Source organism: Vigna umbellata, chromosome 4 (genome assembly GCF_029865625.1).
Source record: "Vigna umbellata cultivar VRB3 chromosome 4, Vumbellata_1.0, whole genome shotgun sequence".
Lineage (NCBI taxonomy): Eukaryota > Viridiplantae > Streptophyta > Magnoliopsida > Fabales > Fabaceae > Vigna > Vigna umbellata.
This window is the reverse complement of record NC_142168.1, coordinates 43,380,283-43,452,371: the sequence shown is the minus strand read 5'-3', so window position 1 is coordinate 43,452,371 and position 72,089 is coordinate 43,380,283. Positions and strand designations below refer to the sequence as shown.

General features: G+C 39.2%; 1 protein-coding gene and 1 pseudogene across 1 annotated transcript; both read right to left on the bottom strand.

Moving 5' to 3' along the window:
* Positions 1-24,344: 24,344 nt before the first annotated feature.
* On the bottom strand, positions 24,345-67,065 carry LOC148200294 (DEAD-box ATP-dependent RNA helicase 36-like). Its single transcript, XM_088113554.1, has 6 exons — positions 66,017-67,065; positions 54,514-54,717; positions 54,346-54,427; positions 48,777-48,875; positions 48,441-48,607; positions 24,345-24,599 (listed from the first exon to the last, which is right to left on the bottom strand). Exons 2-6 carry the CDS (start codon positions 54,693-54,695, stop codon positions 24,569-24,571), a joined length of 561 nt encoding a protein of 186 aa, XP_087969680.1. The 5' UTR covers positions 54,696-54,717; positions 66,017-67,065; the 3' UTR covers positions 24,345-24,568.
* On the bottom strand, positions 55,467-58,247 carry LOC148200295 (pentatricopeptide repeat-containing protein At2g44880 pseudogene; annotated as a pseudogene).
* Positions 67,066-72,089: the final 5,024 nt, after the last annotated feature.

Here is a 72,089-nt window from a genome sequence, read left to right as displayed (position 1 = left end):
CTTTTCAAATTGTCAAAAGAAGGCTCAAGGAGGTTACTATGTGTCCAAAGGGTATTTGTTTAAGGAGGGTAAGTTGTGTGTGCCTCAAGGTTCCCATAGGAAACTCCTCATTAAGGAGTCGCATGAAGGAGGTCTCATGGGCCATTTTGGAGTTGATAAAACTCTAAACATTCTTCAAGAGAAATTCTATTGGCCCCACATGAAAAAGGAAGTTCAAAGGTATTGTCATAAGTGCATTGCTTGTTTACAAGCCAAGGCTAAAACTATGCCTCATGGTGTGTACACCCCTCTCCCTATTGCTTCATCCCCATGGGAAGACATTAGCATGGACTTTATACTTGGTCTACCTAAGACTCAAAGGGGATTTGACTCTATCTTTGTGGTTGTAGATAGGTTTAGCAAAATGGCTCATTTCATACCATGCCACAAGGTAGATGATGCAAGTTACATAGCAAAACTCTTCTTTAGAGATGTGGTAAAATTCCATGGGTTGGCTAGGACCATTGTCTCAGATAGAGATCCTAAGTTTCTTAGTCACTTTTGGAAAACACTTTGGTCTAGACTAGGAACCAAGCTTCAATTTTCAACCTCTAGTCACCCACAAACTGATGGACAAACCGAGGTTGTGAATAGGTCTTTAGGAACCATGTTGAGGGCTATCTTGAAAGGAAACCACAAATCTTGGGATGAGTACCTTCCTCACATTGAGTTTGCATATAATAGGGTGGTTCACAAAACTACCAAAATGTCTCCTTTCGAGGTTGTGTATGGTTTTAATCCTCTCACTCCTTTAGACCTCATACCTCTCCCAAATCCTAGTGATTTCATTCATAAGGAAGGAGTGTCTAAGTCTGAATTTGTGAAGAAAATGCATGAGAGGGTAAAGTCACAAATACAACATCAAACTGAGAGATATGCCAAGTATAGTAACAAGGGCAAGAGAGAAGTGATCTTTGAAGAAGGAGATTGGGTTTGGTTCCACTTAAGTAAAAATAGATTTCCAACACAAAGGAAGTCCAAACTCAACTCTCGTGGTGATGGACCTTTTAGAATAGTTCAAAGGATTAACAATAATGCATATAGGCTAGAGTTGCCTTGTGAGTATGATGTAAGTACTACTTTCAATGTTTGTGATCTAACCGCTTTTGTAGGAGATTTGGAGCAAGATGAAGATGAAAAGCCTCAAGATTTGAAGACAAATCCTTCTCAAGAGGGAGGGGATGATGACAAACTCCTAGCTAAGGGTCCAATCACAAGAAGCATGGCCAAACAAATTCAAGAAGGATTAAAATCATTTCCAAAAGAAGGAGCTAAACTTTTATTTACTTGGGCTATCATGAAGTATTTCTAGACCTTGTATTAAGGGTCAAGTAGTATAGGGTATATTTTTAGGCCTTGTATAATGGGCCAAGTATTGTATGGTTTGTAATATTAGCTTAAAAGAGTGTGTCCCACCATGGGACATGATGGCCACATGGCAAGCTCTTAGTGAAGACACTTCTTAAAAAGGAAGTAGCCATGTGTCACTTTCCAAGTGGAGAAACTCTTCCTAAAGTGGATTGCCACATGTCACTCTAAGAGTGGAAAGCTTTTGCAAAAGTGGATTGTCACATGGCACTTTAAGAGTGGAGGAACTTTGCAAAAGTGGATTACCACATGAGTGGAGAAGACTTTACAAAAGTGGATTGCCACATGGCACTCTAAGAGTGGAGAAACTTTGTAAAAGAGGATTGCCACATGTCTCTTTAAGAGTGGATAGTTTTTAGGGTTTCTTGTCTACTTTGGAGACACCTTTCTCTATAAATAGAAGGGTCTCCTTCCTTGTAAAATCACTTGATGAATTTGAATGTTATTATGCCAAAATGTGTGCAAACATATCTTGTCTCAAGTCAAGGCTAGAGCATCCCATGAGGTCCCTCTAACCACCCTTCTCTAGAGTTGGCCCAACCTCTCCGGAGATCCATCAAACACCTCCATCCTACCACAAATACTCACCAAAAACCTCACCAAAATTGTGAGCCCACCACCATATCCATTGCTTCCGCACAAATTCCACCTCCATAGCTTCATCTTCGTGCTTTGGCCCAACCTAGCTCGAGGAGGACGCTATCAATACCTGGGCTTGTTGTTCCAGCGCTCGTTATGGCATAAACTCGACCGATCGCCTGTGCTCGGCCACCAGCCCTTGCTTGATTTCTTCCAGCATAAGGTGGCCTCATCACCGCTCGTCCTCCCATATTTCACTCGCTCTCCAGATGTCCGCTCCTCTTACAATGAGTGCAAAACCTTCCTCCCAACAATTGAGGACACAACGATCGGTAGTGTGATCCTCCACACTTAAAACATTTTACGGTCTTTTTCTGTCCAGACCGACCGGCAGTCACCAAAGATTGTGACTGACACCCACCAGAAGTAGATGGCAACACTGGACGAGCGTAGGGCGTCCTCCTTGGGTTAGTATTGTTCCTTGAAGATACGGTTCCTCTTATTACCTGTTGTTGTTGATTCTTGTACTGTTCCACTTCTGTCACGTTCTTCTCTAATACTTGAGCCCTCTCCACTTCGTCAGGGAGACACTTCTCATTGAACTCAGCTGGATGATGTTGGAGGAAACTCTCCAAACTCCACTCGGTCCGATTTCTCCCAGAGGAAGTGGACGCTCCATCAATATTCCTAGTGATTTCTATAATCTCCATCAGCTGTCTTCTGGTAGCTTCAGAGTTTGCCCGTGCGGCCTCCAAATTCTTCAAAGCGACCGTGTTTTGCTGCACCAAAGCAGCGTTCTGCTGTTGAAGAGCCTCTATCACTGATTCCAGTAGTCTGGTGTGGTCAGACGCCTCGCGTTCAGTAGGTTGAGGAGGAGGTCTTGGTGCCATTTGTTCTCTCTGATAAGCAGAGAAAATAATCATTAGATAAATTCAGAGTAACACGCAAACTGCACTACGCTCCTTACTCCAGACTCCATGCAGCATGACACTTGGCGTCCGTAGGTGAAGTGTCACGCTCTACGGTTGCCACATACGTTGTTGAGGTGTCTCGTTCTCCAGCTGCCACGCGTACTCCAGCGTACGTTATTTTCCAGGGTCTTACATTAAACATCTAACATTTAAAATAATACTCACTACTTTTATGTGTGAGTGACAACCTTTATAAATTTACTTTAAAAATTTATATTTTTATTAAACATATCCATTTTATGAATATTCGTATAAATTATATTTCAAAAATAAAATAAATTTGAACGAATCGTATTACTGATTAAATTATCTTTTAAGACAGTAATAATCTTTTTTAAAAAAAAATCAGAGAATAATTTGTTTCAAGATTGTGTAAATATTGAAAAAAAAATTCGTATCTTAGCCACAACTAAAGCAAATTACGGTGATCATTCAATATTTATAAATTGTTTTTTCTTTCCTAAGATTGACCTAAAATGTAATTTTTATGCATATACTTGATACCGAAAATATATTAAAACCGTAACAAGACATAAATAATACCAACAAAGTATTAAACATATATAAAAAAGGGACCATAAGAAAATAAAAATATTTGTTAACTAATTTTACTAGTCAATTAGGTATACAATGTTTATAAATTTGATCCACTATTAAATGTTAGTAAATCATAATTTCTCAAATCATGTTGATAAAATAGTTTGACGGAGTATACTTTATGTTTCTTTGAATAGTGATAATGTGAGACCTTGGAAAATTAAACTATCATTATCATGTCTAATCTGTCATTAATGCACTACTGAGTCACCTGGCTGCTTCCATAAATGCACCGCGCCACACACTCAGTCTCATTAAAACCCACTCACGAATTCTGACGTGCGTCCGCCATGTGTCGAATGAAACATTCTGAAGTCAGTAAGGAGAGGGCAGGTGTCAGCAGAAGGAGCGCACGTCCATTTTTGGGGCGTGGGCAACACAGAAAAATCATTTTTCTGAAAAACTCTGCTCATTCTCTGCACGCTTCTTCTTCTTCCTAACTTCTGACCTCCATTTTTCCTCCACGTTCTCTCTAGAAAGCTTCCTCCTTCTCTCTACTATAACTCACCACCTCTTCCTCTAATCAAATTTCAGAAACCGTAGGAACGTTCGTCGCGCCGTGAGCTTCCTTTTGAACCGAACAGTTTTTAGAACTGAAACGGGTAAGTTTTCCTTCAGTAGTTCGTCCTTAGGTTTCCTGAAAAACTAAGTTTTTGGCTGCATGCAAGTATTTAGTCTGAGTATATCGATTCTTCTTGTGTTTAGATTGATTGGAATAGTAAGCGATCGTTATTGCTAGAGAACGAACGTTGGACGAGTCTCAAGTCTTACTGCTTGGACGCTTAAGTCATCAATCCGGGTAAGGGAAGCTTATTAGTTTAATTTATACTTGGATGTTGTGTGCAAGCATGATATGAACTGAATGTATGAGATGTATGTTGATTGAGTATGCCTGAACGATCGCTGTTGTGCATGAATGAGTATGGTATGTGTTGGTTGATACGTATGAATTGGAAAATGGACGATTATTGTATAGTATGAGTTGTTAATATGAATTCTATAAAGTATGTGAATTAATGAGGAATATGAAATTATAAGATTATGAATTGTATGAGAAATGTTGAGTTAGAATAGATGAAAAATCTGAATATGATAATTCTTACCTTGATAATGGACGCTCGTCGTTGAACGGTCTTATACCATTCGGCTTCCTAGTAAACGACTTAAAATGGAATTCTTTCATTCGGAAAGAACTCTGACCGAGAACGAGCGTCCTCTTGTGAGATGCTAGGTTTGAGCGCTTGGTTCAGCTTAGCAGTAGACGAATAACTTTATACTTTAAAATCAGTAACGCTCGGTCTTATACCTAGCGTTTGTCATAAGCTGCGCTCGGTCGTATACCTATCATTCGTCTTAATGAGCTCTCGGTCTTATACCTAGCGTTCGTCCTAATGAGCTCTCGGTCGAATACCTGGCGTTCGTCCTAAGTAGTGTTCGGTCTTATACCGAACGTTCGTCCTTACCGTTGATTTCTAAATGAGCGTAAATAGCGTTCGTCCAAATTATTAGTAAATGTATATTATCGCGTTCGGTCATTGACTGACAGCCGATCCCTTTAAACAAATTGTTCTCAGTATAATTAAATAATTGTCTTGTTGTATCTTTATCCATTTTGGATTCGGTCTAGCGTCTTTGTACCTAAATTATTCTGAACATTGATTGTGTATTTTTAAGAGTTGGTTCATTCAACTGATTCGAGTAGCAGTCACGTTCTTCATATAGGTATGTGTGGTCTTATTCTGTTTGACAACGAGTCTTCTAAATCTAGTCCTTAGCATTCGTCTTCGTTCTTCAGAAGTATGAACGTTCGTTATTTTATACTTTTAAAACTGAAGATAAAGATGATGATAAATTTTAAGATGTTGAAGTGTGAACATTATATTGAATGATTATACGACTATGGAATTTGAACGAGCGTTCCAGGGAGGAACGACTCTTACTTATATTGGATATTAAATTTTGGTAGAGTATGACTGTGGATAAGTTAAGACTTGTTGTCCATCCTGATGTTTCGTGAGTACTCATCCTTATGTAGAGGGAGTATGTCATGTGTGGGAACGGCAGGAGGTCCTTAGTCCATAAGTTAACATGGGCGACGTAAGAACGGACTAACCTCGAGTGGTAGCTGTTTGGTGTATCCCAATTACTACATCACTCGGGTGCAAGGACGCTTGTAACTACACAGATTCATACAGTCCGGACGGTCGGTCTAATAATTATATATATATATATATATATATATATATATATATATATATATATATATTTTGTATGATGTTACATGTTGAACTATGTGTTGTGTGGATTGAAATGTTATTGTATAATTTGATGTATAAATTAAATTACATAAGCTTACCCTTTTGTTTTCCTTGTGTTGTCTTTTGTCTCTGTACGTTCGTCCTGGCATTGCAATGATCATCCGTGTGGATGTGAGCAGATGGAGGTGCGTCACTTGAAGAATTGCTAGAAGAAGAAAATTTGGAAGACGCTAATCTGGTTGAAGCAGAAGTTAAGGCCGAGCCTTAGAGCGCTCGCTAGGTTTTATTTTGTCAGTCTTTCAGTCTTACTCTAAAAGTTCGGTTAAAGTTTTGTAAAACCGTTCGTCTCTGAACTTCTGTTACTGTTGTATTGTATCTATTTTCTGTACTTTAAGCTGCTCGGCTTTTTGAACCCCGTTTAGTAATGTAAAGACTGCACTGTTTTACTGTTAAATGTAATTAATTCTAATTTATAGTTATTACTATATTTTGGGATGTTACAGATAACAGTAACATAAGAGAAAATTAATAAGTAGTTAATAAATAATATTTTAGTAGTTATAAGAAATCACAAAACGTATATTATGATATATAAAATAAATAAAACATTAATAATATTATTTAAAATCCTCAATAAAAATGAATATAAAATTAATATATATTAACTACTCAGAACATGTATATAATTATATAAATAAATAACTACTTAAATTATTAAATAATAATAATAATAGTAATAACAATAATAAAAATAATAAAAATGAGGGAGGGCCAGACTCTTTAAACATCAACGTCTTTTCATCTCTAACGTTGTGTTCACATCCATGGATAGTACTCTTCAAACATATTTTTGAAGATAAAATTACGAAATATATCATGTTCGTTTTTATCAATTTGGAAGGATTGAAGAGCGATGATTTGCAGGATTATGAAAATTTCACTCCTTCCTATTTTGTACAGATTTAAAACGATTTCAATAAAATTGATATTTTACCCTTATACAATAATTAAGGAAAAAAGAGAACTAAACACATTGTCTTCCATGCATAAAATCGTTTTCAAATGTAAAATCTAATAAAATTGTTATAGATAAGAAAGTTTTCTTTTTTGAAATCCTAATTTAGTTTATTCATCTATGCGCAATTTTTTTCTTTTAAAAAGTCTTAGTTTAATTTTTTTTTCTGTGATAATTCTTGTCGTATTATTTTAAATGTTTTTGAATTTGAAGCTTTATTAGATAACGTATAGTAACTTTTATAAAATTAACATGATTGAATAATACAAAAGTGTATATTATATAATGATGATTTATGTGGCGAAGTTTATTTGTAATTATTTTTTGTGTTGGTGAAGTTTAAAAAAATAATTTCACTTTACTTAATTTTTTTATTAATTTCTTTTTTGTTTTTAATATTTAAAATTCATTTCATCAATAAATATATTATTAATAAATATAATTTTATATTACTTTAATAACAAGGGGTGTAACATCCCATAAAATACAGTAATAAACCATATAAAATAGAATATTCACATATATTAATATATCAAATCAGTTTTACAACTAACGAAGTAAAACACGCTATTGGCCAAACGGCCTTAAATACACTAATACCAAAAACGCGTTCGCTCCAAGCAAAAGTAATAACCGAACGGCTTACAAAGTATAAAATGCCGAACGATCAAAGAAACAAAAAGAAAGGTCGTCCAATACATCAAACTAAAAGGGTAAACTGGATCGCCAACCGAACTCATCACTGTTCGGCCTTCACTTCAACATCTACGAGGTTTGCTTCCTCCAAATTTTCTTCTTCCAGTGTTTCTTCAAGCAAAACCTCTCCATCTACTCACATCCACACGGATGATCATTGCATAGACAGGACGGACGTACAAGTACAATAGACAACACAAGGAAAAACAACAGGGTAAGCTTATTGAATTTAATTCAAGTAATATCATGCATTTCTTAACACATCGAACATATCACATAATTCACAACATATAATTCAATCAATCCTTTAACTCAAATAAATTCTTGATACTAGACTGACTATCCGGACCGTATGAATTTTGTGTAGCTACGACGTTCGTGCACTCGGTGGTATAATAACTGGAATGTTACGTCAGCTACTTCCCCGAGGTTAGTCTGTTCCGTCCAAGTTACAGTTATGGACTAAGACCTCCTACCGTTCCCACACATGACATACTCCTCTCTACTTGAGAACGAGCACTCATGGAACATCAGGTGAACCGCCAGCTTAGCTTACCACATTCATACTTTACAAATCTCAATGTTCATCCAAGAGTCGTTCCTCCCTGGAACGCTCGTTCAAATTCCAAAACCATAACTTCATCTCAAATACCAATCATTCTTTAAAATTTTCCATTTTAATAATATTTCCATCTTTCATTCCACTTTAGTAAAATGACGAACGTCCAGTTCTCTCAAAATGAGAACGAACTTAAACACGATACAGAATAACCCTCGTTTCTGAACAGAAAGAAACGAACACCTTTCCAATGACGGACGTTGTGACCATTTGAATCAGTTAAATGAACTGATTCTATATCGATTCAAATTATACTTAGAATAATTTAAATAAATATAGATCGAATCCAATGGATAGAGACACCCCAAGATATTTAGATACTTATACAGAATACGATTTAATCATAGAGATTAACCGCCAGTCAATGACCGAACGCGGTAATGGATATTTATTTAAGTTTTGGACGAACGTTACTGAAACTTTTGGACGAACGCTATTTCTACTCGTTTGGTAATTAAGGAAAAGAACGAGCGTTCGGTATAAGACCGAGCGCTACTTATAACGTACGCTTTGGGACGAGCGTTCGGTATAAGACCGAGCGCCACTTAGGACGTACGCTTTGGGTCGAGACCCATCGCTATTTTTGAAATATTAGAATTTAGAATTTACATAAGAAGAGATGGTAAAGTTAAATTTTAACAGAATGACTAAGTGTCCGAATGTTATACTTTCAAGCTTCTCAATTCCTCACCCAACACTCAAGATATCTACGTTTGGCCGAACGCTCAAGCTTAGAATTAATATAGAGGGCGTTCGTCCTCGAATAGAATTCTTTCCAAATGAAAGAATTCAGTTATTCAAATAAGCTACTAAGAATACCGAACGGTTAAGGACCGCAATAACGAACGTTCAATATCATAGGAATTTCATATTCAAAATCTCACTTACAGTAAACACATTTTTCAGCATATGCGTTTCATACTCCCAAATAATCCTACTATAGTTCATCTCATATTTACCATACATCAGTTCATACTTTATACTTCACATTCAATATCCATATACATACTTTCACATTGATACATATCCAATCATTAACATGCAGATTAATCATCATAAACACATTCAATATATCAAACTGCGAACGTCCATAACAACCAAAACAGATGAATTAAATCAAATAAGCTTCCCTTACCTCTACGTGAACAGACGTCCTACAATGTGCAACTTGACTTATAAATTTATAAACTCCTTCTACCCGCAACGCTTACTAATCTATGAATCAATCATCGAGATAGAGGGAAACGGTTCAGTATTTTAACTAAAGAATTCCAGCAACCAGAGTTTGAGCGTGCATTCTCTCAAGAACACAGTTTGAAGGGAAACGGACTTACCGGTTTTCGGAACGCTAAAGTGTTCGGTTCTGGTGGAAGCTCAAGGCAACGTGGATCCTTCTACGGTGCCTAAACAGTAATCGGAGCAGAGGATGGTGAGTTGCAGTAGAGAGAAGTGAAAGGTTTTCTAGAGAGAAGGTGGAGAAAAATGGAGATGTTAGGAAGAAGAAGAAGCATGCAGAAGAATGAGCAGAGTTTTTCAGAAATGATTTTTCTGCTTGCCCACGCCCCAAAAACGGACGTGCGCCCTTCTGCTGACACCTGCCCTCACTTACTGACTTCAGAATGTTCCAGTTGACACTTGGCAGCTCATGCAGTCAGAGTTTTAGTGCATTTTTAATGCCTCTGAGCAAGTGGAGCGGTGCATTTATGGAAGCTAACAGGTGACTCAGCAGTGTAATTAATGAGACGTGACAAGGGGTATTTTGGTAATCTTTAATTTTTACCAATTAAAAAAAAATTATCTGTCACATCAATCTAATCCTAGGCTAATTCTCACAACCTTTACTTCCAACTTCACTCTCAATTACTCACAAATCCACTTAAAAAAACAACAAAAAAATTACCCCCAAATTCTCTCAAATCCATTCAAATCATCTCCCCCAAATCATCAAAAGAGAACAAAACATTAGAGTTGTATGTGAATTGAAGAGATTAAAGAGTGAGTAATAATGTTACCTACCGTTGATGAGATTCTTGAGTTTGAGGAACTGGTAGCGTGTGACCAAGAGAGTGGTGGGTTCTACTTCACTTGCTTTATTTTTCCCACCTCCCACGACGTCGCCGACGCCGTCGTCATTGCCTCTGCGCGAACGCTTCATTCTGTCTATACCCAAAACCCTAATTTCAGAAGGGGTTTTTGTTAAAAGTAGTCGAAATACAATACCATTTAAAAACTTTACAAATTGTATTTGATTTCAAAAGTATCGATTTCTCTTCACACACAAAGGTTTTTTTTATTGTTTGGATTGTAAAGAAGCACTTCGTGATCTTCACACAAGAATAATTTCAATGCTTACATATATTTTTTAAATTAAAATCAATTTATTATTGTAATTTTTGTAATTCAAAAATAATTATGTTTTAATATTATTATCATCAAAATATATATATATATATATATATATATATATATATATATATATTAAGGGAGAATAGGAGAATTACTTTTATTGATAAAATTGGGGAATCCAATTTCATTGGGTTTAGAAATAACCCATTAAATATCAAGAAAAGATGAGATAAGTTTAGGGTTTCTAAAAATCATCAATTTAATCAATTATGAAATAAAATATCAGATAAATTGATTAAATGAATAATGATTGTAAAAAGGTTCATCAAGGCAATAAATCATTTTATTTATTAAAAAATTTGAAGAAGATGCATCACATATAAAATATAAAATAAATAACAAAACATAATTCAAAATGAATTATTTTATATCTTTATATTTAAAAATTTACAATAATGATTTTATACTTAAAAATAATAGACCTTATGACGTATATTTAAATCAGAGGAATATATAACTTGAGAATTAAACTGTAAAATAATTCTAGAGGGCTTAATTGATCCCTCGTACATGATAAATAGGGTAATCATAGACACAATATAATCATGATAAATAGGATAATTCTAGACACAATATAATCATGATAAATAGGGTAACCCTTGACACAATATAATCATGATAAAATAGGATAAATATAGTAACACTCCTCCTCAAGCTAGAGCATACAAATTGTATGTACCAAACTTGGAACAAATAAACTCAATTCGAGGACCCTTTAATGACTTGGTCAATACATCTGCGAGTTGATCGTTTGACCCAATAAACTCAGTGCATATTTCTTTAGTCAACAACTTTTCACGAACAAAAGGATAATCAATTTCTATACGTTTAGTCCTCTCGTGAAACACTGGATTTGATGCAATGTGGAGAGCAGGTTGATTGTCACAATACATCTTCATCGTATAGATGTCACAAAATTTAACCTCTTGAAGGAATTGTTTCACCCATATAAGTTCACATGTTAGTGATGTCATTGTCCTATACTCGGCTTCAGCGGTTGATCGAGCTACTACATTTTATTTCTTACTTTTCCATGAAATAATGTTTCCTCCCAGAAGAACACAATATCTTGTAGTAGACCGTCTATCAATAGGTGAACCTGCCCGATCTACATCACAATACCCAGAGACCTGAATGCTTCCTTTATCTTCATATAACAATCCTTGCCCAAAAGCCTTCTTTACATACCTTAGAATGCGAATGAGAGCATTCCAATGGTGAACACATGGAGCCTGCATGAACTTACTAACCACTCCAACTGCAAAGGATAGATCTGACCTTGTAATAGTGAGATAAATCAATTTTTCAACCAGCCTCCTATACCTCTCTAGATCGAAGAATAATTCACCTTCTTCTGTTCTTAATTTCTGGTTTGGGTCCATGGGACTCTCTACCGGTCTACAATCAATCATGCTTGTTTGTTGTAATATATCAAGAACATACTTCCTTTGGGAGATTACAACTCCATCTTTTGATTGCGCTACTTCAATGCCTAAGAAGTATTTGAGAAACGCAGGGTGTTGATGTACTGGGAGATTGAGATGGTTGTGCTAAGCTATTAGACTTTAACCTTAAATACTCTTGATATTCATCATCAGAAAACATAGAAGTGGAAGTTTCAGTCTTCGAAGTGGAAGTTTCAGTCTTCGAAATACTGGCGGTTTTGGAAGGGAACCATGTAAGGAGTAGCAATTCTCTTGAGTGTGACCCATCCTTTTACAGTATGTGCATTGAGGACGTCCCCGACCTCCTCGTCCTCCTCCTCTAGTGCCACGTCCTCCTCTTCCTCGTGTGGCAACCATGACAGATGGTTCCACTAGTTCATGCGCTTCATGAGTTTGAGGTACCGGGACACGTAGAAGGCGAGTGATCAATGTTTCCATGGAGGGGACCTCATGACTAGTTAGAAGTTGATCTCCGAGATGATCAAAATCGGGATGTAGGGCACTGAGGATCAATACCATATAAAGTTTGTCTAGTTTATTTTTGATATCCAATAATGGGTCCACTTCCAAAAACATCATGAGTTCTTCGACAGCAGATTGGGCTTCAGCCATGAAGGACACCATATCATGGTCTGCCATTTTAAGAGATGCAAGCTTGTTCGTAGTGTCATAGAGATGTTGAATACCGTTGGCATAAATGCTTTGGGCTTTCTTTCAAAAGGAGTGACAAGTTTTGAAAGCCCTCAAAGATACAAGAAGTTTGGGTTCCACTGATTGCCATAACAGGGCACACAAATGGAAATCTGCTTGTTTCCATTAATCAGCTTTTTCAGTAGGCACATGGCTTCCATCTCGCTCAAGGTGGTCATAATGCCCTTGGCCAAGGAACCACATTTCAACGGCAGCAGACCATGATAGATAATTTTTTCCATTTAGCTTCTCGGAGGTAATTGATGGACTTCCGGAGAAGGAAAGAGTACTACCAGACACCATTTCTGAAGAAGACGAATAGTACCAACGAGGAACAAGAAAACCCTAAGGGTTTAGACGAACAAAACTATGATAGTGATGGACGACGGTGGCCCGCGACAGCGGACGGCGAACTATGGCCGGTGACGGCGGACGGTGGCCGGCGGCGGACGACGGTGGTTGGCGACGGGCAGCGGAGAACGGTGTTGGGCAGCGACGAACTGTGGCGCCGAACATATATTACGAGACAGAAACCATAGCGGGATCGACCTGCTCTGATACCAGGATCGACCCGCTCTGATACAATTTTTATAAAAAGGCTTTTTATATCGATATTTTTCATTTGTTGAAAGTGGTGCAATGATAGGATTGTAAATATGATAATTTTTTTATACAGATCTCCAAAGAAAAGTATATGACTAATTGGAATCATTTAGTGTAAGTATAGACAACTAGGAGTGACTTTTGGAATATACGTCTTTTAGGGAATAGGAATATTGTCGAGGAAACAAAAATTGCAAGGTTTTCGCAAAAGAGAAGAGTTCTCAGGGTTTTGGCAAGATCATAGTAGTTTTGAAGAGAGTTCTTTAAGAGTTATCATTTTTGGGTTATAGTTATTATAAAGAGAGTATCATTTTCAGTAAACAAATGAGTAAGGAAGTATGTAATCAAAGTATAGTAGATGATGGTGGGATGTTCTTAAGAGAGAGTGATGTGTATGAAGTGTTGGAACAACCGATACCAATTTTGCATAGCAGAAATATTAAAACAGAGTACGATACAGATTGTTTCAAAGCAAAGAGCTTGTTTGGTCACTTAAAAAATGGTTCCTTTAATTTTCTCAAAGGCTTTTTCTCGAACAATTGATGAGCAGAAAATATAATGTGTAAAGAGTAGAAAAATCACAAAAATGATTTTTATCCTGGTTCGAATCAAAGGATTCTACGTCCAATCGTTAATCACTATGAATAGTGATTAACCTTTTCACTATAAATAGTTTTATAGTTACAATATAGTGATTGAAAATAACAGTAACAAAAATACATTCCTTCAACGAACGAACCGGAAGAGTACAACACAAATCTTCCTTCGACAAACGAACCGAAAGAGTACATCACAAACCTAACCAACCCTAACCCTTTTATTTTACCCAGTAACTTAAACTTTAAACATTTCCACCAAGTCAATTCACTTCACATTGTCACGTATTCATCAAAGTGCATAGGTCATTTAGTTTTGGCCACGGTGCCAATTGCACTGTTATGTTTTTAACGTTGTAAGCCAAAAGAACCATGTTGAACATTTTTTAACAAAATATGGGACCTTATTGAACTTTTTTAAAAGGTAGGAGGACTTTGAACAAATACCCCAAAAGTATGGACCAAATGATGTATGAAACCTTATTATTAAAAGCATTTTTTTATCTAAATAATAAACTCATGTACTCATAAAAGTAAAACAAGTTAAACTAAACAAATATTAGGGGAAAAATCTCTTCATTAATTAAAATATATGTATATGTTTTTAAATATTAGATTTCTTGCTTCCATCAGGTTTCTATTAAACCTTCCAAACATGTTCTTCCTGCTCCTATACTTGATGGCAACCTCCTTAGTTAGGTTGGGCCAAAGCTGGAAGAAAAATTTATTGTGAAGAGAGAAGGCTGAGTGTTTGCGGAAGTTAGTGGAAATAAGCAAAGTGTTTCATGGTTTTGGTGCTATTATGGATGATGAAGGTGGTGTTTATGATGCTCTAAGAGAGGATAGGCCAACTCTTGTAGGAAGGTAGCTAGAGAAGGCTACTTGGGTTTCTCTAACCTATGGTGACCCTACAAGAGTATTATGGCACAAAAATGGCAGCATAACTTTACTCTATTTCCAAGATAATTACATGAAGGTGATACACCTCTATTTATAGGCTAAGGTGTCTCTAAAGCGGCAAAAACTTAGACCTAAAAGAGCCATCTTGGCTAGCTTGGAGAGCACGGAGAAATCCTCTCCATTAAGAGAAGGACAAATGGCATAAATCCTCTTTAATGAGAGGGGGACATGTGGCCACTACTTATAGAGAATCATCTTCATTCCTAGAGTGACATGTGACCACTAATTAAGAAGAAAAATTCTCCAAAGGGAGGGTGACACATGGCATAGACAACCCATCCCTCCTTGTCCATCAAGTTAGATGAAACTTTGATCAGCCCAAAATCACATCCAACTTTGGTCAACATTGTATCTTGGCCCTTTGGTGACTCAAATGGTCAAAACCCCATTCTACTTAGCCCAAAATAAATCCTACACTACTAGACTTATAATACAAAGCCCTAATAAATTGTACACTACTTGGCCCAAATTACTAGACCCAAAATTATTCTTACTCTACTATAAGTTTCATGATGGCTAGAGATGGCCGAAGAGAGAGAGTATAGGCCCTCATCTTCCACAAATGACTTCAACTAATCTTGAATTTGTTTTGGGCATGCCTAAGGGTATGCCATCAATACTGATGGGGTGCCATGAAAAAGAGACGCTGCTTCAAATCTCAAGTTGGGGAAGACAAAGATAGTGTGTGCAAAAAAGATGGGAAAGGGGAGTGTTGTTGACAGTGCAAGCAACGTTATTAGGCACATCGTGAGGCAACGAATTTGGTCAAAGGTTTTAAGGTTAAGTTGCTTTGCTTTGATAGAGAAGATGGCCATAAATAGAGGGAATAAAAATGCTACACTGTATGGATGGTGAGGAAGGAGGTGCACCACCAACGGTTACAAAGTCACCAACTATTATTGTCGTCGTCGGTGACAATGACTAGGTTTTTAGGTGGAAGAGAAGATGACCTAGGTTTCTTTGAAGAAAAGAGAGATGTGTTGATACAAGATTGTTTAAAAAAACTAGATTGTCTAGCAACCTATGTTTTGAAGTTTAACAAACAACACTCGACGAAATATTGATCATAAGATATAATGTTTAGTGATGACATGTACTAAAGGATAATATTGGATGAAATATATCTAGTATATCGAACAAGATAAACATAAATAATATAATGCTTGAAGTTAACTCTGTTTAAATGAAATACAATAGAAACACAATCTATGTAATCGTTGATGCTTAAAAGTTGAACATACAAATATGGAAAGTCATCAAGTGTTTGTCAAGACAAGCTATCTAGGATATCAGAATAACACACTAAATGTTATCAAAAGCTGCATAATTATCTGATATCTCGAACATATCCAAGGCACAAGGTACATGTGGTGTCAAACGCTATAAAATTTTCAACAAAATATCTAACACTTTAACAAAAGTTATAGCATCTGAAAAGAAGTTCTTTTAAACATGTCTAAACGATGTACTTGAGGCTAGACATCATTTTGAAACAAAAGGCTTAAAAGATCATATCATAACATACCAAACGATTTTCCTTCGAACAATACATTTATTAAAACATGCTAAGATGTGAGAAAATATTTTGAACACGCAACATGCTTAACGGTCATCAACGTTTAAAACATTTAATGTTGTATGAAAAATTACCTTTTGGCTTGCATGATTTTTTCTTGTTATTTGTACAGGTAATGTCAATACTAAAACTTTATTCAGGAGCGTCACACAAAGGACAAAAAAATGTTAAGTGATAAAAAGAAATTCTTAAAATGTTTCCTCAATCTTTACACTAAAAGGTCGTACAAGCTACATTTGAATGAAAGCACTGTTTTGCTATAACGTAGACCTGAATTTAACTAGCTGCCTAAAAAGCCTATGAAGTCTATCCAGAAGTCAATTATGTGTTCAACGATCATTTCTCAAGAGGATTATATAAAGAAGATTCATTGAAGTTGAAGAAGGTGAAAATAGAAGAGAGAAAAGGAAAGGGAGAAAGAGAACATATTCAAAAAATATCATAAGACAATATCTCTACTCTACCTCAAAGCATATATCGTTTGATGTTCTACAACATAAAAGGAAGAATCCCATACGTTCACAGATTGTATTGTATTGATCCTCTCCGTACAAGTTATTCAAATTTGTATTTGTAATCAAACACAGATTCTGTTTATATTTAAACACTTCTATTGAGCTAGTCAAGATTAACTAGGAAACCAGGAGTGGTTGACAATACTCAATGTATACAAAGAGTGGTTATAATACTTGAAAACTATGAGTGGATAAACTCATTATAATCAAGATTGATTAGGATTGATATCGGGAGTAGTTAAACTCGAACTAGTCAGAAATGATTAGAGGAACCATGAGTGGTTAAAATACTTGATGTATAGTTTCTACTTGATTGTACTCTTAAATAAAATTAGTGAAACTTCTCAAAAGTTTTAAAAAAGACTAAACATATTTCAGAATTGAGTAAACTAATATAAAAACATGTGTTATTACCTTTTTTATTTAAAATATTTTCCTAAAATAATTTATTAAAAATACAATCATCTAATAATTATAGCAAATTCTCTAACTCCTGCTATAATTCATAAGCAATATTATTTATGTAAAGTTTCTAAGAATTACCAAATTCCAAGGATTTGGTTGGAATGTTCACATTTGCTGAGCTTAGGCAACTATAATTATAAAACTATGAATCTTATTTTTTGAGATTCCTCACACACACTTATACAATTCAACTTTTATAAGAGTTGTGAAATAATTCATTATTTTCATTTTTCTTTAGTTAAATATATTTTTATTTCTAAATTTTGGTATAAAATTAAAATTTATACATATTCAAAACTTTAATACATTTTCTCCAAAGTTTAAAAATAAATTAATATAATCTTTTTAATTTAATGTCATAAACAAATTAAAAGTTAAATTTAACATAATACATATTTAACATGTCAAAAAAAATTATATAATTAAATTAAAAAAAACTATATTCATTTATTAATTAAATTTTAAATTAATATATATCAAAACTTGAGACAAAATCAATTCTAATTTTGTGTCAAAATTCAAATCATATTCAAAACTTTAATACATTTTCTCCTGTAACATCCCAAAAATACAGTAATAAAACCATATAATAGAATAATTACGATTAATAATAACACAGGTCAGTTTTAACATTAAAGGAGTATACTACTGTGGCCGAACGGCCTTACAAGAACCACAACTTAATCTGTACAATAAAAATAGTATTTGACCGAACGGTTTCCAAAGCCAACATCGAGCGGTCATACAAAACTTAAAGAAAAAGGTGAACGAACGACCACCTAACCAAAATGACCAACTACAAGCCGAACGTCCTATTGTTCGGTTTTCACATCGACTTCGACTAAGTTCTCTTCCTCCAAATATTGCTCTTCCAACGCCTCTTCCAGTAGCGCGTCTCCTTCTGCTCACATCCACACGGATGATCATTGCAAAGACAAGGACGGACGTACAGACGAGACAACACAAGGAAAAACACAGGGTAAGCTTATGTAATTTAATTCAAGTAATAACATACATTTTCATATGCAAGCACGTTCAAATACATTCCAATAAACAATTCAATCAAACCCTGATACTAGACCGACTATCCGGACTGTATGAATTTTGTGTAGCTACGATGTTCGTGCACCTGGGTGATGTAGTAACTGGAATTCTCATCAGCTGCCACCCGAGGTTTGGTCTGTTCCGTCCAAAGTACCCCTAAGGACTAGGACCTCCTGTCGTTCCCACACATGACGTACCCCCTCTACGTGAGGACGAGTACTCACGGAACATCAAGATGAATCGCCAGCCAAGCCTTTTCCACATTCATACTTTACCAATCTCAATTCTCAACCCTGAGTCGTTCCTCCCCGGAACGCTCGTTCAAATCCACAATATTCCATTCATCTCATATTTTCTTCATCGTTCATTATCAATCATCTCAAGTTTGTCTTTCATTACCAATCACCTTACTTTCATCTTTCATTATCAATCATTTCAATTTCCTCTTTGATCAAAAGTTTATAAAAGACATCAAATACCGAACATTAGTCCTCACTTAGAACAAGGACGAACACTGGAGACGAGACGGATATGTCTCCAGTTCCATAATAGAATAAGACCAAGAGAGTTACTTTTAGATTCAAGAATAATCCCGAGTAAAATATATATAATATGTAACGAAGTCATTTACATCGTGAATCAGTTAAATGAACTGACCCTCGGAAGTTCAGACCCATACTCCAACAATAATTCAAGTACAGAGGCTCTAAGCCGGATTCCATGAACGTGGACACATCAGAACGTTAAATAACCATAGTTTAGAATCAATAATATACAGAAACCGGATGCCGGTTAGTGACCGAACACGGTAAGGATATGTTACTGAAATTTGGACGAACGCTATTTCATCAAGATTGATTATACGAGAATTGGGTACGAGCGCTTGGTATAAGACCGAGCCCTACTCCTTACGAACGCTGGGTGTGAGACCGGGCACTAATAAACTTATAATAAAAGGGTTGATAGTTATATTATGTTACTATTGAAGTGGTGTTTACGAACAACAATAATATACAAGTACATATACATATATTAGGTTTATCGTATTAGATTCAGGCCCCACTATACTTGGCCGAACGCTCAAGCATAGTATTACCACACGAAGTCGCTCGTCCTAAACTAGGATTCTCTCCAAATGAAAGAATCCATTTTCAACTAGGTTTACCAGGAAAACCGAACGGTCAATGACCATTCAGTGACGAACGTACTTTATCATAGTGAAATCTCATTTACAGAATCCTTTACATTCCAACTCATTTTTCTTAACTTATAACTTCATAACTTCAGAACTTTATAAAATTCCTATCATAATCAATCTTCATATCTCATACAGCACATATCATATAAGTTTCATATATTTCATACATTATGACCTAATTCATTCATATTTCATTGCATCTCATCCAATAAATGAACGTTCAGACAGTTCAACAGCAAACAAATCAAATTAAATTAAATAAGCTTCCCTTACCTTGATACGTGATTGAACGGTCTAAAAGTAGGTTTTTGGTTCGCCCGACTACAGCTTTCTACCGTCAACGATCACTTAACTCTCCCAACTAAACCGAACCACATAAAAATCAAAAATAACTTAGACTACACCCCTGCATGCAACCAGAACTTGGTTTCACATGTAACAAAAAGATCGAACGACTAAGGGGAGAAAACTTACCAACTCAAACTTGAAACTTGTTCGGTTCAAGATGAAGCTTGGGTCGCCGGGAACAGTTCTATGGTTTCTGAATGATGATTAGAGAAGAGAAAAGGTTAGATTTCTTAGAGAGAAGATATGATTTCTAGTGAGAAGGAGGAGAAAATGAAAGATCAGATTTTTGGAAGAAGAAGGGTGCATGCAGAGAGGGTGGGAAGAAGGTTTCAGAAAATCATTTTTCTTCCTACGTAAAACGAGTGTCCGCTCTTCTACTGACACCTGCATCCCACTATCTGATTTCAGATCCTCGTTTCTTGACACCTGGCGTCAATGTAGAAGGTTTTGGGTGCGTTTTTAATGAGCTGACAGGAGGGGTTTTGGGTTGCTTGTCTGAGGTCTCACACAAGGGGTTTTGGGTATATATATTTACGAGGTCTGACATTCCCCCTAACTACAAAAATTTTCGTCCTCGAAAATTAAAACTTACCCGGAAATAGGTGAGGGTACAAGTCCTTCATGGCATCCTCCACTTCCCATGTAGAGTTGTCACTCGTCTTTTCGTCCCACACCACTTTCACCATTCTGATAGCTTTCCTTTTGTAGTACTTGGTGTCACTGTCTTCAACGCGAACTGGCTGCATCTCCAGCGTTCGGTCTTGACGAAGACAAACGTCTTCCAACTCCAGTATGTGAGAGGGGTCGGCTATGTACTTTCGGAGTTGGGAAACGTGGAAGACTGGATGGAGGTTGGACAGTTGAGGAGGTAAGGATAACTCGTACGCCACTGGTCTGATCTTCCTCAATATTTGATAAGGTCCGACGAATTTTGGGGATAACTTCTTGGGTCGCATGGCTCTGCTTACTCCCGTGGTCGGATTTAGCCTAAGGAAAACGTGATCTCCTATAGCGAACTCCAACGGCCTTCTTCTCTTATCTGCGTAAGATTTATGTCTGCTCCGAGACGTCTTCAACCTTTCTTGTATCAATTTCACCTTCTTGGTCGTCTGTTGAATAAGCTCAGGTCCGGTCAGCACTTTCTTTCCTTCTTGAAACCAACACAACGGCGTGCAACACTTCCTTCCATAGAGGGCTTCAAAAGGAGCCATTCCAATGCTGGACTGGAAACTATTGTTGTAGGTGAACTCCACTAAAGGCAAGACTTCATCCCAGATGCCCATGTGATATAGGACGCACGTCCTCAGTAAGTCTTCAAGCGTCTGGATGGTTCTCTCGGATTGGTCGTCCGTCTGTGGATGATACGCCGAACTCATTTGAAGTTTGCTACCCAGCTCGCTCTGCAAGGACTGCCAGAACCGAGATGTAAATCTTGTGTCTCGGTCCGAAATGATGCTGGATGGGACTCCATGTAAACGAACGATCTCGTTGATGTAGAGCTGAGCAAGCTTCGTCATGGACATCTTCAAATTGACCGCTAGGAAGTGGGCGCTCTTTGTTAATCGATCCACTATAACCCAGATGGAGTCGTGATTCTTGACTGTGCGGGGCAAGTGAGTCACAAAATCCATGGAAATGCTGTCCCATTTCCATTCGGGAATCTCAAGCTGTTGTAGTAAACCGCCTGGCCTTTGGTGTTCAGCCTTCGCTCGCTGACAAGTTAAGCATGACGCCACGAAACGAGCAACATCATTCTTCATTCCTGGCCACCAGAAGGATTTCCTGAGATCTTGGTACATCTTAGTCATGCCAGGGTGCATGCTAAGACGACTTTGGTGTCCTTCTTCCAGGATAATCCTGTTCAGCTCTCCGTCATTAGGAATGCACGTCCTGTCCATGTAGCGTAAGAGACCGTCCGTTCCAGTGTTGAATTCCTTGGCCTGATCCGTACGGAGCGCGCTCAAGATCTTCGCCAGATCTTCATCCTCTGCTTACTTCTCTCTGATTCGGTCGAATACATTACTGGATATTCTAAGGTTACAACATCTGATACTGTTCGATTCCAAGTCGAACTGTAACCTTAGATCTCTAAAGCTCTCCACCAAACTGAGTTCTTTTACCATCATAACCGAGACATGAACTGCTTTTCTGCTTAAGGCATCCGCCACCACGTTAGCCTTTCCAGGATGATAGAGCAGTTCAAAATCATAATCTTTTAAGAACTCCAGCCAACGCCTCTGCCTCATGTTCAATTCTTTCTGATCAAAGAGGTACTTGAGACTCTTATGATCACTGAAGATGTGGAACGTAGATCCATACAGATGGTGTCTCCAAATCTTCAGGGCGAAGACGACCGCTGCTAATTCCAGGTCGTGCGTCGGATAGTTCTTCTCGTGGATCTTCAATTGACGAGAAGCGTACGCGACCGCTCTCTTCTATTGCATAAGTACACAGCCCAAACCTTGGTGAAAAGCATCGTAGTATACCTCGAACGGTTTGGTCGTGTCAGGGATAACTAGGACTGGAGCGCTCGTCAACTTTTTCTTCAGTTCTTGGAAACTCTCTTCGCACCGATCGGTCCAAGCGAACGGTTGATCTTTTCTGGTCAGCTGAGTTAGCGGAGCTACTATCTTAGAAAATCCCTCAATAAAACGCCTATAGTAGCCCGCTAGTCCCACGAAACTTCGGACTTCAGTGACCGAACGTGGACTAAGGGGAGAAAACTTACCAGCTCAAACTTACCAGCTCATCAAACACCCCTGCATGCAACCAGAACTTGGTTTCGCATGTAATAAAAGATCGAACGACTAAGGGGAGAAAACTTACCAGCTCAAACTTGAAACTTGTTTGGTTCAAGAAGAAGCTTGGGTCGCCGGGAACACTTCTACGGTTTCTGAATGATGATCGGAGAAGAGAAAAGGTTAGTTTTCTTAGAGAGAAGATAGGATTTCTAGTGAGAAGGAGGAGAAAATGAAAGATCAGATTTTTGGAAGAAGAAGGGTGCATGCAGAGAGAGTGGGAAGAAGGTTTCCGAAAATCATTTTTCTTGCCACGTAAAACGAGCGTCCGCTCTTCTGCTGACACTTGCATCCCACTATCTGATTTCAGATCCTCGTTTCTTGACCCCTGGCGTCAGTGCAGAAGGTTTTGGGTGCATTTTTAATGAGCTGGCAGGAGGGGTTTTGGTTTACGTGTCTGAGGTCTGACACAAGGGGTTTTGGGTATATATATTTACCAGGTCTGACATCTCCAAACTTTAAAAATAAATTAATATAATCTTTTTAATTTAATGTCATAAACAAATTAAAAGTTAAATTTAACATAATACATATTTAACATGTCAAAAAAAATTATATAATTAAATTAAAAAAAAACTATATTCATTTATTTATTAAATTTTAAATTAATATATATGAAAACTTGAGACAAAATCAATTCTAATTTTGTGTCAAAATTGAAATCATATTCTACTTTTGTTTTTCAATGTTTTCCTCTTCTATAGGCACACCTCTCTTTTCCTTCTTCCTCCACTGGTGTCCCTTCTCTATCAAGCCTCTTCTTCTTCAAGCTCACCACCAGAATCTCTTTATTTTTTCTCCCCCTCTATTCTCCTTTTACAAAATAAATAATACATTTTGAATTATAAATTCGAAATACTAAATCTGTATTAATTCATAAACGATTTTTCTTGATTCCAAATACAAAAACTTCCCTTGGAACATAATCATCATTTACCATTTTTCTAAAACATTAATTATCATAAAAACACTTTACAAGTCATTTAATGTCTTTCGTCCCTTGGCCTCCCGCACTTCAATGGATAGATTATTTTAGTCACTTTTACTATTAGCCATCCTATTCATTGTTTTCACCTCATCCTCCCAAAATCTGCAATAAATGATATAATGCTGAGAAAAACCTTTGATAAAATGTCCACCATCTCACGTTTTTCCATTCACAAACTTGAACTTACGAACTTGCTTAAAAGAGCCAAATACAAAGGATCAACACATTAATAAAAGAATTGAATTCACAAAATATGACAATTTTGTTCCACCTGTACAATTTTCTGAAGCTAAATCAGCAACGTATTTAATTGGCTACAAAATTGATTGATGACACCCTGCTTCTCAACGGCTAGGAATGTTCATCAGGTTCAAATTCAGTTGTTTGGTCCTTTTTTTCACTTCAAATTAAACAAATAAAGAGACAAAATCAGAGCTCAAAATCAAAGGAAGAATATTGCCTAGATGTGTTTAATCTCACCTCTATAACAAACCATTTACCAAAATACCTTTAGCTTCTCTACGTCCACCGGGATACCTCTCTTTTCTTTCGGCTTTTGATTTTAAGCTCTTTTCTTTCCATAATTAGAAATCATCGTTTACTTAAATATACTAATGTACTTCTTACCCCTTTTCTTTGGAGTTTGCTATATCAGCTGATGCCTCTATTCTCTTTTTTTCTGTTTTTTTCCTTCCCCTGTGCAAATTCTTTACTTCTTTGATTTAACTTTTTTTCATTAACAAACCTTTTTCTTTTAGCACTAGTTTTTGTTTCCCTCTCAATGCTACCCATCTTCATTTCCTCGACATTCTTCGCACCGAAAACCTACACAATATGTCACGCCCCATTTAATGTCTCTGTGTTTCATTAATGCACCCACGCCCCTCCACGTGCTGTGCCATTAATGTGCACTCACAGTCTCTGATTTTCTCTGACAAGTGTCACTATGGAACATTCTAAAATGATAGTGGGATCCACGTGGCAGATGCGGATAGACGATTGTCCTACGTGGGAAGAGAAATGTATTTCTCTGGAAAACTCTTCCCATTCCTCTGAACACTTCATCTTCTTCCTTAAATTTCTGATCTCCTAAATTCTCCATCCTCTCTCTAAAACCTTTCTTCTTCTCTCTTCTGTAACTCATCATCCTTTGCTCCGTTCACGTTTCAGCACCGTGAGAAGCATCCCTGCACCGTGAGCTTTCCATCAAACCGAACAGTTTTGGATTCTGAAACGGGTAAGTTTCACGTCCTTAACTGCTCTTCATTTATCCCCATGTAAGCCTCGTTTTGAACTGCATGCACTTTCTCTGAACCCGTGTTGGTTGCTGAAATTTTAGTTTAAGGAGTTTGGGTTGAAACGTAAAGGGTAGAAGAGATATACTGGGATCTGGTTTTTCTTTTGACGAACGAACGCGCAATCCGGGTAAGGGAAGCTTATTAGATTTAATTCATGTGATGTCTGTACTGCATGTGCGTTATGTGATGCTTGAAAAATATGATTTCTGATATTTGACTTTTGAGTTTATGAATATGATTCTAAGATGATATATGAATGTGTTGCATGTATGTACTGGGAAATTATATGATTGTGTGTATGAATGTTCTGCAAATTTGTATGCAGTATGATTTTGACCTTTGATGTGGTATGTGATTTCGATTCGAAGCTTGAGAAGTATAGAAAACGCTGTGATATGATTAACTGCATGAATGAAAGTTATACTGGAAAATGAGTTACTGAAAGAGTAAATTTTAATATGAGAAGTATATGCAAATGAACGTTCGTTATCGATACGGTCATTGACCGTACGGTATTTATAGTAAAATTCTTGAAGAAGTCGAACCCTTTCATTTGGAAAGGATTTCCTATTGAGGACGAACGCCCTCTTATATAGTTTTACGTTGTGCTTTCGGCCAGACGTAAACATCACGAATGTTGTGTGAGAATTTAGAAGTCTGACAATATCCCTTTGAACTCTTAGTCAAATTATTGAAATATAAACTTTAAATATCTCATCTTGTATAAATCCCAATTTTCTATGATTTTGAATTCAGCTAAGAGTCTCGACCTAAAAACGTACGTCCTAAGTGGCGTCCGGTCTTAGACCGAACGCTCGTTTAAAAAGATAAATGATAAGTAGCGCTCGTTCTTATATCGAGCGTTCGTCTTTGGTAGCGTTCGACCTTATGTCGAGCGTTCGCTCTTGATAGCGCTCGTTCTTTTGTCGAGCGTTCGTAATTGATAGCGTTCGACCCTTGTCGAGCGTTCGTCTTTGATAGCGTTCGGCCCTCTGTCGAGCGTTAGCCTTAAATAGCGTTCGTCCTGATTCTTTAAATAGCGTTTGTCCTGATTTCAAATAACGTTCGTCCAAACAGTTAATTAACGTTCGTCTTTTTATGGAAGTGTAACTAAGAATGAAAATGTGATGTAGAGGGAAGTATAAAATGTGCGAACATTATATGAAATGATATTATGATTTTAGAATTTGAACGAGCGTTCTAGGGTGGAACGACTCTTGGTTGAAAATTGAGATTTGTAAGTATGAACGTGGTAAGCTTAGATGGTGGTTCATCCTGATATTCCGTGAGTGCTCGTTCTCAAGTAGAGAGGAGTATGTCATATGTGGGAATGGCAGGAGGTCTAGTCCATAACTGTAACTTGGACAGAATAGACTAACCTCAGGTGGCTACTGATGAGCATTCCAGTTACCCCACCTGAGTGCACGGACGCCTTAGCTACACAGGTTTCATACAGTCCGGACGGTCGGTCTAGCATCAGGGTTTGGATGGAATTATTGTATGTATTGTATGTACATGTTTGTGAATTTACTTGCTGTATTTGATACGTATGAAATATATGTTTTACTTAAATTAAATTCAATAAGCTTACCCTTGCACTTTCCTTGCGTTGTCGGTATATGTGTATCCGTCTTGTCCTTGCCATGATCATCCGTGTGGATGTGAGCAGAAGGTGATACTTCCCTGGAGCAAACACTTGAAGAAGAAGTCTTAGCTGAGGAGAATCTCGTTGAAGTGGAAGTGAAGGCCGAGCGGTAAAGACGTTCGGTTTTCAGTTAGTATATTTGGGTAGCGAGCGGCTGTGAGCGAGCGCTCTTTTGGGGATTGTAAATAGTTGAACGTTCGGCCAATATTTTGTAAACCGTTCGTTCTAATTCTTTTGTGAACGCTCGTTATTTTTTTGTGTGTATATGTAAGGCCGTTCGGCCATTTTTGCACACTGCTCACGTTAATTGTAAAACTGCTATATAATATTAATACATGTTAATATTCTATTATATAGTTGCTGACTGTATAATTTTGGGATGTTACATTATTGGTATCAGAGCAGTTTTGTTCTATAAAAAGGACACTGTAGGATATGAGTGCACCGTGCTTTTGCTGTGTGCTTATTATATGTTTGGTGAGTTATTGTTTTTAACTCTTAAACATTTCTAACGTTCGCTTTTCTCTGGCTCAGAGAACAAATGGCGCCTAGACTTCCTCCTCCTCCACCACCCAATGGACCAGATACGTCCGACAGTGCCAGGTTGTTGGAAACTGTGATCGAACGGTTGCAACAACAAAACGCTACACTAATGGAGCAGAACGCAGCTGCTTTAAGAAGTCTTGAGGCCGCACGCGAGAACTCTGAAGCTACTCAGAGACAATTAATGGAACTCATCGCCGCCACAAGGGGCACACCAGGAGCGTCCTCTTCCAATGCCGTTCATCATACCGAGTGGAGTTTGGAGAGTTTTCTTCAACACCATCCAGCCAAGTTTAGTGGGAAGGGTCTTCCGGATGAGGCAGATCAATGGCTGCAGGATATGGAACGGATTTACAACGCCAAGAGGTGTCCAGATGAGAATCGTTTGGCTTTCACGGAATATTTGCTTACTGGAGAAGCAAGCCATTGGTGGGCGAGCATGAAGGCTTTATTGACGGACGCTCACAGTCCTATTAACTGGGAAATATTCAGAGGCAAGTTCTATGAGGAGTACTTTCCGGATAGCGTTCGTTTTTCTAAGGAAGTGGAATTTTTGCAATTGGTATAGGGAGGAAAGTCAGTTTCTGAATATACGAACAAGTTTAAACACTTGGTTCGTTTCAACACCATGGCAACCAGTGAAGAGTGGCAATGTAGAAAATTTGAGAATGGGTTGAGGAGCGATCTAAAGGTATTGATCTCCAGTCTTTGCATTCGGTCTTTCCCTGCAATGGTCGAGAGGGCTAAAGTATTAGAGAAAAATATGGCTGAGGCAGCACAACATAAGAAACAACAAGCGTCAAGGGCACCAGTTCTGTCGAGGCCCAATCTGAACCGGAACAGGACACCGTACGCTCGTCCAGCACAGAATAGTGGGTCTCAAGCTTTGGTAGTTGCTGGACAGTCAGGACAACAGGGGCCGGTTAGATGTTTCCAGTGTGGAGGACCCCATTTCAGGTCGTCATGCCCTCAGTTGATTGGAGGGAAATATTGCACTCGATGTAGAAGGAACGGCCATCTGGAGAATGAGTGTAATATGGGCGGACGCGCAGTGATGAGGCCGCCGAACGCTGGAAGGAATCAACAAGGAAGAGGTGGACGAGCCCAAGCTGTTGGGCGTGTGTATGCGATCACTGGGGCAGAAGCAGCGAGCTCAGGTACGCTCGTCACTGGTACCTGCTTAATTCATGGAATACCTTGCTGTGTGTTATTTGACTCGGGGGCGACACACTCCTTCATCTCGAAGGCGTGCGTTGCTAAGTTGGGAATAGCTGAGAGCGAGATGCAGTTTGATCTGGTGGTGTCGACCCCAGCAGCTGGTGAAATCAGGACATCTACTGTGTGCGTTAGATGTCCTATTGAGGTAGAAGGGCATAGATACAAGGTGAATCTCATCTGTTTGCCTCTCAAAGACTTAGAGGTAATTTTGGGAATGGATTGGCTGAATACCAATCGTATTCTCATAGATATTGGAGCTAAGGAGTTAATTTTTCCTGAAGAAGACAAAGAGGAGTTGGGTGTGACGCTCGGCAAGTTGAAAGAAGATATTATGGAGGGCGCGAGTTGTTTCTTGATAATGACGCATGAAGACATAGGGGTTGCGGATGAGAGCTTTGAACGTTCGTCCAATAGGTACACTGAAGGACGAACGGTTGTGGACGAATTCCCGGACGTCTTTCCGGATGAAGTGCCAGGACTACCTCCTGTTCGTGAAGTGGAATTCACGATTGATTTGGTAACGACCGCGGCTCCCATATCCGTTCAACCATACAGAATGGCACCTGCTGAATTGGTTGAGCTTAAAACGCAAATTGAAGAATTGATGGACAAGAGGTTCATCCGCCCAAGCGTGTCACCTTGGGGAGCACGTGTATTGTTGGTGAAGAAGAAGGATGGTAGCTCACGGCTATGCATTGACTATCGTCAATTGAATAAGCTGACCATCAAGAACAAATACCCATTGCCTCGGATTGACGAATTGCTGGACCAATTGCATGGAGCGAGCGTCTTCTCAAAGATAGATTTGAGATCCGGCTATCATCAAATTCGAGTTAAGGAAGAAGACATTCAGAAGACGGCCTTCCGTTCACGCTACGGACATTATGAGTACGTAGTCATGCCGTTCGGTGTGACGAACGCTCCAGCAGTCTTCATGGACTACATGAACAGGATCTTTAGGCCGTACTTGGACAAGTTTGTGGTAGTGTTCATTGATGATATTCTCATCTACTCCAAGAGCTGTGAAGAGCATGAGGAACACTTAAGGGTGGTACTTGGAGTGTTGAGAGAAAAAGAGCTGTACGCTAAGTTGTCTAAATGTGAATTCTGGATGAAGGAAGTGCAGTTCTTGGGTCATGTTGTATCCGCGGGTGGAATTTCAGTTGATCCGGCTAAGGTACGAGCGGTTTTGGAATGGGAGAGTCCACGCTCGGTCACGGAAGTGAGAAGCTTCGTGGGGCTCGCAGGCTACTATAGGCGTTTCATTGAAGGATTTTCTAAGATAGTAGCACCATTGACTCGTCTTACAAGGAAGGATCAACCGTTCGCATGGACTGATTTGTGTGAAGAGCGCTTCCAAGAGTTAAAGAATAAGTTGACGAGCGCTCCAGTTTTGGCGATTCCGGACACTGCCAAACCCTTTGAAGTCTACTGTGATGCGTCTCACCAAGGGTTGGGGTGCGTTCTAATGCAAGAAAGACGAGCGGTGGCGTATGCCTCTCGGCAGTTGAAGATACATGAGAGGAATTATCCAACGCACGATCTAGAGCTGGCAGCGGTCGTCTTTGCATTAAAGATTTGGAGACATTACTTGTATGGATCCGTCTTCCAAGTCTTTAGCGATCATAAGAGCCTCAAGTACCTCTTTGATCAAAAGGAGTTGAATATGAGACAGCGGAGGTGGCTCGAATTCCTAAAGGATTATGAGTTCGAATTGCTTTATCACCCTGGTAAAGCGAATGTTGTGGCGGACGCGTTGAGCAGAAAGGTGGTGCATGTGTCGTCCATGATGGTACGTGAGTTGAACCTTGTGGAAAGTTTTAGAGACCTAAGGTTGCAGTTCGAGTTGGAGCCGAGCGGTATTAAATGCTGCACCTTGAGGATATCAAGTGATGTGTTCGACCGAATCCGGATGAAACAACGAGAGGATGAAGAATTGATGAAGATTTTAAGCGCGCTCGGTACGGATCAAGCCAAGCATTTCAACGCTGGAACGGACGGCATGTTACGTTACATGGGACGGACGTGCATTCCCAATGATGGCGAGCTGAAGAGGATTATCTTGGAGGAAGGACATCATAGTCGTCTCAGCATACATCCTGGCATGACTAAGATGTATCAAGACCTTCGACGTTCGTTCTGGTGGCCAGGAATGAAGAATGACGTTGCACGTTTTGTGGCATCTTGTCTGACCTGTCAGCGAGCGAAGGCGGAGCATCAGAGGCCGGGCGGCCTACTGCAACCTTTGGAGATTCCTGAATGGAAGTGGGACAGCATTTCAATGGACTTCGTGACTCACTTGCCTCGCACGGTCAAGAATCACGATTCTATTTGGGTAATAGTGGATCGTCTAACGAAGAGTGCTCATTTCCTACCCATCAACCTGAAGATGTCGTTGACCAACTTGGCCAAGCTCTACATCAAAGAGATCGTTCGTCTGCATGGAGTGTCGTCCAGTATCATCTCTGACCGAGACACAAGATTCACCTCTCGGTTTTGGCAGTCGTTGCAAAGTGAACTGGGCAGCAAACTCCAAATGAGTTCAGCGTACCATCCTCAGACGGACGGTCAATCCGAGAGAACAATCCAGACGCTTGAAGATTTGTTGAGAACGTGCGTACTTGATCACATGGGCGTTTGGGATGAAGTCCTACCATTAGTGGAGTTCACCTACAACAACAGCTTCCAATCAAGCATTGGAATGGCTCCATTCGAGGCTCTTTACGGACGCAAATGCCGCACACCACTTTGCTGGTTCCAAGAAGGAGAACACATATTGACTTGACCCGAGCTCGTTCAACAAACGACTGAAAAGGTGAAATTAATTCAAGAGAGGTTGAAGACGTCCAGAAGCAGGCAGAAGTCCTACGCAGATAAGAGGAGACGACCCTTGGAGTTCGAAGCTGGCGACCACGTTTTCTTGAGACTGAATCCAACTACTGGAGTAGGCAGGGTGTTACGACCAAAGAAATTATCTCCCAAGTTCGTGGGGCCGTATCAAATTCTAAGGAAGATTGGACCTGTAGCGTACGAGCTAGCTTTGCCTCCTCAATTATCCAACCTTCATCCAGTATTTCATGTCTCGCAACTCCGAAAGTACGTGGCCGATCCCTCGCACATATTGGAACTGGAGAACGTTCGTCTTCGACAAGACCGAACGCTAGAGATGAAACCGATTCGCGTTGAAGACGAACGCACTAAGTTATACAAGGGAAAGGACGTTCGGTTAGTTAAAGTAGTGTGGGACGAAAAGACGGGCGACTCTACCTGGGAAGTGGAAGACGCTATGAAGGATTTATACCCTCACCTCTTCCCTGGTAAGATTTAATTTTCGAGGACGAAAATTTTTGTAGTTAGGGGGATTGTCACGCCCCATTTAATGTCTCTGTGTTTCATTAATGCACCCACGCCCCTCCACGTGCTGTGCCATTAATGTGCACTCACAGTCTCTGATTTTCTCTGACAAGTGTCACTATGGAACATTCTAAAATGATAGTGGGATCCACGTGGCAGATGCGGATAGACGATTGTCCTACGTGGGAAGAGAAATGTATTTCTCTGGAAAACTCTTCCCATTCCTCTGAACACTTCATCTTCTTCCTTAAATTTCTGATCTCCTAAATTCTCCATCCTCTCTCTAAAACCTTTCTTCTTCTCTCTTCTGTAACTCATCATCCTTTGCTCCGTTCACGTTTCAGCACCGTGAGAAGCATCCCTGCACCGTGAGCTTTCCATCAAACCGAACAGTTTTGGATTCTGAAACGGGTAAGTTTCACGTCCTTAACTGCTCTTCATTTATCCCCATGTAAGCCTCGTTTTGAACTGCATGCACTTTCTCTGAACCCGTGTTGGTTGCTGAAATTTTAGTTTAAGGAGTTTGGGTTGAAACGTAAAGGGTAGAAGAGATATACTGGGATCTGGTTTTTCTTTTGACGAACGAACGCGCAATCCGGGTAAGGGAAGCTTATTAGATTTAATTCATGTGATGTCTGTACTGCATGTGCGTTATGTGATGCTTGAAAATATGATTTCTGATATTTGACTTTTGAGTTTATGAATATGATTCTAAGATGATATATGAATGTGTTGCATGTATGTACTGGGAAATTATATGATTGTGTGTATGAATGTTCTGCAAATTTGTATGCAGTATGATTTTGACCTTTGATGTGGTATGTGATTTCGATTCGAAGCTTGAGAAGTATAGAAAACGCTGTGATATGATTAACTGCATGAATGAAAGTTATACTGGAAAATGAGTTACTGAAAGAGTAAATTTTAATATGAGAAGTATATGCAAATGAACGTTCGTTATCGATACGGTCATTGACCGTACGGTATTTATAGTAAAATTCTTGAAGAAGTCGAACCCTTTCATTTGGAAAGGATTTCCTATTGAGGACGAACGCCCTCTTATATAGTTTTACGTTGTGCTTTCGGCCAGACGTAAACATCACGAATGTTGTGTGAGAATTTAGAAGTCTGACAATATCCCTTTGAACTCTTAGTCAAATTATTGAAATATAAACTTTAAATATCTCATCTTGTATAAATCCCAATTTTCTATGATTTTGAATTCAGCTAAGAGTCTCGACCTAAAAACGTACGTCCTAAGTGGCGTCCGGTCTTAGACCGAACGCTCGTTTAAAAAGATAAATGATAAGTAGCGCTCGTTCTTATATCGAGCGTTCGTCTTTGGTAGCGTTCGACCTTATGTCGAGCGTTCGCTCTTGATAGCGCTCGTTCTTTTGTCGAGCGTTCGTAATTGATAGCGTTCGACCCTTGTCGAGCGTTCGTCTTTGATAGCGTTCGGCCCTCTGTCGAGCGTTAGCCTTAAATAGCGTTCGTCCTGATTCTTTAAATAGCGTTTGTCCTGATTTCAAATAACGTTCGTCCAAACAGTTAATTAACGTTCGTCTTTTTATGGAAGTGTAACTAAGAATGAAAATGTGATGTAGAGGGAAGTATAAAATGTGCGAACATTATATGAAATGATATTATGATTTTAGAATTTGAACGAGCGTTCTAGGGTGGAACGACTCTTGGTTGAAAATTGAGATTTGTAAGTATGAACGTGGTAAGCTTAGATGGTGGTTCATCCTGATATTCCGTGAGTGCTCGTTCTCAAGTAGAGAGGAGTATGTCATATGTGGGAATGGCAGGAGGTCTAGTCCATAACTGTAACTTGGACAGAATAGACTAACCTCAGGTGGCTACTGATGAGCATTCTAGTTACCCCACCTGAGTGCACGGACGCCTTAGCTACACAGGTTTCATACAGTCCGGACGGTCGGTCTAGCATCAGGGTTTGGATGGAATTATTGTATGTATTGTATGTACATGTTTGTGAATTTACTTGCTGTATTTGATACGTATGAAATATATGTTTTACTTAAATTAAATTCAATAAGCTTACCCTTGCACTTTCCTTGCGTTGTCGGTATATGTGTATCCGTCTTGTCCTTGCCATGATCATCCGTGTGGATGTGTGTCGCAACCGGAATCGCGACGGGACGACGATCCAAAAGGAAACGGGTTTTGAAAAGAGATTTGGAGTCGCCACCATAGTTTATTATGGAAAACTACGGAAAAACCATAAAACGATAAAGCACGGTCCACGAAAACCAGATTCTGGGTTCGGGAGTCGGTTACGTGTAGGGAAGGTATTAGCACCCTACAACGCCTGCCCTAAGGCAGTACCTTTAACTAAATGCGCGAATATGATGTGGTTTTCAAAATGTTTAACTATCCCCTAAAATAAAATTTTAAATAAACAAAATATATTTTTTAGTTTTTTGGGCCCGACAAGGATTGACCTTGCTCCTACGTATTCTCATCAAAAATGAGAAATCAGGGTTACGTAGTTCTTTTGAAACTGTTTGAGAAGTTTGTTTGGAAATTGTTTGAAAATTTGTTTTGAAATGATTTTGGATTTTTGGGGAGTGAACCTGACAAGGACTGGCCTTGCTCCTACGTATCTCCACTCTTGATGGAGAATCAAGGATCACGTAGTTCTGGGTAGCAAGGCTATTTGTTGTTTAAAATTGTTGATGTTTTCGGGTTTTTTGAAGATTTTATACCTTTTTTTGTATTTTGTTTAAGAAAGAGAAAAGGTTGTTAGCACAAGGACGATGCGTGCGATCACACATGTGCCTAAACCCTTAAAACGTATTTTTTGTAATTTTAGTTAAGAAAGAGAAAAGGTTTTCAGCACAAGGACGATGCGTGCGATCACACATGTGCCTAAACCCTTAAAACGTATTTTTTGTAATTTTAATTAAGAAAGAGAAAAGGTTTTCAGCACAAGGACGATGCGTGCGATCACACATGTGCCTAAACCCTTAAAACGTATTTTTTTGTAATTTTAATTAAGAAAGAGAAAAGGTTTTCAGCACAAGGACGATGCGTGCGATCACACATGTGCCTAAACCCTTAAAACGTATTTTTTTAAATTCCTTTATTTAAATTGTAAATATTGCATTATTAAATATATATTTTAGGATAAGTAAATATGTAGAATGAGTAGATAGAAGAAAACAAAAAAAATAAAAATAAAAGAAATAAATAAAACAGATGAAATAAGATAGACAAAATAAATGAAATAGAATAAAATGAAATAAGAAAAACAAACAAATAAAAATAACGAGCGTTGGGGGAATTATGAACGGACGTTGAGAAAAATAGCCTGGATGACGAGCGTTTGTGGGTGATATGACGAACGTATGTGGAGTAAAGGCTGGATGACGAGCGTTCGCTGGGGAGAGTTGACGAACGTACGTTGAGAAAAATAGACTGGATGACGAGCGTTCGTGGGTGATATGACGAACGTACGTTGAGTACAGGAGGGTAGATGACGAGCGTTCATTGGGAAAGGGTTGAATGACGAGCGCTCGCTGGGACGAGCGTTCGTTGTTGGCGTTGAATGACGAGCGCTCGCTGGGACGAGCGTTCGTTGGGGACGAACGTTCGTTGGGAAAGGGTTGAATGACGAGCGCTCGCTGGGACGAGCGTTCGTTGTTGGCGTTGAATGACGAGCGCTCGCTGGGACGAGCGTTCGTTGGGGACGAACGTTCGTTGGGAAAGGGCTGAATGACGAGCGCTCGAGCGTTCGGTCAGGAGTTGAATGACGAGCGCTCGTTGGATCGAGCGTTCGTTGTTGTCGTTGAATGACGAGCGTTCGCGAGCGTTCGTTGTTGTCGTTGAATGACGAGCGTTGGCGAGCGTTCGTTGTTGGCGAGCGTTCGGTTGGGAGTTGGTCACCAAATGGTCCGTCCAAGAAGTGGACGGACAGACGTTCGTTGAGGAGGTAGGGGACGAACGTTCTAAAAAGGCTTAACGTGCGTTATTTATGGGCTTGGCCCACCCGGGTGATTTCTAACCTAGAATCTCTTAGGGGTTTGGCACCTTCCCTTCCATTCCTCACCCACTCAGATTCAAACACTCTCCCGTAAGCTCACTCCCACGACTCACACACTCTCCAGAGACCCAAGGTCTCTTACTCTCTTCGCGGGCTGATGGACAAATTTGTAAGCACCAAAATATGATGTCACAAACTTGTTTCACAATCGGCAAGTATGACCGAATCGTTCAAGTAATAAAACTTGGTAAGACCAAGTATCGTTCTTCCCAAAGGACTCACGGCCTAGTTTAGTTATGTGGTTTCTTGATTAGCTAAGACTTAAGAAAACAATAATTGAAATTTTAATATGCAAGACGAAAATAAACATGTATGCATGAATTGATCAATGGCAAAGATAAAAGATAAACACTTTCAATGGAATATATGAATGAATATGTTGTTGGGGGTCAATTTCATCTCATCCACTCTCATATATTTTAGGAATTCAACATTCAAATCATCATTGTTAATGCCACTCACTAATGTACCATTCTAGATGGCTTCTCCCTAATCAAATAGTTCATACAATTCCTAGCATTCCTAATGATTAGTTCATTACCGCAGGAGCTTAAGGCAACCAATATAATATTGTCAGTAAAATATTGGGAGAAATTCCCCGGATCTAGATTTCCCCGTACGTGTCCGTATCAACAAAACCAATAATCATGCATTAGAATGAGTTAAACAATGCAAGCATTGAGCAAAGAGGAAAAACCCTAACTAATGATGAAAAGAAAGCATATGTCTTAATTCAAAGATGTATTCAACAAATCCATATATGAGAGCTTCAAGAGATTACATTGATTCCCCAACAAACATACAAGGTTTAGTTCACCATATTCATGGTGAACCTAGATGAATAACAATGAAAGTATGAAAGAATAAACCCAATAAAGGTGAAGAGGTAGCCTGAGCATCCAAGATCCTCCTTCAAAGGGGTGAAAGAGAGAGTGTTTTCCTCGTTTCTGCCAAAGATGTCTAACTAAAGGACGTGCAAGCCCTTATATACTAATCTAGAGTTACAAAAGATTACAAAAGCCCAAGCCCAAAAAGTGCCGCTCAGCGCCATTTACCGCTCAGCGGTAGTTACGCGTCTTCTTTCTTCCCCTCAGCGGCCATTTGCCCCTCAGCGGTTCCAACGCCACCTCTTGAGTGCCGCTCAGCGGTAGTTTGCCGCTGAGCGGTGCCTTCGACTTCTCCTTTTTGCACTCTTTCTTGTCTTTTCTAATGTCCTCTCTCTTATTCTTCACTTCTTTCACCAAATTCACCTCAAAACCTGCACAAAAACACTTAAATCAAGCATAAACCTGTCCAGCTCTCTTATTTCTGAAAATATACACAAAAGGCATGATTTCAAGCTAGTTTCTAAGTCTAAAGGTTGCTTTTAGTATCAACTTTAAGCATGAAAATAACAGTTTTTCAACTGTTATCACGGGCTCGCCGCCACCTACGCCAGCGCCGGCCACCTTTGCCTCAACCAGCACACGCCTTGGCCTCGCCGGCGACAACTCGCGTCACCAGCCCTACTGCCGACCGCGGCGCCACTGCTTTCTCTCCCTCGCTCCTCTCACACTAGCCTAGGGTTGAGGCTTTCCCACCTTGGGCACTTCCTGCCGCCGCCTCTGCCAGAGCCGGCCACCGTCGCCTCTAACTGGAGCGCGCTTCCTCACCGGCGCTACCAGCATCGCTTTCCTCCCTCTCCGTTCGCGGATTCTCTCGACTGCTAACCGTCCCGGCAACACCACTCTTCCCTCTCTTGTTTTCCATCGTTATCTCCTTAATCCGTATAACAGACTATGTGCGTGTGTGCTGTTTGGTGAGGAAGAAGATGAAGGCGTGGAGCTGGTGAGAAGAAAACGGTTTAAAGGCTCGACTTTATGCGGGTGTTTGCAGATGAAGATGAGTTATCAGTGAAGGCAACCATGGAAGCTTACCGAGACCGTGCTTGGGGGTTGAGATTTTAATCTGATATTGTAATGTGCTTATGCTTTTGGTTTTTTTTTTTTTGTTTTCTGTATATGCCTATTCAAATCCTTTGCTTTGCTGGTGATTTGGCAATGAGCGGCTTTGCTGATAATTGCTTTTGGTTGTGGTTTGGTTAGAATGCTTGAGAGGATATGAAAGGGGATGACAATGCAAAGGTTCAGTGGTGGATTAGCGTTTTACAGGTGAAAGAAATTGGGGATGGTGTTGAAATCACTGGAGAAGGCCGAGGGGTTTGGCTGGATATTGATTTGGTCTCTTTTGTTTGCTTATTTTTTAGTACAAGGAGGATCAGGAACAAGGTAATCAGGAGATTGAAACTGAAGATATTAGTGGCAAAGTCATACATGGGAAGTCACATGGTGAATATGGGAGGGTGATTGTGCGTGGAAGGATGACGACGGACGGGAACATTCATACATCCAAACACACTTAAACAGAGCAACATCACAGTATAATGCAGTATGACTACGCAAGTGAATAAGGCGTGCTTACCTCTAGGAGCTCCACTGGCCGCCGTTAACTATGTGAATCCGGTGCCTCCTCCTCCTCTTCCAAGCTGGCTTCCGCGTCTTTTTGCAGGTGCCAAACGTGGTGAATGCCCTCTCGAAGCCCTCACCAATGGTGCCCAAGATGAAGGTCTGAGAGACAGTGTCCAAATCCCCTTTTTTCTTTTCTTCCTCCAAACTCTCCTCTCTTTTCTGTCCAAAACCAGAATAATCCTCTCCTCTGCTCTCTCTCGCTATGTGTTTATTGATCCTTTCTCTGTGCCCCGTATCAAAATCCCCTTGTACCGATCCCGTACATCCCAAAACGTCTCTGCCATTCCAAAACCTCTCTGCCATCACCCGCGTACACTGTAAAACGGTTTCTGCTCCCCTTCCTTCCAACACGCGCACCCCGTACCCTGTCTCCTAACCCCAAACATTCCTTTCTCTTCTTTTTTTTTTCTTTTTACTAAAAAACAAAAATGCCTTTTTCTTCTTGTTTTTTTTAGTTATATTAATTATATTAAAATAAAATAAAATATAAAGAGGTAAAACAAAACAAAAAGGAAATAATAAATAAAAGGGAGAACAAAATAAAATAAGATGATTTATATAAATAAAGATAGAATAAATACAAAATAATAATAGATAACAAAAAATAAATAAATAGTAAAAAGGGATAAAAACGAAAATAAAAATAAAAATAAAAATGAAATTGATAAAGAAATAAAACTAAATAAATAATCAACATAGGAGAACACATTAATAGTAAAGTCAAAAATCAATCCGGACGAAATTCGGTATTGACAGCTGCCCCTCTTTACTTAGATTTTACTAGATAATATGACAAACGACGTTTTTATATTATCAGAGTAAAAGATAAGTAAAGATAGAAATACTAATTTCGTCTGGATTTCAAACAGAATGAGAGAGGAATAAACAGGGAAATCTAAACAAAATGAACAAGGCTAAGAGAATTGGGGTGTGTAGACATTATGGAGGGTGTACCAACCCTATGGAAGTGAATGAGGTCTAATAACCTCGTGGAGGGTGTACCAACCCTATGGATGAATGATATGAGGTGGACTAACCTCGTGGAGGGTGTACAAACCCTGTAGATGAATGATATGAGGTGTACTTACCCTATGGATGAATGATGTGAGGTGTACTAACCTCTTGGAGGGTGTACAAACCCTGTGGAATGAATGATACGAGGTGTACTAACCTCGTGGAGGGTGTACAAACCCTGTAGATGAATGAATGTGAGGTGTACTAACCTCGTGGAGGAATGATGTGAGGTGTACTAACCTCTTGGAGGGTGTACAAACCCTGTGGAATGAATGATACGAGGTGTACTAACCTCGTGGAGGGTGTACAAACCCTGTAGATGAATGATGTGAGGTGTACTAACCCCTTGGATGAATGATGTGAGGTGTACTAACCTCTTGGAGGGTGTACAAACCCTGTGGAATGAATGATACGAGGTGTACTAACCTCGTGGAGGGTGTACAAACCCTGTAGATGAATGAATGTGAGGTGTACTAACCTCGTGGAGGAATGATGTGAGGTGTACTAACCTCTTGGAGGGTGTACAAACCCTGTGGAATGAATGATACGAGGTGTACTAACCTCGTGGAGGGTGTACAAACCCTGTAGATGAATGAATGTGAGGTGTACTAACCTCGTGGAGGAATGATGTGAGGTGTACTAACCTCTTGGAGGGTGTACAAACCCTGTGGAATGAATGATACGAGGTGTACTAACCTCGTGGAGGGTGTACAAACCCTGTAGATGAATGAATGTGAGGTGTACTAACCCCTTGGAGGGTGTACAAACCCTGTGGAATGAATGATACGAGGTGTACTAACCCCTTGGAGGGTGTACAAACCCTGTAGATGAATGAATGTGAGGTGTACTAACCTCGTGGAGGAATGATGTGAGGTGTACTAACCTCTTGGAGGGTGTACAAACCCTGTGGAATGAATGATACGAGGTGTACTAACCTCGTGGAGGGTGTACAAACCCTGTAGATGAATGATGTGAGGTGTACTAACCCCTTGGAGGGTGTACAAACCCTGTGGAATGAATGATACGAGGTGTACTAACCTCGTGGAGGGTGTACAAACCCTGTAGATGAATGAATGTGAGGTGTACTAACCTCGTGGAGGAATGATGTGAGGTGTACTAACCTCTTGGAGGGTGTACAAACCCTGTGGAATGAATGATACGAGGTGTACTAACCTCGTGGAGGGTGTACAAACCCTGTAGATGAATGAATGTGAGGTGTACTAACCCCTTGGAGGGTGTACAAACCCTGTGGAAGAAGTTGTTGAGGTGTAGAAACCTCGTGGAGGGTGTACAAACCCTATAGAAAGCGAATGATTTGAGTTTGATTGTTGGGTTCGACTATCGCCTTGCAGAGGGCCGAGATACCAATAGCAGAAAGTAAAATTGGGCTCGACCATTGCCTTGCAGAGGGTCGAGATACCAATGACAGAAAGTAAAATTGTTTGATTGTTTTGAAATTTGGATTTTGTTGAAATTTTGAGATGTTGAAATTTATTGATTTTTTTTTTCTTGAGATAGAAACGAGTGTCCATTTTTATTTTTTTGAAATGAGAAGCATGGTTGATGTAAATTTGGAAATTACAGGAGAAAGCTTTGATGCATGTTGATTTTTTTGTCTTTTTGAAGGAAGAAGATTTGATAAATATTTACGAAAACAAATTCAAAGTTTTTGAAAATATGTACATGATGTTGACTCTGATGATTTTTTTTTGAAAGTTTTGAAATCAATAAACAAAGTGTTGCATTTTTGTACAAGGATTTGAAATCTCGATACGTAAGAGAGATATGGTGGATGTAAATTTTGAAATTTGAGGAGAAAACTTTGTTGTATGTTGATGCTTTTTTTGTCTTTTTGAAGGAAGAAGATTTGATAAACATTCATGAAAATGAATTCAAAGTTTATGAAAATATGTACATGATGTTGACTTGTGATTTTTTTGTTTTTGTTTTACTGGAAGATTATGAAACTATGACACTTTTTTTTTATGGAGTCAATTTGTTTTCTTTGAAATCATCAAAATTATGAAGATTTAGACCTTCATTTTATTTTTACGATGGATGTTAAATTCTAAAAGTCAAATGTTCAAACTTGTGTGCTCAACATTTTCTTTTGAAACATCAGTGTATGCATGCCTGATATCAAGGGTTGGGACAAATGTGTGGAGGATGATTGGAAGGATTTGGAGAGTACCGGGTTGGCTACTTGGGCCTCTTACTCCTTAAAACGGCTACAAATGCCAATGTGAGGTAGTAGATACTCAGAAGCTGCTCCAGTTTGGGGCATGGTAACAAGGTAGGTATGGACAAATGTATCTGTGAATTGTGAGTGAATAAGTCATGAATCAGGGAGTGAGAATATCATGTGAGATTTACAAATTGCCCCAATTTTGGTGGTGATGGATTTTTGAAGTTCGGGGCGAACCAAAATCATGCGAGGCCCAACAAGGGATGCCCCAGTTTTTGTATGAGCTTTGAATATTCAGATGAAAGATTAACAAAGTTGCCCAATATTTTGAATGGGCCAAAACACATGAAACTCACAAAATTGCCCCTAGTTTTGGAGAATGGGGAAGAGTTCGAATGGGATATGAATTTGTGATGTATATGAAAATGATTGGCTTGAAAGGATTGCCCCAATTGGCTTGATTTTCCTTTGTATAATCTTGATTAATAGGGAGTTCCCTTCTTCCGAGGACATTTGTTTTTTTTTTTTTTTTTTTACAACTCATTGTTAGTCATTTTGTCTTGTCTCAAAATTAAGCTTTATGAAAATTTAAGCAACCATCTTTCAATCAGTGTGGACTTTTATTTAGCTTGTAATGTGGCTTGGGCTAAAGGGTATTGAAAGAAAGGATATAAAGGCCCAAATAAATGTTTATGGATTTTTTTTTTTTGAAACAAGAGTTACCATCTGCACCTTGTATCAGCTACTCTTCCAATCTGTTTTGACTTTCTTTGCTAATTTGTAAACTTCACTCTTTGTTTGTCATCACTTCGTGATTCTTTCAATTTTTTTCGCTTTGCTTTTGCTGAATTCTCTTCATTTGATCACTAAGTGTGTTTTTTTTTTTGCAATTTGAGTTGACTTCTGCTGTGATGGTAACCCTTGTTTGGGTAAATTTTTGAAAAGAAATTTCTTATTGGCTCAAATTTGAGTATCAATGGATATATCTCTTTTCTTTTTTTTTTTTGGGTGAAGAAAAATGGCCACACATCATTTCAAATTTTGGTTGTTTTATTTTCACAAGATTAATTAGGAGACAAAACTAAATGATCTCAACAAGAGTCATTTTTTCTTCTTTTTTTTTTCTTTTTTGTTTTGTTTTTGTTTTGTCCTAACGGATTCAAGGATCTCCCAAATGAAAGCCAACGAAGGTAATCTTAACAAGGAAAATCTGCCCCAGTGTAAGAGTTTGCGTTTATTTGGGCTCAAGAACATGATTGGGGTCAATCTTTGGTTTAGTGAAGGTTGAAGGATGATGTTTCCAAGCAATGCACACACAAATACTTCTTAAGAATACGTGATTTGATCATTTGACTATAGGAGATTATGACATCCATTAAATTTGTTTTTTTTCATTTTTTGTTTTTTCATTTTTTTTTTGGAATGAAATGTCATAAAATTGATGATTTGCATCGAAAAAAAACTGACTCAACTTTTGATACGATATGCATATTTTTTTTTTGTATGAATGAAGAAAAGTAATAAGAAGTGAAAATGATGATACTAGCTGAAAAAAAAATTTAGAGAAAATTGGGTTTAAGGTCCAGTCGAGCCTGACTTTGTGGGCCGGCGCTGAATCTGGGCTTTGTGGGCCAGTGTGAAAACTGGGCTTTTTTGGGCCAGTCAGTGTAGGAACTGGGCTTCTTCTTCTTCTTCTTCTTTCTTCTTTTCTTCTTTTTTTTCTTTTTTTTCTCTTTTTTTTTCTTTTCTTCTTTTCTTTTTTTCTTCTTTTTTTCTTTTTTTTCTTTTTTTTTTTTTAGAATGATTTTGAGAATTTAATTAATTATGAATAAATTTCATTTATTTGTTTTCAAGTTTTCTCTTTTTTTAATTAATTTTTTTTTAACAGAAACATGACACATTTATTGTAAAATAGGAAATGACAGACAAACTGAAGCAAAATAGTCTCCCTTTCGTGCCTTATCAGAGGTTGAATGACTAAAGTTCTAAGGCCACATATATGCACTCACAAGGATAGTTCCCTAATGCTTAAATCAAGGCCACCAGAGCTATGGCTCTTTTCACTGTTTATCCACAACAGTCAGAGTAATCAACTAGATGTGGAGACACAAATGAAGAGAACAAACTCTGGTTGGGGTTCTCACGATAGCCAAACAGGAAGTACATCCCAGAGTGACACCGCTACACAACTCCTCTAATTCTAAGTTACGCTCAGACCCGGGTATAGGGCCCCACTCATGATATGCACAAAGTGTGTGTGTGAAGGGAGAATGCAATGCATACCCAAACCCTCACCTGCAAAATAACCAGAAAAATTCCCAGGCAGATATAAACATGTTTTCTACCCTAGGGTTCCATATTCAACAATGCACATGCGGTTATTCCAACTATCAAACACAAATAAAGAAAAAAACAGGGGAAGAAAAACACAAAGAAAAATCATGTCAAATTCGCGCATCTAATTAAATGGCCTGACTCTCATTAGTCCCCAGTGGAGTCGCCATCTGTCGCAACCGGAATCGCGACGGGACGACGATCCAAAAGGAAACGGGTTTTGAAAAGAGATTTGGAGTCGCCACCATAGTTTATTATGGAAAACTACGGAAAAACCATAAAACGATAAAGCACGGTCCACGAAAACCAGATTCTGGGTTCGGGAGTCGGTTACGTGTAGGGAAGGTATTAGCACCCTACAACGCCTGCCCTAAGGCAGTACCTTTAACTAAATGCGCGAATATGATGTGGTTTTCAAAATGTTTAACTATCCCCTAAAATAAAATTTTAAATAAACAAAATATATTTTTTAGTTTTTTGGGCCCGACAAGGATTGACCTTGCTCCTACGTATTCTCATCAAAAATGAGAAATCAGGGTTACGTAGTTCTTTTGAAACTGTTTGAGAAGTTTGTTTGGAAATTGTTTGAAAATTTGTTTTGAAATGATTTTGGATTTTTGGGGAGTGAACCTGACAAGGACTGGCCTTGCTCCTACGTATCTCCACTCTTGATGGAGAATCAAGGATCACGTAGTTCTGGGTAGCAAGGCTATTTGTTGTTTAAAATTGTTGATGTTTTCGGGTTTTTTGAAGATTTTATACCTTTTTTTGTATTTTGTTTAAGAAAGAGAAAAGGTTGTTAGCACAAGGACGATGCGTGCGATCACACATGTGCCTAAACCCTTAAAACGTATTTTTTGTAATTTTAGTTAAGAAAGAGAAAAGGTTTTCAGCACAAGGACGATGCGTGCGATCACACATGTGCCTAAACCCTTAAAACGTATTTTTTGTAATTTTAATTAAGAAAGAGAAAAGGTTTTCAGCACAAGGACGATGGGTGCGATCACACATGTGCCTAAACCCTTAAAACGTATTTTTTTGTAATTTTAATTAAGAAAGAGAAAAGGTTTTCAGCACAAGGACGATGCGTGCGATCACACATGTGCCTAAACCCTTAAAACGTATTTTTTTAAATTCCTTTATTTAAATTGTAAATATTGCATTATTAAATATATATTTTAGGATAAGTAAATATGTAGAATGAGTAGATAGAAGAAAACAAAAAAAATAAAAATAAAAGAAATAAATAAAACAGATGAAATAAGATAGACAAAATAAATGAAATAGAATAAAATGAAATAAGAAAAACAAACAAATAAAAATAACGAGCGTTGGGGGAATTATGAACGGACGTTGAGAAAAATAGCCTGGATGACGAGCGTTTGTGGGTGATATGACGAACGTATGTGGAGTAAAGGCTGGATGACGAGCGTTCGCTGGGGAGAGTTGACGAACGTACGTTGAGAAAAATAGACTGGATGACGAGCGTTCGTGGGTGATATGACGAACGTACGTTGAGTACAGGAGGGTAGATGACGAGCGTTCATTGGGAAAGGGTTGAATGACGAGCGCTCGCTGGGACGAGCGTTCGTTGTTGGCGTTGAATGACGAGCGCTCGCTGGGACGAGCGTTCGTTGGGGACGAACGTTCGTTGGGAAAGGGTTGAATGACGAGCGCTCGCTGGGACGAGCGTTCGTTGTTGGCGTTGAATGACGAGCGCTCGCTGGGACGAGCGTTCGTTGGGGACGAACGTTCGTTGGGAAAGGGCTGAATGACGAGCGCTCGAGCGTTCGGTCAGGAGTTGAATGACGAGCGCTCGTTGGATCGAGCGTTCGTTGTTGTCGTTGAATGACGAGCGTTCGCGAGCGTTCGTTGTTGTCGTTGAATGACGAGCGTTGGCGAGCGTTCGTTGTTGGCGAGCGTTCGGTTGGGAGTTGGTCACCAAATGGTCCGTCCAAGAAGTGGACGGACAGACGTTCGTTGAGGAGGTAGGGGACGAACGTTCTAAAAAGGCTTAACGTGCGTTATTTATGGGCTTGGCCCACCCGGGTGATTTCTAACCTAGAATCTCTTAGGGGTTTGGCACCTTCCCTTCCATTCCTCACCCACTCAGATTCAAACACTCTCCCGTAAGCTCACTCCCACGACTCACACACTCTCCAGAGACCCAAGGTCTCTTACTCTCTTCGCGGGCTCGCCGCCACCTACGCCAGCGCCGGCCACCTTTGCCTCAACCAGCACACGCCTTGGCCTCGCCGGCGACAACTCGCGTCACCAGCCCTACTGCCGACCGCGGCGCCACTGCTTTCTCTCCCTCGCTCCTCTCACACTAGCCTAGGGTTGAGGCTTTCCCACCTTGGGCACTTCCTGCCGCCGCCTCTGCCAGAGCCGGCCACCGTCGCCTCTAACTGGAGCGCGCTTCCTCACCGGCGCTACCAGCATCGCTTTCCTCCCTCTCCGTTCGCGGATTCTCTCGACTGCTAACCGTCCCGGCAACACCACTCTTCCCTCTCTTGTTTTCCATCGTTATCTCCTTAATCCGTATAACAGACTATGTGCGTGTGTGCTGTTTGGTGAGGAAGAAGATGAAGGCGTGGAGCTGGTGAGAAGAAAACGGTTTAAAGGCTCGACTTTATGCGGGTGTTTGCAGATGAAGATGAGTTATCAGTGAAGGCAACCATGGAAGCTTACCGAGACCGTGCTTGGGGGTTGAGATTTTAATCTGATATTGTAATGTGCTTATGCTTTTGGTTTTTTTTTTTTTGTTTTCTGTATATGCCTATTCAAATCCTTTGCTTTGCTGGTGATTTGGCAATGAGCGGCTTTGCTGATAATTGCTTTTGGTTGTGGTTTGGTTAGAATGCTTGAGAGGATATGAAAGGGGATGACAATGCAAAGGTTCAGTGGTGGATTAGCGTTTTACAGGTGAAAGAAATTGGGGATGGTGTTGAAATCACTGGAGAAGGCCGAGGGGTTTGGCTGGATATTGATTTGGTCTCTTTTGTTTGCTTATTTTTTAGTACAAGGAGGATCAGGAACAAGGTAATCAGGAGATTGAAACTGAAGATATTAGTGGCAAAGTCATACATGGGAAGTCACATGGTGAATATGGGAGGGTGATTGTGCGTGGAAGGATGACGACGGACGGGAACATTCATACATCCAAACACACTTAAACAGAGCAACATCACAGTATAATGCAGTATGACTACGCAAGTGAATAAGGCGTGCTTACCTCTAGGAGCTCCACTGGCCGCCGTTAACTATGTGAATCCGGTGCCTCCTCCTCCTCTTCCAAGCTGGCTTCCGCGTCTTTTTGCAGGTGCCAAACGTGGTGAATGCCCTCTCGAAGCCCTCACCAATGGTGCCCAAGATGAAGGTCTGAGAGACAGTGTCCAAATCCCCTTTTTTCTTTTCTTCCTCCAAACTCTCCTCTCTTTTCTGTCCAAAACCAGAATAATCCTCTCCTCTGCTCTCTCTCGCTATGTGTTTATTGATCCTTTCTCTGTGCCCCGTATCAAAATCCCCTTGTACCGATCCCGTACATCCCAAAACGTCTCTGCCATTCCAAAACCTCTCTGCCATCACCCGCGTACACTGTAAAACGGTTTCTGCTCCCCTTCCTTCCAACACGCGCACCCCGTACCCTGTCTCCTAACCCCAAACATTCCTTTCTCTTCTTTTTTTTTTTCTTTTTACTAAAAAACAAAAATGCCTTTTTCTTCTTGTTGTTTTTTTTAGTTATATTAATTATATTAAAATAAAATAAAATATAAAGAGGTAAAACAAAACAAAAAGGAAATAATAAATAAAAGGGAGAACAAAATAAAATAAGATGATTTATATAAATAAAGATAGAATAAATACAAAATAATAATAGATAACAAAAAATAAATAAATAGTAAAAAGGGATAAAAACGAAAATAAAAATAAAAATAAAAATGAAATTGATAAAGAAATAAAACTAAATAAATAATAAACATAGGAGAACACATTAATAGTAAAGTCAAAAATCAATCCGGACGAAATTCGGTATTGACAATGTGAGCAGAAGGTGATACTTCCCTGGAGCAAACACTTGAAGAAGAAGTCTTAGCTGAGGAGAATCTCGTTGAAGTGGAAGTGAAGGCCGAGCGGTAAAGACGTTCGGTTTTCAGTTAGTATATTTGGGTAGCGAGCGGCTGTGAGCGAGCGCTCTTTTGGGGATTGTAAATAGTTGAACGTTCGGCCAATATTTTGTAAACCGTTCGTTCTAATTCTTTTGTGAACGCTCGTTATTTTTTTGTGTGTATATGTAAGGCCGTTCGGCCATTTTTGCACACTGCTCACGTTAATTGTAAAACTGCTATATAATATTAATACATGTTAATATTCTATTATATAGTTGCTGACTGTATAATTTTGGGATGTTACACAATACATCAAAGTAAACAAGTCGATTGGAAAAATGGCCAATTATGCAAGTCAACAACGGGAAGAGAAAGAAGATATTCGGTGTTTTATACCTCTTTCCCTTGCTCTGAGAATTCTTTATTTTTTTTCTCCTTTTATTTTTCTTCAACAGTCCTTTCTCTGCAAGCATTTTCAGTTTCTGTTTTTTCTGCACTTTAGCTTTCTCCTCAAAGCCATCATCTATCATTCTCATTTCTGCTACATTCTTAGCACTGAAAACCTACAATACATCACAGAATTAAGAAGTCAAATAGAAATTTAGAACAAAAAAACCAAACTTTTACATAGCTCATAATTGAAAATGCAAAAATTATTTAGACACAGAAAAGGAAACAAATTAAATATATAATTCAATAGTTAGAACAAAAAATCGCCTAGCAAAAACATACCTTCTTCATGAGAGAAACCGCCTCACTTTCTTTGTATTCAATCATTTCAAGTTGTTTCTCAATAAGTGCTTCTATTTCATGAATAAGTTCAACATCATTCTGAAAATGTTAAACAAATAAGGAAACCTTTGCAATAAAAATAAAAATATCAGAATCCTAAAATGATTTCATTTATACGAACATGAGTAACAATTGAAAAAACTAAGACACTTCCTCCGAAAAAACACAGCAAAACCACAGATCAACAAATATTTTCTGAATATGTTTGAGTAATAACTCCTCCCAATAGAATGGAATTATTTATATTCAGAGGCCACACAACCTATGTCATCACACTTAAAAATGGTTATACATCAAGATATCGTAGACACTGCCATCCACAAGACAAGCAGGCAATTATCTAGAGTATGAACTCATTTTTCTAAGGTTTGCACAACACCCATGTCACGTCTCATTTAATACACTACTTAGTCACCTGTTAGCTCTCATAAATGCACCGCGCCACTTGCTTAGAGGCATTAAAAATGCACTAAAACTCTGATTGCATGAGCTGCCTGTCAGAACGGCTGCAGCGGAATGGTTAGCGTGGAATAACAAACCAAGAGGGTTTTTAATACTAACGTGTGCCTTTTAATTTCTACTCAATTAAACTTACTTAGCAATAAACAAAGACAAATAAAGCAACAGTAAGGTTGAGAGAAATTTGCACAGATGATTTTATCTTGGTTCGGATCTTACCAATCCTACGTCCAGTCGCTTATCTCAAAACAAGATAAACAATTCAGTAATCACAAAACAATTACAAACTACAATCACAAAGATACAATTTGTAAGAGTTTAGAAAACACCTCTCTTGATACCACAAGAGATGAAACTACACCTCCTTTGAGTCTTCACAAAGGATGAACACCTCCTCCGAATACTTCACGAAGGATGAACACCTCCTCCGAATACTTCACGAAGGATGATTCTCTTCCGAACACCTCCTTAGACACACCAAGGATGAACCGGCTATTTCCTCTGTCACCGTAGCAGCACTTCACCAGCTCCACAGACAAGAGTTTCACAAGCCGAACAAGAACACACAAGTCTCAAGAATTTCTGAGTATTTTGAGCACAAGGGAAGAGTTTCTGTGTCTCTAGTTGTTCTTCTTGAGAGGAAATGAGAGTCTATTTATAGACTCATCCAAAGGCTCTTCCATTCTTCGAAAATGAGCCATCTGACTGTTTTAATCGATTAAACCAAGTATTAATCGATTAAACTGAGTACAACGACTAGTTTTTCAAATCTGAAACCCCCAACGGCTAGTGTTAATCGATTATTCTCGGGTTTAATCGATTAACTAATCGATTATTTTAGGCTTTAATCGATTATTCCAGTGCAACGGCTAGTCTTCAACTCTGAAAACCCCCAACAGACTGTTTTAATCGATTAATCTCAGGATTAATCGATTACATAATCGATTAAAACAAGCTTTAATCGATTAATCCAGAGGCAATTTGGTTTTTCAGGTTGCTACAGTACATTGCTACAGTACATTGCTACAGTACATTGCTACAGTACATTGCTATAGTACATTGCTACAGTACATTGCTATAGTACATTGCTATAGTATTTTACAAAACACTTTTCTTTTTCTTATCTAAGTCCTATACATATTTCTAAGAGTATTACAAAAGCTTTCCATAGCAATACAAGTCTTCATAACATCTTGAATCTTGATTTCTTCTTGACTTGATTTGGACATCATCAAAACTTCATCTTCATCATTTTGCTAACACTGCCAAGTGTCAAATGGAACATTCTGAAGTCAGTAAGTGGAGGGCAAGTGTCAGCAGAAAAGCGCACGTCCATTTTTGGGGCGTGGGCAAACAGAAAAATCATTTTCTGAAAAACTCTGCTCATTATTCTACACGCTTCTTCTTCTTCCTAACTTCAGACCTCCATTTTTCTCCACCTTCTCTCTAGAAACCTCTACCTTCTCTCTACTGAAACTCATCCTTTCTCTTCTCCGTTCACGTTTCAGAAACCATAGAAGTACTCCCGACGCCGTAAGCTTCATTTTGGACCGAACAGATCCAGACCCTGAAACTGGTAAGTTCTCGTTTCTGGTCGTTCGTTCTTGGGTATCATGCAAAACCAAATTCTGGTTTCATGCGTAGGTTATAAGTCTAAGTTGTTTCTGATTTCTATATGTTTAGACTAAGTTGGAAGAGTGGGAGTGATCTTGAGGATAAAAGTTGTAGTTGGGTGAATTCAGAATACACGTTAGGACAATCGTTCACGAATCCTGGTAAGGGAAGCTTATTAAGTTTAATTCTTGTGTATGTGTTGTGATGTATGATATTATATGAGTTTATGAAACATGAAATCTGTGTTATTTGATCTTTGGTATATGATTTGGATGATGACATGATATATGAAAATTATGAAATATACTATGATATGAGTAGTTAAATGTATGAAAGTTATACTGGAAAACGAGTTTACTGTAAGTGAGATTTTGAATATGAAATTCTATGATAATGAACATTCGTTATCGAACGGTCCTTGACCGTTCGGTATTCTTAGTAATTCTTTTGAAAAATAGAATTCTTTCATTCAGAAAGGATTCCAGCTGAGGACGAACGCCCTCTTATATTAGTCTTACGTTTGAGCGTTCGGCCAAACGTAGATATCCTGAGTGTTGTGTGAGAATTTGAGAAGCTTAAAATACACATTCGGACACTTAGCCATTTTGTTAAAAATATAACTTTACCATCTCGTCTTATATAAATCCCTCTTTCTATAATTTTGAAACAGCGATGGGTCTCGACCCAAAGCGTACGTTATGTGTGACGCTCGATCTTATACCGAACGTTCGTTCTTATCCTGAATCAACAAACTAGTACAAATAGTGTTCGTCCGAAAGATCAGTAGCGTTCGTCCAAACTTCAATAAATATCCATTACCACGTTCGGTCATTGACTGGCGGTTGGTATCTTTAATTAAATCGTACTCTGTATCAGTATTTAAACACCTTGCGGTGTTCTATCCACTTGGATTTGATCTATAGTTATGTACTTAAATTATTCTAAGTATCATTTGAATTGTTCTAGAATCAGTTCATTTAACTGATTCAAGTGGTCACAACGTCCGTCATTCGAAAGGTGTTCGTTTCCTTCTGTTCAGAAAGCGAGGATTCCTCAGTATCGTGTTAACGTTCGTCCTCATTTTAAAGAGGGTTGAACGCTCGTCATTTTATGAAAGGTGAACGCTCGTCATTTTATGAAAGTGGAACGAAAGATTGAATTGATATTAATGTGGAGAACTGTAATGTGCGAACGGTATAAGAAATAAAATTATGGTTGTGGATTTTTAACGAGCGTTCCAGGGAGGAATGACTCTTGGATGAAAGTTCTGATTAGTAATGTATGAATGTGGACAAAGCTTGGCCGACGTTTCATCCTGATGTTCCGTGAGTACTCGTCCTCACGTAGAGGGGGTACATCATGTGTGGGAACGGCAGGAGGTCCTAGTCCTTAGGAGTACTTTGGACGGAACGGACTAACCTCGGGTGGCAGCTGATGAGATTTCCAGTTACTACATCACCCGGGTGCACGAACGTAGTAGCTACACAAGATTCATACAGTCCGGACGGTCAGTCTAGTATCAGGAATTGATTGAGTAAATGAATGGATTAAATTATATGTTGGGAATTATTGATCTGATTGATATGTTATGAAATGTGTGTTTTACTTGAATTAAATTCAATAAGCTTACCCTTTCGTTTTTCTTTGCGTTGTCGATCGTCATTGTACGTCCGTCCTGTCTATGCAATGATCATCCGTGTGGATGTGAGCAGATGGAGAGGCGTTACTTGAGGAGACACTGGAAGAAGAAAATTTGGAGGATGCAAACCTCGTGGAAGTTGAAGTGAAGGCCGAACAGTAGCGCGTTCGGTTAGATGTTTTGATTAGATATTTTATTGTACTGATTTTAGAGCGACCCCCTTTTATTAATTGACCGTTCGGTATTTCTGTTTTGTAAATCGTTCGGTCAGGTATGCTTGGGTCGAGCGTTGTTTTGTATTTAACTTCTTGTAAGGCCGTTTGGCCGGAACCTTTGCTTTCGTTAATTAAGACTGATTTGGTTTATCATTAATAGTAATTAATTCTACTATATGGTGTTTACTGTATTTTTGGGATGTTACAACCCACAATCAAGTTTAAAAGTACAGACTTACATCGGTATGTCTAGGATACAGATTGTACCGATTTAGATACTAACATAATTCAAAAAGGAAGAACCTAGGGCATTAACCCAGGATCCATGCAGTTTAAAAGTACCTATGGTCCCCCTATAAATCTCAGAAACCAATTCACGTCAACCATAGCAGGTATTATAGTTTAGTTGGTTAGATTCATAATATCCCTTTAAGCTAAATTTAGATGGATATGGTCATTAAGTGTCAAATTAGTGAAATGACACCTTTAATAACTTTCAGAGATGCAAACATTTATCAATTTAATTGTTGAATTATATAACTGTCTATGGTAACATTGTTGATTTCAAGCTTGGGCAAATGAGGAGGGTTGTGTCATGCCCATTTCCATGGCTCACTCAAAATGAATGACGTGCTAATCCTAGGTTTCACCCAGAATAACAAGTTGTATCTCTCGACTATAGTATTAAATGAGTTTAGTCGCCACATCAACACTCAAGTGTGATGTTGCATAAGCAACAGGCCTCTCAAATTTAACAATTTATTACTGTATCTGCAAGGGCCGGACGCCGTACGAAAGGATCCATGTGAGCGGACGCCCAAGCTAATTGGGCGGGTCTCCATGCGGACGAGGCGGACGCCCATATCACATGGGCGGACACGACGAGCAAAGCCGGACGCCGTACGGAAGAGCCCACATGGGCGGATCCCACATGGGCGGATCTTCGCGGACACGGCCAGCAAAACCGGACGCCGGACCAAAGATCCCACATGGGCGGATCTTCGCGGACACGGCCAGCAAAACCGGGCGCCGGACCAAAGATCCCACATGGGCGGATCTCCGTGCGCGCGAGGCAGACGCCCATTTCACATGGGCGAACGTCCACGCCCGCCAAATCACTAATCAACATGACTTAAGGAAAAGTAGCCTAGTTTAAAGGTAAGTAGAAATTAGAAGCTATCGGGCCGTTTTGGGCCGTGATTAACTTTTCACTAATCCCAAGCCCATAGCGAAAACTATAAATACAGGTCCATGGTGAGTGGTAGATAGGTTACATTGAATGCACATTTATTGCTACTACTGAAAATAGCCACTGCTCTGAAACTGACTTTGGCATCGGAGAATCTTTTGTAGGTCTCCACCCCTCCGGATCAAGAGGAGAGCCGAAGCGCCAGGAGAAGATCAGTCACGAAGACGAGACCGCGGGAGGACTTAGAAGACTTGGAACCGCACAGCCCTACACATCCGAAACAATTACAAACAAAAATTCTTAGGTATTAGGTACAAATTCAATACTTGCAAACTTCAATTCAAATAACAAACAAATATACAGGCTTTAATATTAATTATAACATGTGCTAACCTGGGTGACAAGGCTCAAAGCCAGTCCACCTCTACCGGCTCTTGCCGTTCGACCAACCCGATGAATATAATCCCGTGGAAACCTGGAGATGAATAGTTGCAATATGCTAATTGAAATGCTTCAAATGTCTATTAAGAAGGTAAAGAAATTGGCACAAGAAAAGGTAACCTTGGAACATCATAGTTGATAACAGGGTCAACTGTAGGAATATCCAATCCACGACTGGCAACATCAATTGCTAGCAGTACAGAAACCTTTCCTGATTTAAATTGATGAAGAGCTTCAAGCCTCTGAGTTTGTGATTTGAATGAATAAAGAGTTGTTGCTTCTTGATCAAGAACTTCCAGCATTAAACTTAAACGATGACAATCTCTGAAATTTGGAAACCTTTAGGAACATCTAAAAACTATTTACAAGAGAATGACAATAGTAGGGTAGGATCACTTTTATTATTTTACATATCATTGTGCTATCTAACTTTCAGAAATTCTATCATTTAGGATCCTTATTCAAAGGGATTTTCTTTAGCCAATTACAGCAAGTTAATTGACCCTTTGATTAGGGTTAGCATTTCAGTATGCAATCTAACTTGAAGTATAAAAGGCATAAGTGCGTGAGCATTGTTTTATGACATCACATCAGGATACACTATATAAATTCAAGAACCTATTTACCTCCTTCATTATCTAATATCATATTTCAACAGGAATAAAAGATGAACGTAACTGCTGCCATTTTTTAACTTGGGATATCTGAATACGAATTTAGAAACAAAATAGCCTTTCTATAAAGAAAACAAAAATAGCCAACAGAGTCAATGACCTCATTTTCAGAGTCCTGTCAAATTCATGATAGCAGAACATTGTTCATTTACATTGCAAACACCTGAGCACTAAGATTTGGTCACAGTTAAACAGTTCCAAATAAATGAAATAATGAAATGCATGTGAATCAGGTATGCCTCATTATTCAACTAAAGATGTCTATATAAGCTATTGTTGGAGGAAAAAGAGGATGGCAACAAATGCCTAATAATTATTTACCTAGTTGAAATAATAACCGCTTTCAAAATTTAATAACAATCAAATTATATTTTGCACACATAAAGGCCTAAATTTAGCTTAGTAGAACAAAAACAGCTTGGATTGTCAACAAAGCCATGCTAAACATCGGTTGGTGTGGGGAGTTACACACCAAAAGTGAAAGCAAAGCAAGCAATTATTTATATATACAAATTATAGGGGCCATTTTTCATTCCTTGTATACATAGCATATAGTTCTCAACTGTGTATCATAAAGTAGATTCCTATCTGAGATTCCTATGTGAGAGCAGACGACAACGATGATGACATGTGTCCGATGGATGAAGATGATTTTTTTATTGGTTCACTAGTAAAATCTGAATCTCTATTAGCTTCTGATGATACGAAGGTGTCAAGTTTGTTTTATTGATCCACTGTTTTAGATGTTTCTATTTAAGATTAGTAGTTTTTTAACACTGGGCCGATCAATTTGCTGGAATAGAGTTGCAATCCTTCAAGCAAGCCTGCAGATGATCATCCTTGCAATTTTAATGAAACCCAAAATTTTGAGAAAAACAGGCCGCACTTATCACTGTCAACCGTTGCAGGAAATGCAACCACCTGAGCTTAATGAATCAAAGGAGACTCTTCATGAATCTGAGTTGGAATCATCTAGTGTAATGTATGTATCTGGTGCTTGATAGTAACTGCAATTTTATGGAGAAAGTACTATAGGTACTGTTTGTATTCTTCTCTATATAGATTTGTAGTTTTACCTCAGGATTCTATCTGAACTGTTGACTGGAATTAACACATGCTATTGTTTGTTACTTTTGGAGTTGCCTCCTGATAATAAAATTTCGGGTGTGTTTCCAACTTGCGCACCATTTACTTGAGTCAGCAGCCTGATTATCAAATGGACAACAAATTATGAAAGGGATACAGAAATACACATGTTGTGACTCTTTCAATTTTCATTTACTTCCTTTTGACCTTTCCTTTCAGCTTTCTGTGTTTCCATTGTCAACCGACTAATTCAACTTTCATGTGCTTGCTTAACTGCCCCAAGGTTAACTGAATAGCCTCCAGATGTGAATGCAAGTAATCACCAGCCACAAATTCTCTAAAGCTTCCATCCACCTCAATAACACTGCAAGCAACCTCTTTACTTGTTCCTCTTTCTTCATCATTTGTTTAACACCCTCCACATCTCTCCACCTTTGCTCCGTAGCATACATGTTTCTCAACATCACATAGTTTCCCGCAACATCCTCATCCATTTTCACCACCTCTTTAAGAACTTTCTCTGCCCTCGATACATCATTGAAGTAAACACAAGCAAAGAGAAAAGAACTCAGTATTATCCCGTTAGCATCATAAGGCATGGCTTGAATTAATTTTTCAGCCTCATCCAGGCATCCAGCTCTTCCTAGAAGGTCAACCACACAACCATAATGCTCAATCTCAGGCACAATTCCAAATCTCTCCATTTCGTTGAACCATCTTCTTCCTTCCTCCACCAAACCACAATGGTTGCAAGCAGATAGTACACTAATCATAGTTACCTCATTTGGTCCAAACCCTTCTTCCATCATCCTAGCAAACACCTCCAATGCTTCCTTGGCACAACCATTGACTGCAAAACCATTTATCAAAGCATTCCATGAAGTCGTTTCCCTCTCATTCATCTCCTCAAAAACCAATTTCGCTTTCATAATTTCACCACATTTTGCGTACATATCAATCAAAGTAGTGCCAACACGAACAGACCTATCAAACTTTTTCCTTTGGGCAAACCTGTGAATCCAGCCCCCCAAATCCAACGCACCCAAATCAGCCGCAGCGGGAAGAACACACAAAACAGTTACCTCATCTGGCTCCACCAATACCGTCGGCATTTCACGAAACAACTCCAACGCTTCATGAGACCTTCTATTCTGGCAATAGCCTCCAATCATGGCATTCCAAGTAAACAAATTTTTATCCAGCATAACGTCAAACATCAACCTAGCATTTTCAACATCACCATTACCACAATACCTAGAAATCATACTAGTCCAAGAAACCACGTTCCTCTCCTCCATCTCATCAAACAACTCCCTCGCCAATTCCACACATCCCGTCTTTACATACCCATCAATCATTGCGTTGAAAGCAACAACGTCCCGATCCTCCATCTCATCGAAAAGCCTCCTAGCCTCACCTATATTCCCACACCTCGCATACCCCACAATAACCGCGGTCCACGAAACCATGCTCTTTACAGACATTTCATCAAACACCTTCTTGGCATCATCCAAAATCCGAAACTTCACATACATATCCACCAAAGCACTTGACACGTACAAATCAAAGCAAAGCCCGTTTCTTAAAACCACCCCGTGAAGCTGCGAACCCTCCCGCCTGGCCACACGAGCCGAGCAACCCTTCACGAGCGAGGTGAAGGTGTACCCATCAGGCGTAAAAGGCGGTGTTTTGCGGCGAAGGTCTCGGAAGAGGGTGAAAGGCTCGAAGAACTGGCGAGCCGCGAAGTGAGTAGCGATCATGGAGTTGCAGAGGAAGGTGTCGCGGATGCGAACGAGGTCGAAGAAGGAGCGCGCGTGTTGTACGAGCGCGTGATGGCGCGTAGGGGAGACGACGGCGAGGGAGGCGCAGGTGGTGATGAAAGCGGTGAGGAGGTTGAGGTTGTTGTGGAAAGAATGTCGGAGCATAAAGGCGTGGATTTGAAGAAGGGTGGTAACGCTCTTTGTCTTGCATTGGAGAAGGTTTAAGCATCTTCTCTCTGCGTTGCTCCATAGGGTTCTTTGTGGAAGTTGGTATTCATCTCCCATTATTCTTCCTTCTTCTACTTCTTCCTCAACTCTTCCATTTTACATCTTAAAAACAAAGATAAAAATAAGGTGAAAACATTTACATTTCACATATATAAAAAAAATATTTTTTTATATTTTTCAAAAAATAAAAAATAATCAAATAAATATAAAAAATGGTGAATTTCTACCGCATCTTGAATCTTCCTATTTAATTCATTCAAGAGTCTAGTCATTATAGTCATAGATGTTTCTTCTACATTGACATCAAAGTGATTTCTTGGACATACTATTCAATGGTCATATTTTTTGGAGTAAGATTTTGTAATTTGTTAAAGATCTCCTTTTTATAATAAGGAGACATAAAGAAAGGAGACAAAGACATTAAGTCTAAAAATAACTTTAAATTTAAAAAATATAAAAATAAATTGTTTGTAATTAAAATAATTACAAATATTTTTAATTGTTTAAACTATTGTATAATTATGCTTCAAACTATGATTTTTATATTCTTTGAATTTCAATTTTCATGGAATATCGTGAGCTGGAGAAGATATGTTCTTTCAAATGTTTATTTTTCAACTTTGTCATAGGTTATTTAAATTTCAACGTGTCTTCTTCAAGTTCTTCTTCTTTAAAATCAAGATATAGTTCTTTATCACACATTCAAATTTTCCTCTTGCACCCTTTTCTCCTTCTAAATTCTCTTTCAACATTCGTTTATTACTTCCACTCATGTAAAGAACAAAAACAACTTTATACATTTCCAAACAACAACACAGAAAATAAACTTTTTTTTATTTTAAACAACATAGTAATCACACAATACAAGATGGATTAGTTTCTGGTAAGGAAGAAATCAATTTTATAAAATAAATAGTATATTTTGCAATAATTTTTAATAAATAAAATAAAATAAATTACAAGTAAATTGAATTCAACATTGTTCAACTTTTTAAAAAATAATAATAATAATAATTCAATTGAGTAAAAAAAATGGTTTAATATCTTATTTTGTTTCTAGTTTCGCTCTAAATGTCAAATTAATCTATCCTTTAAAAAGTGCATCAATTAAGTCTTCACTTAATAGAATTTATGTCAATAAAATCCCTTCTGTTAGATCTGTACAAACGACGGTAACTATTTTTTTTTCTCTTCTACATTTTTTCTATTTTTATGTGCAATACAGGTTTTTTTCAGTTTCTTTTTCGCTTCTACTTTTCTTTTACTTTAAATACTCTCTCCTCCCACTTTTTAAAGGATGAAGCATAGGAATTTGGAGTTGCAATCTCAAACAACGTGGCTTTACTATTTCAGTGGCCAGCCTGCTCAATGTTTGCCGATCTTTTGGGCCTCTCTGGCATGCCAAATTCATTTCACACTAGTTTTGAAGCCCAGGGGTAGATTTAATGTTAGAAAGTGGTAGTAAATAAAGAAGTCCTGTTGCAGAGAATCTCCGATATTTTAAAGAAAGATATAGCTACCTTTCTATCTGTACTTTGCCTACCATATGATGTCTAATGGTGAGATGGTATTATTGAATCAGAGAATCCAAGGTGCTACTGTGCTCTGCCTTAATCTTTATATATATATATATATATGTGTGTGTGTGTGTGTGTGTGTATAGATAGATATGTATATATAGATAGATAGATGGATAGATACACAGAGGAATAGAAACGGATAACCATTGAGCTATTTTGTTCAAATAACTTAAGATAAATAATTCCCAAGAGATCAAATAACTATACAAGATATACAGAAAGTTGAGATATAGGACTGCGCTACAATCCAGGACAATATTCAAAGTTGAAATCTCATGAAAACAGTAGTTTCATTAATTGAAACAAGTTAAAAATCGATTTTCATAAGTGAAGTCATGAATTTGCCAAAGAACAATGAGAAACCATCGTTACTGCTCCCACACGACCTAGTTGATGAAGACGACGAGCTCCTTCCTCCATCACTGCTCTCCTCCGTCAACTGCAACACTCCAGAGTTTGACGGCGATAGAGTCGCTATTGACGACGCCATAGTGGGTCTCACCAACCTCTTCTTCATCAACTTCTTCTCTGGCCCCACAATTTCAGGCCACACTGCGCCACCATCACCTACTTGAAACACAAAAACACCATGGGAAACTTGTTAGGGACGATCGCTTGGTTGAGCGCTCGATAATCTATGCAGAATCACCAGCTTCCGTCTTTCTTCTTTACGAGAATCATTAGGCTGGAGTAGGGACTTGTACTTGGTCGAATAATCCCTACATGCAACATTTCTGCCACCTAGCGTTCGATCTCCTCTTTCATGACATGTGGATAGCGGTATGGACGTACCTTGACAGGGTCGGCCCCATCTTTTAAAATGATCTGATGTCGCTCGTCCCTGTCAAGAGGCAGTCCGCGGGGTTCCTTAAATACCCCCTCATACTGCTTCAATACGCTCGTCATTTCCTCCTTCTGTTCCACCGTCAGGCCCTCTTCCTCTTTATCCTCCTCTCATCCCGCTCGTCTACCTTCCAAGCTCCAAACTAGAGCCCATGTCTCGACCTCATTTATTTTCAACAACTTTTCGGGTTCAATCACCCTTCTCTCCAACGTCGGATCCCCTTTAATGACAATCTTCTTCCCCGCTTGTTGGAACGACATGGTGGATTTCCCCCAATCCAGCGTGATCTCCCCCAATTTGGCCAACCACTCAACTCCGAGGATCATGTCTACTCCTCCTAACTCAAACAAATAGAACTTTTCTTCAATCTCAACTCCCCCCATGTCGACCACCACCCTCGGACAACATCCTCGGGTCTTCTTCTTATGACCGTCCCCTAAGCTTACGTGATATGGAAGAGTGTCTTCTATTCCGAGCTTCAGTTCCTCCATCAATTTCTTACTGACGAAGTTGTGGCTTGCCCCGCTGTCCACCAATATTAGCATGTCTTTTCCTCCCACTTTCCCTTGCAACTTCAATGTTTTAGGTTGCGTCAACCCACCGGCCAAGAACGCCGATAACTCCATGCAAGGGGGCTCCAACTCTATGATGGACAAATTTATGAACACCAAAATATGATGTCACAAACTTGTTTTTCAATCGGCAAGTATGACCGAATCGTTCAAGTAATAAACTTGGTAAGACCAAGTATCGTTCTTCCCAAAGGACTCACGGCCTAGTTTAGTTATGTGATTTCTTGATTAGCTAAGACTTAAAGACGAAATATTTGGAGTTTAATATGCAAGAGACAAAAATTAAATATGTATGCATGAAGTTTTTGATCAATGGCAAAAAGCAAAAGATAAACACTTTCAATGAAATATATGAATGAATATGTTGTTGGGGGTCAATTTCATCTTATCCACTCTCATATATTTTAGGAATTCAACATTCAAATCATCATTGTTAATGTCACTCTCTAAAGTACCTTTCTAGAAGGCTTCTCCCCAATCACGAGTTCATACAATTCCTAGCATTCCTAATGATCAGTTCATAAGTGCAGGAGCTTAACGACAACCAATATCATATTGGGAGAAATTCCCCGGATCTAGACTTCCCCGTACATTCCCGTATCGACAAAACCAATAATCTTGCATCGAATGAGTTAAACAATGCAAGCATTAAGCAAAGAGGAAAAACCCTAACTAATGATGAAAGAAAGCATAAATCTTAGATTAAGATGCAAGCATAAATTCCATATATGAGAGCTTCAAGAGATTACATTGATTCCCCAACAAATATACAAGGTTTAGTTCACCATATTCATGGTGAACCTAGATGAATTACAATGAAAGTATGAAAGAATAAACCCAATAAAGGTGAAGAGGTAGCCTGAGCATCCAAGATCCTCCTTCAAAGGGGTGGAAGAGAGAGTGTTTGCCTCGTTTCTGCCAAAGATACCTAACCCTAGGAAACCCTAAAGCTTAAATACCATTCGTAAATTACAAAATATTAAGTCCAAGCCCATTAAAATGCCGCTCAGCGGTAAACCACCGCTCAACGGTAAGTGCGTCAGCTTGGTTCTTCCCCTCAGCGGCCATTTTGCCCCTCAGCGGTCCTCCCGTGAGCTTCTGAGTGCCGCTCAGCGGTAAAGTGCCGCTGAGCGGTGCCTTCGGCTTCTCCTTTTGCACTCTTTGATTCCTTTTCTGATTCCCTCTCTCTCATTCTTCACTTCTTTCACTAAATTCACCTTAAAACCTGCACAAAAACACTGAAATCAAGCATAAACCTGTCCAGCTCTCTTATTTCTGAAAATATGGATAAAAGTATGATTTCAAGCTAGTTTCTAAGTCTAAAGGTTGCTTTTAGTATCAATTTTAAGTATGAAAATAACAGTTTTTCAACTGTTATCACTCTACCTCTTCCCCTTCAACATCCTCTTCTTCGTCTTCGGCTAGTATCACCACCCGTAAACTCTTCTCCAGGCACTGGTGCCCTGGGCTAAATGGCCTCCCACATCGGAAACACCCACTACAAAAAAGTAGGGCATTACCGAAGGCCAGAAGCCCTCGGAAAATGCCAAAAGCCGTCGATAATGGATGTTTACCGAAGGCCTATCGACGGCCAAAAATCCTTCGGTAAATCCCTTGTCGCTAACCATTACCGAGGGCTTTCGCCCTTCGGTAATTACCGAGGGCCAAAAGCCTTCGGTAATTACCGAAGGGCGAAAGCCTTCGGTAATTACCGAAGGGCGAAAGCCTTCGGTAATTACCGAAGGCTTTTGGCCCTCGGTAATTACCGAAGGGCAGAAGCCCTCGGTAAGGAGCATTCGAGGGTATTTACCGAAGGGCAGAAGCCTTCGGTAATGGCCAGACGAAGGCATTTACCGAAGGGCAAAAGCCTTCGGTAAAATGCAGAGCAGGTTTCAGAGAAATGGTTTTCCCTCTGCAACCCAAACCTGTATAACAAATTTCATTTACAAACAGACCTGCATAACAGTTTTCAAAGACATACAAACATGCATAATGTGCATCTCAAAGATCGAATCAATGATCAATATCCAAGGCACATCAAATAATCCACAGGACATTCATTAATGTATTTATAGTTCAAACATAAAACAATGTAACACAAGGATGTTGTAACATCCAAAGTCTGTAAGTACATCTAACATTGAAATGATATCAACTAAAAATGTTCTAATATCCAAATGTTTGTCTAACAAGTAATAAGAAAATGAAACCTAATAATGTACATAACTATCATCAGAATGATTTTCATCATCCTGCTCCTCTATTGATGGCTGGACTGGTGTGGGTTGGACTGATGAGGGGTGGACTGATGAGGGTTGGACTGAAGTGGGCTGCTACACTTGAGAGGAGAGCATTCCAGCAAACATCACAAGACCAGAGAAGAAGGAAAGGCCGTGAAGCAGCAGCACATGAAGACCTCACGGCCTTGGCCCACATAAAAGGTGAAATTGTTTGTCACAGCTTGGAGTAAAATCAGCAAAGGCTATTGGAAGCAACTCACGGATCCATTCTTCACCACCTCCTCACCAACCAGCAAACATCCATCCAATAATCCAGCAAGAATTTCCATCACTTGTTGAGGTGGAAAGAAGAAACAGCCACGGTAAAGCAAGGAACAGCTGAAAAATGGAGGACCCTTCTTGTTCTTGTTTGGATTGAAGAAGGATGGAAGAAGTTGGGCACACCAGACGGAAAAGAAGGCAGCAAACACACATGTAGTAATGACAAACTTCAATCATCTTTTGGAAGTGAAGGGGGGAATATAGCAAAGTGTGTCACGGCCAGAGGAGGGTAGTTAAATTTTTTAGAGTTCAGTTTTTAGTTAAGTTTTCTGTTCGGTTCTTTTTGGGTTTTTCTCTTTTTGGTTTTTGTCATTTCTTTTGGTACTGAGTTTAGATGTGATGCAGAGAGTAGAGTTTGGAGAGGAAAGAGGCGGAGAGGTTCCTAGCTTGGAAGGAGGCCGTGAGCAACTAGGGAGAGTTGAAAGAAGGAAACCAATCACTGCTGGAAGGAATGGAGGATGGTGTAGCTTGAACTCTTGCTGTTTTCTCATCTGGTTTTATCAAAGTATTTGCAGATTGGTTTAACGGTGTTATTGGGCATTTGGAGTCATGCAATGAATCTTGTTGTGAGTGTGAAAACAGTGGTACGTAAGATGATTCCATGTTATAAAAATATATAGATTTTGTGATGAAAGATATAACATGATTATTATGAATGGTTGTGTGATACATACATTGATAGTGGAATTCAGGCATTTTCCAAAGGTATCAAATTTGAGAAGAATCAAGTTATGCAGAAACAAGAAGGAAGAGCAAAGAGATGTAATAGGTGGCTACTGTGGAGGAATCAGAAAGCTCGAGGACCACCGTGACATTCAAAAATGGAACAACCTCTTACTTCAATTTCAGGTACTTACACACATAACTTATTACCTATTTATAAATTCTCTTGGATATAACTTTTAAAATAGTTATATTATTTTCTAAAAATGTTAAGGTGAATGTTCGTCCAAGGTTTTGAACAGATGATACACTTGTCATTTTCGTGCTTGTGTGATTCTGTGCTATTTTTCAGTTTAAACAAGTCGTATTTGTTGTTTTAAAACTGTTAGAACATTCCAATTGAAGTCAGATTCATCTGTGTGCAAAATAGTATGTTCAAACCTCCATTTTGAGTGAAATTAGCAAGTAGAAGGGTGAATTTGTTATACAGTTTGGTTTTGAACCCAGTTAGAGTTCAGAAAAGTTTAAATTGATGAATTAAAGCAGTTGAAAGTGTTACCAAAGTGTCACAATCACTTGTGCACGAATTCACTTTTAAAACCATCAATCTTGAGCCAATTTTTGGTGCAGAGTTGAAAATTGAGGTACTGTTTTGATGAAGTTGCTTTAAAATTAAATTTGGGTTGCAGCAAGCCCTGGTTCAGTGATTTAAAATAGAACTAAATGATTAAAAGAAGTAAAGCAAAGTGTTAAAAAGGATTCTTAACTTTGCTTGTCATATCAAAAAGTTTGAACAGTTAAATCCAGAAGCATTTCTTAACTTTGCTTGTCAGCAAAAAACAGAACAGAAGCTATTAACTTTGTTGTTTTATGTAGTTATGTTTAAATACATATAGGTTCTGGTCTAGTGACAACAAAACTAGACTGTAGATATCACTAATGTAGGATACTGATTGTTTAAGAACCATTTTAATCTGCATTTCAATCTGCAGACTTGGTTTCAATCTGCATTTCTATTTTTTTGGTCTTCTAATTTGTTCTGGATCCATTCCTAAGGTCTAATTGTGTGCCTCCTTCATTTCTACACCCTTTTTTTATGGCTTTAAACATCTGAACCTAAATCTTGTTATGTCTTGTATTCAAACAACCAATTTGGAAACATTGTAAACTTTTTTTAATGTAAAACACACTTCGGAAGTGGAACAAAATTGACTTCAGTTGTTGAAGGCCAATTCCTCTGTATTGTAGTAAAGATCTTAACTCTTGACAGTAGAAGACATAACTAAATTGAAGAGGATAATCTAAACCTACACATTCTATCATCTTACAAACATGGTAAGATGTGTCATGGCTAATTCTGAGATATTAGAACCAATGGAAGAAGCCATTGTACATGCTTAATTTTATCAATTTAATCATTCACAAATTAAAGTACCAAAACAAACCTCTTACATATTTGGCAATCACTTTCAAACCATACACAACAAAGTTTCACAAACCTCAATGTTTACAATATCATAAAACTTCAATCAGGATAACTTAACATTCAAAGTCAACATTAACAACATCTAAGAACAACATCAAATTCATGAAATAAGAATCAAATATAAAATGACATAGATACAATCATCGAATTTAAGTTTAGGTCCCCATACCTTTGCCTTTGCTTTCCTTTCCTAGTTAAGTGTTATCCGTAGACTCTCCTCCTCCCTTTGTGGCCACAATCCAAAGTCCTTCAAAAGCTGACCCTAACACATGAAACGGATCCTCTAAAAACTCCTTTAAATGTCCACACAAAATTCAATCCAATTTTAAGAACTTACAGTCATTCCAAATAGCCTAACACTTTAACATAATTTATATTAAACTAATGAACTTCCTGACAACTATAAAAAGCATATGGAAGTGATGTAAACAAACAAAGTACATAACTGTGTTAAGGATGAAAGAGTAATTTCAGAAACATGGACCTCTGCCACTAATTAGGTAACACTTAATTCTGAAACAGAGCGTATGCCACTAAAACAACCATGGTTTACTATAATCACAATGCTTAACACCCATCCATCCTTTTATTTTTTCCCCTTTTCTGGAACCTTTTTAATCATTTCACATTTACTTTGATCAAAAGTTAGAGCACTCTCTCAACCATATAAAAACAAAGCATGCAAATTAACACAGGAGATAAGGCAGTTGGATTTGGTTTTGGACATCTCACTCATGAAAATTACACAAACAAAGCATGCAAATCAACACTTCCCAACACATGACTTTATCTATTTTTTTAGATTTAAAAAGACTAATCATGGGAAAGACCACCATATATGGTATTACCCTGTTGGAATCATAATGTACTTCCTTATAAAACCAAAGTGAAACGAAATGATGTTAAGCTCAACATGAGTTAAAGGAAACGCCATTTAGCTATTTTAACAAGAAGTTCATTTTCATGGGACTGACTACAACATGAGCATTTCTATAATTGTCTATAACTGAAAACGATGGATAACTATCAACATCAAAAAGAAAATCCTAAAGCTAACCTACACAGCCTGGCTTCCACAATTTTAAGTAAAAAAAATTCAAACTCATTTTCCACACAATGTTATCCTGTTTTTTACTAATACTATACTGTATCAATTTTCTTAATTATTTGGACCAGCTAGTGACCACACACATTTCCTGTTGAATAGTGCTCTTGTATTTTTTCAGGACATGTTCAAATTAAAATGATGAAGCAGCACTAGTGTGCGAATGGTGAAGCAGCAGCCACCGGAAGAGCTGGAAAAAGTGAAGCAAACTGCACTGTCCAGTAGGGAAAGCACACAGTGATTGATGTTGGAGAATTGGTGCAGAGTTACGTTCTAGCTAGTACAAAATTCACGGCTGGTTAGAGAAGAAAGTGGAGAAACCGTGAGGTGAGATGAGCAAAAGGAGAATCCAGCAACCAACGTCCCAGCAGGGAGAATTGTTTGGAGATTTTCGGTCCACCAGCCTGCACAAAACAGCAGCCACATCCTGCGGCTCATAGTCCAGCACACATGAAGAATGAAGTTGGAGAAAAAGAGCCAGCAAGTACAACAGAGTGAAGAAGAACCGGGAGTGTGAAGGGAGAAGAGTTGATTCATTGTTTGGGAATGAAGAAGGGAGTTCACGGCTGAAAAGAATTCACATAATCCATTAGCTTGGATGGAAGGTCTCACGGCCAGGCTCCAAGATGGTCCAGCAGCTCAACACTCACCACATCATTCAGAGGAAAACAGAAGAGAGAAGCCACACACTCAAATGGAAATTATTTGTTTATTTGGCATGGGAATACACGTAGGAAATGAGGGCAACTTTCCCTTATTTTCAGAAAAGTCGAGACTCTTTTCATTATGGCATGCGCAGGGAGAATGAAGAAATTCTGAACATTTCCATGGAAGCAGCCACAACACACTGTCACCGAGAAACACACAACACTCAAAGCAGCAATGGATGATAATGGGAGACCAAAAACATGGGCAAGCTGGCTGGAACAAAGGAAACAGTGCACTTCCAAGAATATAAGGAGGAAGCAGACCGTGAAAAAGGGGTTCCACAGAGAGTCACGGCCTGGGAGAGGTCTCTCTTCCAGGAGTCCAGAGCAGTAGTGTACGATTCAGTCGTGTGATTTCCACTAGTGTAGTGTAGTTTTCTTTCATCACCAAAACTGTACTGTAGTCAGGAAGATCATGCAGGGAATAGGATTTGAGGCCATCTACAACGGAAGTAGCTTCATAACAAAGAAAATGAGCCACTTCGAAGAGCAGTTCAAGTAAGGGAAGAGTAGATAGGTTCATTGTAATCTAGTGGCCCTTGATCCACAAGGCAAATTGTCCTCCCTTATTGCAGTCCATATGATATGGATTTCGGGCAATTTGGCCTTTCACAAGTGACAAACAAGATTCACTATGGAAGCAAGATATTTGGAGCCTTCAACTGCTTGTTGATGGCATTGATCCTATAGTTTTAGAATGGGTAACAAAATACTCTGCCCATTTTATTTTATTTCTCACCGTTGTTAAACTTTTTCTTCCCAAACTATTTATCACTAAACCATACAAGAAGTATCAACTACTTCTTGCAGTAATATTGTCAAAACGCAGATACACAACTGGATATTTAACTACAACTATACAATACAACAACATAATTTGATGCAATTGATCGAAGCAATAACTTACCTCCACAACAGCGACAACCTTAGGTATTGTACCACCTCCGACAACTATCTCGCGAAGCCCTTCTCACCAACAGACCTTGGATTAGCCTCCTTGCCAACTCCAACCTCTGCTCAAAACCGCGCCACAACCCACTGACCCGGCACGACGTACCTCCTCACGCTGCCAAAGGATCGTCGTCAACAAATCCTAAGACAACCACCGTCCACAACCGAAGGCGTCACGCCAATGCGTCCGTCCTTCAACCGTAGACGCTTTTCGACAATGGAGAGGAGCTCCAGAATCACCAATGGTGATGGCGGAAACGTAATAGACCTTGCTTTCGTAGGGATTACGGTTGGGGGACAAGGGAGAGGGGAGAGGGAACTCAGAAAAGGGGACCTTGCTTTCGTAGGGATTTTCAGAGAATGGAAGAGGGAAATCCCAAATTCAGATTTCATTAATTCAATGCCTATACCGACGGGACAAAGCCTTCGATAAATTTGTTGTCCAATACCGAAGGGCTAAAGCCTTCGGTAAACACCAGCCCAATACCGAAGGGCAAAATCCTTCGATATGTGCTACTTACCGACGGTCTTGAAGGCCTTCGGTAATAGTCCTTCGGTAAACAGTGCGTTTATGGTAGTGACCTTCCTTCTTCTCTGCGTTTCAGAAACTCCGGGTAAGGCAGGTTTCTTGAACTTCTTCCACGGCTATCACTTCCTCCGTGCATTCCGCCTCTTACCAGACCGCCTCCCGTAGCACTGTCACGTCTGACGGACCCGACTCTCTCGGTCGGGGTCGTTCGCATCGACTGGCTCCTCGGCGGATCGGTTCTTACCACCCTCGCTCCTCCTCCTCCTCCTATCGTTCATCCCCGTGATGGGGGATTCTTGGACGTCGTCCACCCCATTAGACCTCGCCCGTGTAGAGCCTCTTTGACATCTCGCGCTAGTTTCATTGTCGTCATCAAGTTTCGTGGGTCGTGGGGTCTCACCTGGCATCGCAATTCCTCCCGTAAGCCTGCCAGGAAGTATCCCAACAACTAGTCGTCCGAAAACGCTTTCGTCTGTCCGGCTAGAGCTTCAAATTCCTTCACATATTCCTCCACCATGGCTATTTGCTTGATCGCCGCCATCCTCTCAAAAATGCCACCCCGGTATCGACTCACGAATCTGATCAACAACGCTTCCTTGAGCCCCTCCCATGTTCGGTCGCTCGCCTTTTCCTTCCAAAATTTAAACCAATAACCAGCGCTTCCCTTCATACTGATGTGAGCCAGTTCGATCTTCTCCGCCTCCGCCACCTTCTGTATCTCAAAGAATTTTTCGGCTCTATTAATCCAATTCAAAGGATTGGCTCCTTCAAACGCTGGTAACTCCACCCGTCGCCTCCAATTTGGTTGGTTCTCTGATCGTTCCACTTCTCTTTCTCCTTCGGCTTCATCGCGCCGGCCACCCCCATTATCATTGACTGACCCATGGCTCCCGTCAGAGCTCTCCCCGTTTGGCTTGCTTCGCACACCCATCAACCGTAATAGTTCTTGGATGTCTTTACGCATCGCTATCGAGTCTTGCCGGTTTGCCGCTGACTCCGCCTTCAACTCGTCTACTGCCATCTCCAGGTGTTCCATTCGTCCTTCAACTACGTTCATTTTTCCTTCAATTCTGTTCTCCAGAGCATGTAACTTCCCTTCCATCGCGTTCTCTCTTCGATTTGGATCCGGCAGGTCGGACCACTTTGTTAGGAACCTTTGTAAGAATCCTATCTATCTCCCTTACTCTCACACCTCAGTCTCTAACACAAAGCAATTGTAAAAGAAATTATTTGTATTCACATCAAAGAATCAAGAATACAATTAGGAAACCAGGAGCTTAACCTCCCTCACCAAGTCTAAACTGGTCTGTAACTCAAGAGTAAAAAGTTGTCTAACTGAAAACAATAACAGAGGTCCTTTTATAGAGACCTTTTTCCCGCCCCACTTAACTGTTTACAGTTAAGTACTATGCCTCACCTTTCGCCTCTCATAAACCCTTCAAGCACCTTTCGCCTCTCATAAACCCTCCAAGTCCTAACATAACCTTTGTGCCTTCAGTGTATGCAACCTCATCAATATCAATACCTGCACTAAGTATATCATCCGCAACATCCAGATCAAAGTTAATATGAACAACTTAATCATCCCATTGTGCAAAACTGTCACAGGAAAAATCAGAATCATTTAACAGATCATCCAAAATATAAGCATCAGAATCAAAGCACCCATCAGTAGATGCATTTGTATAACTCATAGCAAATATTATTTCTACCAATTCAGAATTATAAGGAGCATCAGGCACAACAGGTAACTCAAGCAAAGGATTAAAAATAGTGTGCATTTCAGCTATACCAATAGCAATATCAAATTCAGAGTTAACCTGGACTAATTCATCAAAGACAACCTCACCAGTATGAGAGGATTCAGTGGCCACAACATCACATTCTGCACAGCTACCATCAATTGAAATAGTGTCAAAATCAGTGTATAACTCTGTAATAGCAATAGACATATCAATATGCTCAATTTCAAATGTTGCTTTAATAACCTTAGAGGCAATAAGTTCAGCAGTGTTAACAACAGGCTCTATAAGATCTAAGCACATACAATCAAATGCATCAAATGGCATAGGAAATTCAGATGTGGCAGTGGGAGTGATAATGACCAATTTTACTTCATTATCCAACATCAAATTAATGGAAATTGTCAACTCTTCCTTTACTTCTAGTCTTGTTTAACTCAATTTCTTGTTATTTGTAAGTGATTACATTATTAGTTGTAATTAGCCCTTTTGTTGGCTAATCCCCATTCAAAGAAGCTGGAAGAAGCTACTCACCAACGAACATTTCCAAAACCCAAGAAAAGAGAGAAGAGGAGCTGAAAAGATGAAGAACCAAGGCTGCTGCAGAGAGTCACGTCGGGCGCCTACTGACCTAGGCGGCGCCGGGCGTGACAATGCTGACCGAGGGCGCGCCGGGCGCCTGTCTGTCGGGCCGCCGGGCGCGACTTTTGCTGATGTGGCAGAAACGGCTTATTTAGTTCTGGAACGCGAAGGGGTTGGCATCTTTGGCATCCCAGACACGATTTCTCTCAATTGGAGCGTCCAGAGGCGATCTAGGAGCTGTGGGAACAACCCTTCTTCATCCTTGGGTCTTCATCCTTCTTCCATTTTCACCATTGTTGTAAGATCAAGCTCTCCATTCATGGAGAGCTAGTTTCATTCTTGTTGGGGGATTGATGTAACCACGGATCTCTTATGTAAATTACAGTTGTTTTGAATGATTATATGCCTCTTTGATTGATTGTTAGTGTTTAATTCCTTTGCTTAAAGCTTGTATGATTGATTCAACCATATCATGATTTTAGGGTTTGCTTGATATTGTGATATATTGGGTGAATCTAGAACTGGATTAAACACCTAAAGGAAATTGTATCTAGGGATAGAACTAGGACCTTTGGTTGTCTTGAATCTCAATTCTTAAAGCGGATGAACTTGTTAGGTTTTCCAAG

Coding starts and splice junctions, on each gene's coding strand:
- LOC148200294 (XM_088113554.1), bottom strand. CDS start 54,695: ATGCTGGAAGTTCTTGATCAAGAAGCAACAACTCTTTATTCATTCAAA. Junction 48,608..48,776: donor CGGTTTCTCTCATGAAGAAG/GTATGTTTTTGC, acceptor GATGTATTGTAG/GTTTTCAGTGCTAAGAATGT. Junction 24,600..48,440: donor TCTCAGAGCAAGGGAAAGAG/GTATAAAACACC, acceptor CATATTGTGTAG/GTTTTCGGTGCGAAGAATGT.